Source organism: Urocampus carinirostris, unplaced genomic scaffold (genome assembly GCF_059441175.1).
Source record: "Urocampus carinirostris isolate Australia breed hairy pipefish unplaced genomic scaffold, RoL_Ucar_1.0 HiC_scaffold_37, whole genome shotgun sequence".
Lineage (NCBI taxonomy): Eukaryota > Metazoa > Chordata > Actinopteri > Syngnathiformes > Syngnathidae > Urocampus > Urocampus carinirostris.
The window spans coordinates 1-72,089 of NW_028283144.1; the positions used below are offsets into that span (position 1 = coordinate 1).

Genomic DNA, 72,089 nt, shown 5'->3' on the forward strand with positions numbered 1-72,089 from the left:
CCTAAAACGTCCGAAAAAGCAATCATTTAATAATGACAATAACTTTTGAACCATGCATGCTAGAATCATAAATCTTGCTTTCCTGGGTTGGAAATCTTCTGAATTTTCTATATTTAGTGCAGATTTGGTGAAAAAAGCTCAACTTTTTGAGTTATGCAAGTTTTCATAAAAGTGTGACTTGCAGGCTGGAAAGCCCATTTTTAAGCTTATCTGCGCCTGAAACGTCCGAAAAAGCAATCATTTAATAATGACAATAACTTTGGAACCATGCATGCTAGAATCATAATTCTTGCTTTTCTAGGTTGGAAATCTTCTGAATTTTCTATATTTAGTGCAGATTTGGTGAAAAAAGCTCAAGTTTTTGAGTTATGCAAGTTTTCATAAAAGTGTGACTTGCAGGCTGGAAAGCCCATTTTTGCACTTCTCTAAGCCTAAAACGTCCGAAAAAGCAATCATTTAATAATGACAATAACTTTTGAACCATGCATGCTAGAATCATAAATCTTGCTTTCCTGGGTTGGAAATCTTCTGAATTTTCTATATTTAGTGCAGATTTGGTGAAAAAAGCTCAACTTTTTGAGTTATGCAAGTTTTCATAAAAGTGTGACTTGCAGGCTGGAAAGCCCATTTTTAAGCTTATCTGCGCCTGAAACGTCCGAAAAAGCAATCATTTAATAATGACAATAACTTTTGAACCATGCATGCTAGAATCATAATTCTTGCTTTCCTGGGTTGGAAATCTTCTGAATTTTCTATATTTAGTGCAGATTTGGTGAAAAAAGCTCAACTTTTTGAGTTATGCAAGTTTTCATAAAAGTGTGACTTGCAGGCTGGAAAGCCCATTTTTAAGCTTATCTGCGCCTGAAACGTCCGAAAAAGCAATCATTTAATAATGACAATAACTTTGGAACCATGCATGCTAGAATCATAATTCTTGCTTTTCTAGGTTGGAAATCTTCTGAATTTTCTATATTTAGTGCAGATTTGGTGAAAAAAGCTCAAGTTTTTGAGTTATGCAAGTTTTCATAAAAGTGTGACTTGCAGGCTGGAAAGCCCATTTTTGCACTTCTCTGAGCCTAAAACGTCCGAAAAAGCAATCATTTAATAATGACAATAACTTTTGAACCATGCATGCTAGAATCATAAATCTTGCTTTCCTGGGTTGGAAATCTTCTGAATTTTCTATATTTAGTGCAGATTTGGTGAAAAAAGCTCAACTTTTTGAGTTATGCAAGTTTTCATAAAAGTGTGACTTGCAGGCTGGAAAGCCCATTTTTAAGCTTATCTGCGCCTGAAACGTCCGAAAAAGCAATCATTTAATAATGACAATAACTTTTGAACCATGCATGCTAGAATCATAATTCTTGCTTTCCTGGGTTGGAAATCTTCTGAATTTTCTATATTTAGTGCAGATTTGGTGAAAAAAGCTCAACTTTTTGAGTTATGCAAGTTTTCATAAAAGTGTGACTTGCAGGCTGGAAAGCCCATTTTTGCACTTCTCTGAGCCTAAAACGTCCGAAAAAGCAATCATTTAATAATGACAATAACTTTTGAACCATGCATGCTAGAATCATAAATCTTGCTTTCCTGGGTTGGAAATCTTCTGAATTTTCTATATTTAGTGCAGATTTGGTGAAAAAAGCTCAACTTTTTGAGTTATGCAAGTTTTCATAAAAGTGTGACTTGCAGGCTGGAAAGCCCATTTTTAAGCTTATCTGCGCCTGAAACGTCCGAAAAAGCAATCATTTAATAATGACAATAACTTTTGAACCATGCATGCTAGAATCATAATTCTTGCTTTCCTGGGTTGGAAATCTTCTGAATTTTCTATATTTAGTGCAGATTTGGTGAAAAAAGCTCAACTTTTTGAGTTATGCAAGTTTTCATAAAAGTGTGACTTGCAGGCTGGAAAGCCCATTTTTAAGCTTATCTGCGCCTGAAACGTCCGAAAAAGCAATCATTTAATAATGACAATAACTTTGGAACCATGCATGCTAGAATCATAATTCTTGCTTTTCTAGGTTGGAAATCTTCTGAATTTTCTATATTTAGTGCAGATTTGGTGAAAAAAGCTCAACTTTTTGAGTTATGCAAGTTTTCATAAAAGTGTGACTTGCAGGCTGGAAAGCCCATTTTTGCACTTCTCTGAGCCTAAAACGTCCGAAAAAGCAATCATTTAATAATGACAATAACTTTTGAACCATGCATGCTAGAATCATAAATCTTGCTTTCCTGGGTTGGAAATCTTCTGAATTTTCTATATTTAGTGCAGATTTGGTGAAAAAAGCTCAACTTTTTGAGTTATGCAAGTTTTCATAAAAGTGTGACTTGCAGGCTGGAAAGCCCATTTTTAAGCTTATCTGCGCCTGAAACGTCCGAAAAAGCAATCATTTAATAATGACAATAACTTTTGAACCATGCATGCTAGAATCATAATTCTTGCTTTCCTGGGTTGGAAATCTTCTGAATTTTCTATATTTAGTGCAGATTTGGTGAAAAAAGCTCAACTTTTTGAGTTATGCAAGTTTTCATAAAAGTGTGACTTGCAGGCTGGAAAGCCCATTTTTAAGCTTATCTGCGCCTGAAACGTCCGAAAAAGCAATCATTTAATAATGACAATAACTTTGGAACCATGCATGCTAGAATCATAATTCTTGCTTTTCTAGGTTGGAAAGCTTCTGAATTTTCTATATTTAGTGCAGATTTGGTGAAAAAAGCTCAAGTTTTTGAGTTATGCAAGTTTTCATAAAAGTGTGACTTGCAGGCTGGAAAGCCCATTTTTGCACTTCTCTGAGCCTAAAACGTCCGAAAAAGCAATCATTTAATAATGACAATAACTTTTGAACCATGCATGCTAGAATCATAAATCTTGCTTTCCTGGGTTGGAAATCTTCTGAATTTTCTATATTTAGTGCAGATTTGGTGAAAAAAGCTCAACTTTTTGAGTTATGCAAGTTTTCATAAAAGTGTGACTTGCAGGCTGGAAAGCCCATTTTTAAGCTTATCTGCGCCTGAAACGTCCGAAAAAGCAATCATTTAATAATGACAATAACTTTTGAACCATGCATGCTAGAATCATAATTCTTGCTTTCCTGGGTTGGAAATCTTCTGAATTTTCTATATTTAGTGCAGATTTGGTGAAAAAAGCTCAACTTTTTGAGTTATGCAAGTTTTCATAAAAGTGTGACTTGCAGGCTGGAAAGCCCATTTTTAAGCTTATCTGCGCCTGAAACGTCCGAAAAAGCAATCATTTAATAATGACAATAACTTTGGAACCATGCATGCTAGAATCATAATTCTTGCTTTTCTAGGTTGGAAATCTTCTGAATTTTCTATATTTAGTGCAGATTTGGTGAAAAAAGCTCAACTTTTTGAGTTATGCAAGTTTTCATAAAAGTGTGACTTGCAGGCTGGAAAGCCCATTTTTAAGCTTATCTGCGCCTGAAACGTCCGAAAAAGCAATCATTTAATAATGACAATAACTTTGGAACCATGCATGCTAGAATCATAATTCTTGCTTTTCTAGGTTGGAAATCTTCTGAATTTTCTATATTTAGTGCAGATTTGGTGAAAAAAGCTCAAGTTTTTGAGTTATGCAAGTTTTCATAAAAGTGTGACTTGCAGGCTGGAAAGCCCATTTTTGCATTTCTCTGAGCCTAAAACGTCCGAAAAAGCAATCATTTAATAATGACAATAACTTTTGAACCATGCATGCTAGAATCATAAATCTTGCTTTCCTGGGTTGGAAAGCCTTTATTTGATTGCATAAACGCAACACAATGCTGTGTGCCGTTAAATGTTAGGAGAGGAAGAAATTATTTTTGTTGCACTTTAAGACCTACGGTCTGCTCCACAGTTCGGCTGCCACAGAGATCTTTAAGTTGGGGGTCAGAGCTGGCCCGCTGGCTCCGGTCTTGGTTTCTGGACTTGCCGGAAAGGTTCTTCTTCATATTGCCTGGCAGAAAAGCGGCCAGCCACAGACATTAACAAAAAAAAAAAAAAAACACAAGACAAAATAGACATTAAGAACCACATAATAAGCACATAGATAGCCCCACTCCTATATGATACTTTATTAATAATTTAAAAGTTTTTTGATTGCACAAGGTGCACTTTAGTACAACACATTAGAAATGCAGCTTCCTCAGGACTTGAAGTGCTTTAGACTCACTTTTAGTGAGGAAGTTGGGGCTGCTGTCATAGCCCCCAAAGGTCTCTGCCCTCCTGGGTAGGATTCCAGAGCTGTTCCCTTCAATTTTCTGTGATGACAGAAAGGCATACCTCGCACCAGATTGGAGCAAATTTTGGAGATCTTCCACTGGTTTGACACAGGGAGAACGTTTTGCTTCACATCTTGCCACAACATGAATTTCACGTTGGGGAATGCGTTTAAGAGTTTACTTAGAGCAGTGCTTTACCATCAGTGATGGTTCCTTTAAGCAACGACTCCCCCAGCTTGAGATCTGAGCCGTCGCCTCTTAAAAGAAGCTTGGAACAGGTAGCTGTGTCCTCCACACCTGGCACAGATTCTGCCATCTTGGCAAAAAGTTGCAGTTTCTCGGAAAGTGCTTGGACAATCACCGCATCCTGCTGGCTCAAACATTCTAGGATAAAAATAGAAATCAATTAACTCGGATTCCTGTACACCTTTTTTTGTTGGGGGGGATTTTGCAAGGTTTATTGTTCTATATTCTTTATCAATTATCGGTCAAATCATAATACACTACAAAGCCAAGAGGCTGAAACACTTGCTCTCAGCCAAGAGGCAGAGTCAAGCTCCCAGCCACAGAGCCACGCAGCAATCAGTGCGAATGCAATTCTAGAGTCATAGCTGGCATCATGAATGGAAAATGATACCCGTAATTAACGTATGATGCAGACTTGTAAAGTCCAGGACCCGTTGAAAGTAATCCAAGGAAACGAAATGTATATTTCCAAAGTTAAGGGTGGGAAAAATATATACCCACTATTGTCCGCTGCGACAAGAGACAGATCTACCGGTAACTCAGCTTTACCCCAAATCCCATTAGCCCGCGTGTGCTCCGCCCTTTCTTTTTGATTCGTCCGTAGAACACATAACAGAATAAATCTCAAAAATAAATACATTACAAAAATATACAGTTGCAAATACATATTATACATGGTTACACATATTTACGAAGAAAGACGGTATACCGAGAGAGTTTTCAAAGCTTTAATAATAATAATAATAATATAACTTTCATCCCAAACCGTGCCTTTGAAAGGTACCAACACTGGTAGTAGGATCACGCTCGCAATGTATCAAACGTGCCTGTTAAAAAAAAAAACATCCCGTAATTGTGAAATTCACGGAAGATCGTCCTCAACTTCCTCCTCATAACTATCGCCATCAAGGGCGTCTTCCTCATTATCGGAACGTACCTTAACTTTACAGACAATGTATGCTTAAACTTAGAAGTTGCAGTCTTTCTTGGCGCCCATATTCTACTGGTCTTAATCTTACCTTTTATATTCTAGCGCCGCAGGTGGCCGTTAGAAAAATTCCATAAATTGGCCGCTTCACTGGATAAGCCGCAGGGCTGAACATTTGGGAAAAAAGTAACTTTGGAAATATACATTTTGTTTCCTTGGATTACTTTCAACAGGACCCGGACTTTACAAGTCTGCATCATACGTTAATTACGGGTATCATTTTCCATTCATGATGCCGACTGTGGTTCTAGGATTGTGTACTATTGACTTTTGAATTGTGTCGGTAGGAGGTTAGGAGGCTAGGACCTTGACTCAGCCTCTTGGCTGGGAGCAAGTGTCTCGGCCTATTGGCTTTGTAGTGTATCATGATTTGACCGATAACGGATAATGGATAATTGCTAAAGAATATAGAACAATAAACCTCTACAAAATCACAATCGTGGAACTAACAGCCTGGTCTGGGTTAAACTTGTGATCGTGTCACAAGTTTTAATGGGTGCGGCTTATAATCAGGTGCGCTCTATAGTCCGGATTTTACAGTACATATAGATTATATATATATATACATATAGATTATATATATATATATATATATTTATATATATGCAGTGAAGAATAGGTATTTGAATACACTGCTATTTTGCTATTTTTCCCACTTGGAAATCACGGAGGGATCTGAAATTTTTATCGTAGGTGCATGTCCACTGTGAGAGGGATAAATTAAAAAGAAACATCCAGAAATTACAATGCATTATTTTCACAGGAGGGATGGTGTTCTTTGGATTATACTCTTCATTCTTCTTTCTCCAAACACGCTAAGTGGAATTATGACCAAAAAGTTCTATTTTAGTCTCATCCGACCACAAACCTTTCTCCTATGACTCCTCTGTATCATCCAAATGGTCATTTGCAAACTTAAGACGGGCCTTGACATGTGCTGTTTAAGCAGGGGAACCTTTCAAGCCATGCATGATTTCAAATCATGACGTCTTAGTTTATTACCTACAGCAACCTTGGAAACAGTGGTCCCAGCTCTTGTGGACACTGACCAACTCCTGTCGTGTAGTTCCGGGCTGATTCCTCACCTTTCTTAGAATCATTGAGACCCCACGATGTGATATCTTGCATGGGGCTCCACTCCGATTGAGATTGACCATCATGTTTAGCTTCAACAGAGGACCTTGTTTGCCCAAGTTGCATGGCAATTTCCCCGTGGTCCTTTTCCAGCCTTGTGGAGGTGTACAATTTTGTCTCTGCTGTCTTTGGGCAGCTCTTTGGGTTTCACCATGTTACAAGTTAGTTTTACTGATTGTATGGGGTGGATAGGGTTCTTTATGCAGCTATAAACCTAAAACAGGTGCATCTAATTCAGGATGATACATGGAGTGCAGAAGGACTTCTAATGGGCAAACTAACAGGTATTTTAGGGTCAGAAGATGATACACAGGTGTTCAAATACTTATTTGCAGCTGTATCACACAAATACATTGTTAAAAAATGTGAGTGCTGGATTTTTCTTTTTTTCTCTCACAGTGGACATGCACCTACGATGCAAATGTCAGACCCGTCCATGATTTCTAAGTGGGGGAAATAGCAAAATAGCAGGGTGTTCAAATACTGTTTTCTTCACTGTATATACATGATTCCTTTAAAAAGAGTTGTAATTTCTCTTACTCCCACAAGGTGGTAGCAAAACATTTTTTTCTTTTTAAGAAGGCTCTTGGGTGGACGCCTTTTTACTCTTTGGATGTTTTTTGGCTCAACTCCAAAGCATTTTTTTTCAGTTACTTGGATGTCTGTACCTTGAAAATCCTTCAACCTTGATGCCCGATATTCCTCCTCCTCACTGAAGAGCCTCTCTTCATTACGAGGGCAGCTAAGAACAGGACCAAAGTCCGTAATTATCACCATTGGACTACACTTTCACAGCTACATTGGACTAAATGGCTACCTCTCGACAGCTTGCCGTATTTGTGTCATCCAAGTGTTTCTTTCTTCCTTGGAGGCCGTGTGGATCTCGTACATCTCTGGCTCATTGGAGGATGCGCAGATCAGAAACATAGCTCTCTCTGCGTGGGCCACCTCCCGAACAATCAACTTCTGAAGAGAGATGACGGATGGCTTGTTGTCCTAGATGGAATAAAAATCACAAGAAAATGAATCAGGTTATGCTCAAATTAAATTATGTATAAATAAAAGTATTAATTGACTCACCACGGCCGCAAAAACATATCGCTGATCTTTCTCTTGTAGCAGCAGCAACACATCAGAAAGGAGAACTGCAAGAATATCTTTGAGGGGTAAAATAACAGAATGAGTTGAAGAAAAAAAAGTTTCTTCATGGTGTTCCCATCTAACCTTTGAGTCTGCCAGATGCAGCTTTCCAATTGATTGTACCCTCGAGCAGAAGACGTCGTCGACCTTGCGCCAAATCTCCCCTATGAAACACTCGGCCGTCTTTGATTTTGCCAAGCACCTTCGGCTCCATCTTGCTGTGTATTTCTCGAAGGCGACACGTTTTCTCATGAAGGTTGACCAATGAGTCGACTTGAACGATTGTGTCTTTAATCAAGCCTAGTGCACGGGTAAGCTCCATGTGCTCTTCAGTGCCCTCTGGAAAAAAATAAAACAAATAAAACAAACTTTATGTTGAGAATTAGTCATCAACCCAGCCCCAAAAATGATGGGATTCTCACTGCCCAGTCTAAGGGACATTGCCAGATGCACTATTTTCAGATGTACTAACAATTTAGGACAGTCTAGAAGAAATACCTCATAAATATTGCTTATACATCCTAGTATCCTTTACTTTTTAATCTTATTTTCGTTTTTTTTTTAACATCTAATCTTGCTGAGAACAATCTACTGTACATCCTGACCAATGGGAAAAAAAAGACAATTCTATTCTTGTATGAAGAAAATTAATATGACCAGACCTTCAGTGCTGTGCAGGATGCGCTCCACAAGTGCTGGGTATTTGGTGATGCGCTGAGTTACAAGCAGAATACACTCAGGAACTCCTAACCTTCGCACAATGGACAGGTTGCCGATTTTCTGAGACAACAAAAGACAATAACCAAACACAAGGTTAATATTTGGGGATGGGGATTTTTTTAAGGTCCAGAAATGACCTTAAGTGCATTTTCAGTTTTGATGAAATAAAAATGAAATAAAACTGAAACAACACAAGTTTTAGCAATATTAGATTTTCTCAAAGGTTTGTGGGTTTTTTTCCACGCTTTTTTCTTTAGCAGCTTGCTGAACTTTTGCTGCTACTTACATCCTAACATTACGGAGCTGACTCACTAAAGTTTAGTAGCTTCTTTCATAAACACATATTTGTGTTTGTTATTCAATACATTTATGCCTGAAGTAAAATGTCTGGTTTTAAGCGATGTACGGCGAAAGTTTTTGACTATTATTATTTTGCTTTGGAAAATATGAGACAGTGACTCATTTGTTGCATTAGACAGCACCAACTACCGCTAGGGCTGTGTATTGATGAGGTTTTAGCGATTCTGATTCCTTAACGATCCCTGCTTATCGATCCAATTCCTTATCGATTCTCACTGCGGAAAAATAAGCACTATGTGACTACAGATATAGTACAAAGGGTTTTATTAATATAAAAATGATTTAAAGATGGGCTGGTATAGGCAGTAGGACAGGAACATTAAGTTCTGAATAAACAATATTAATCACAATTCAGTAAGAGTTCAACTTAAAGTAATGCAATACCTGAGATCAATTATAAGTCATGTATCCAGTAAGAATATCAGAACATCATGAATGAGAACAAACAATTCTGCGAAAGGAAATTAGAAAATTAACCATTCTTTTTTCTTTAAATTAGCTGGTCAGCTTTGTCAGCAAGGGGGCTAGATCTTTCTGGCGTAATGTGTCTTCAGCTGTGGAAAACACCCTCTGACTTGGGGTAGAGGACGCCTGGACACAGATAGGTCGCAGCCAGACCCGACAGCAGCGGCATAGTGTCTCTCTTTTCCCACCACCACTGTGCGGCGTCATTCTTGGTGGGGATGCAGGCCAGGCTTCTGTAGAGCTGGACTTTTTGTTCCACCTTCTCGGCCATGGGCACAGTGGGGACGGTTCCTTGCAGGGACAGAAGCTCAGAGTCCTATTCTTCAAACAGTTCCTCCAAGGCAGTCTTTTTAGAAAACAAACCTCATGTCACGACTAAACTTGGCTAACGTAGCTAGCTAACGTTTGGCTAACGTAGCTAACAGTTAGCAGGCTAGCTACGTTATTTATCTGCTGTGGCTACACTGTCCTTGTGTCGTCGGAGCGCCTCAAACACGGTGCATTCTTTCAGTTTGATGTCATGTTGGCCAGCCAGATGTTTAAGCATGTTGGTGGTCTTACCCCCTTTCGCCGAGTTGGCGTTTTTGCATGTATGGCATACTCCTGCATCGTCTATTTGAGTGAAATACAGCCACACCTTAGAACGTTGACTGCCGGCGACATCTCTGTAGCTGATGATTGGTCGAGCAGCGACAACAAATAGCACGTAGATCGACGTCACCTGATCCTGCATTGGGGTGTGTTTGTTTGCTATGTTCGCACCGCAGCCCTGGCGGGATTGATAGTGCAAGCAAAATTGAATTTTACTACTGATTCCAAGGAATCGTTTGACAGCGGAACAGATTCCAAATTAGAACCGGTTACCGATGCAAGCCCTCATCGTCATCATCATCAGTCATCATTAATCTCTCCCTACATCAGTTTTATTGTCACTATTCACTTTTCTGTCTATTAAAAGCTAAAATACATAAAAAATTATGTACTTACCTTCTGTGTTGTTTCATGACAATTGAATACGTGAAACAGTAAGAATCAGCTTCTAGAACTGGAGTCTCCAATGATGTGCCTCCGGGCACCAGGGTGGCGGCCCCTTAGGATAGCTGAGGTGTCTGACGAACTGTTTTGGAAATTTCTCTCTATTGCTGGGTCATTATGATTTTCTAGTCAACGATTTTTTTTTTAGTAGTTGACAGAGTATATTTAACCCTACTTCCAATAATTAATCTGCTTATAACATAGTTGCAACATAATAACAACAAGATAAGTTGTGATATTAGAAATGCATATAAAACTAAAAAAAGACCCATGATCCATTAATATGCCTGTCAGATATTTATTATCTTATATTGATTATATAAATATTATTATATTTATTAGTGAGTCAGAGCATTTACTATTTTTTGGTTTTGGCTCCTAATTTTCATTTTAGTGCATTCCTGATTATTTGATATAAAACCCGGAAATTATTTAGTTGTCTCACCCGTATGATGCTGTGGAATCTTTTGTTCGTCTGCATCTGTTCTTTATAGTAACTGACAGCCTCCGTGTGGTGACTGCAAAAATCGCCGTAGCTGTCCTTCATCTTCTCACCTGCGTCACCTGAAAACTGGAAGGTTTTATGGAGCAAATTAGAAACAAAAAAAAACCAACAAAAAACAAAAAATAGAAACGTGTTTGTCTTTTCATGTCCTTTCTTTACTTGTGCAATCAATATGTCAGCTATGCTTTCCACTGTGTAGTTTCCCTTTGCAGGTGAAACAATGCTCTCTCGCCGGCGTTCTTTAAGGCAGGACAAAAAATGTGTGTGCATCTCCAGGATGTTTTCCAAGCGCGGGAAAAGACATTCCAGTCGGCTCAAGTCCATCTGAAGGTTTTCCCTCAACTCTTTGGTGTAAACACGAAGCATTATCTTCAGTGTTCGCACGTGGTGCATTTCCGTCTGCATCAGCTCTGTCAAAGAAATTGACATATGACAATCATTTTTTTCTAAATATTAGCTGTGCCAATAACACATTCTGTGTTGTTTACTAGGGCTGCACGATTTTAAGAAAAAACCTAATTGCGATTTTTTTTCAGACCAGTTTTGCAATTTCGATGCAATTTTCGATTTTAAAAGAAAGGTGCATTATCTGTGCTATTTTTATTTTTTTTATTTTCATAAGTACTTAAACCCTTGAATGCATGACAATGAGTGGAGTCGGTTATTAGTGGGGAAAAGTATAAAAACACTCATGGCATCATATCATACACGTTTTATGAGAAATAAAGTACCTCCTCCAAGCCCTCGCCATCTCTCATATCTCAGACCCCTCCATCCTCTCCATTAAATTTTATATTGCGGCCTTCCCCCCTATAAAACCTATACAGCTGATATGGTTATCAGCATGTAACCTCCCAGGCAATGACTTAGCACAGGGGTCGGGAACCTTTTTGACTCAAAGAGCCATAAAAGCAAAATATATAAATTTTATTTTCGGAAAAAGCCACACCATATATTATAAGATAAATTTACTAAATTGCTAAACCCGCGCCCCAGAAAAAATGCTTAGTCTTCAGCACATTTATTTTTCATAATTTGATAAAAATAAAATAAATTAAAAAAATAAAATAAAAAGAGAATAATGCCATGTCTGAACAGGATTAATAGCTCATGTTTTGAAAGAGATGGAGAAAATTTGCATGCAATCAAATTTGTCTCTGAGCCACAGTTACTCACAGAAAGAGCCATATATGGCTCGTGAGCCATAGGTTCTCGACCCCTGACTTAGCAGAAGAGCAGGCCCAACTAGGCTTTGCCTTTTCACAGCCAACTACCCCGCTTGAACCACAAACACGGCTCGCCATTCTTTGCAGGAGCTGTAAATCCCCACCATCATCATATACCTGAATCATCTCTCTTACCTCTTCCCGCGTCTTGGTTTAAGATTTCATGTGAATCTTACAGAGAATAAATTTAAGTTTACAGCGCCCTCTTCTGGGGAGCTTTGTTAGGTTTGCAGTCTATAAATCCTTGTAAAGAAACGGGGTGGTATGCAATTACACAATCGCACTACGTCACATGGCAATGTCGATTCGATTCTGGTTAAACATGAAGCTCTATTGTCTGCAGTCAGGCCATTTCACATTGACAAACAAGACAATGATTGAGAAATATTTGTTTTCAACACTGCTTCTCACTCTTCGGTTTTGAGTTAATCCAGAAGCTTGACTGTTATTGTAATGACCTAATAGCAGTATGTTTTGTATTGTTTGAGTCAGTTTTAAACAGAGTGCATTCAAACAGACAGACCATAAATGACATCCTGTCTCTTCACAGCCTCTTTTGAGTGTCTCTTAACAAACTGTGGGTCGACTGCCCAACTCCAGGACTCTGCTTCCAGGTCCTGCGCATCACACTCAAGATCAGCTCGCACTGCAGCATAGTGATCATCTGGGAAAAATGAGAAAAAAAATGAGTCTTCTTGTTGTTACATTTTCATGCAAGCAATAATCTGCCAGTGTTGCGATTATGAATGAGAACATATTAATCCACCTAAGTTTTCCAACTTGAATGGTTGTGTTCAGGACAGAGGTCAGGGAACCTTTTGGACCCAAAGAGCCATAAAAGAAAAAACAAAAAAATGTTTTTAAAAGAGCCACACCATTAATATTTTAAGTCAATATTCAACCAAACCAAGAAACCCACTCTCTAGCTAATTCTTCAGTTCCTTTTAATACACTGTGGGATGTTTGATGATTAAATAAAATCTATAAAATTATAATAATAATGCCACAGCCTGTGTCCCATATCAACATATATATAAACCACTTAAAATGTGTCTCCCTCCCGCAGTTGTGAGGCCTCTTTATAAGGTTTCTTAATTCCCTCATGTTGAGGTTTAGAGTTTTTCCTTGCCCGCATGTTGGTTTTAGATGAGGGGATGGTGTAATTGTGGCCTGTGCAGTCCTGAGACATTTTGTGATTAATGGCCATACAAATAAATGTGACTTGACTAGACAGCCTCTTTAGAGTGTATAGGCTCATTATAATTATTTGTCCTAAATAATGATTTCAAAACAAGGTGCAAGCAAAGTTATTTTTGTAAAAATGTCAGAAAATACAGCAAACAAGGATACCAGTTTATCTAATTTTAGATTAGAAGGCTCTGTGCAAGAAAAAAAGTGTACACGCCCTCTTTATAGGTCCGCCCATTCCTACCACTCATCCAATCAAATTACCCCTGGTGCTTTGTTACGGCTTATAGGTAAGGAGTTGGTTTTCGGTCAAAGTTGGATCTGTAGCTTTTCGTCATAAAGTGTCTCAAAGATGAACATAGATTGTTGTAATGAGCTTCCAAAAAGATAACTTATTTAGTGTTTTACAGCCACATCAGAGTCTGTTAACTGTTGTTAATATTGTGTCCTAAATATGCTAGACCAAACCCTTTACGGTTCAATATTGTCTTGGCATCACATGTGCAGCAGTCGGCTCTACATTTAACAATATATGAATTAGTTGTACACGTTTCATTTTGTCCCTGAGGCCATATATAGTCAATGAAAAAGCCATATATGGCTTGCGAGCCATATGTACTTAACGAGAGAGCCATATATGGATCGCGGGCCATATGTACTTAATGAGAGAGCCATATATGGATCACGAGCCCTATGTATTGAACGAAAGAGCCATAAAAGGTTCGAGAGCCATATTTACTCAACGAAAGAGCCATATAAGGTTCGAGAGCCATATTTACTCAACGAAAGAGCCATATAAGGTTCAAGAGCCATATTTACTCAACGAAAGAGCCATATAAGGTTCGAGAGCCATATATACTCAATGAAAGAGCCATAGGTTCGCGAGCCATATTTACTCAATGAAAGAGCCACATATGGTCCGCGAGTCATATTTACTCAATGAAAGACCCATATATGGTCCGCAAGGCATATTTACTCAATGAAAGAGCCATAGGTTCCCGATTAGACCTTTCATTTTGTGATTACTTGTGCTTGATACGCATTCAAGGTATCGGCTTGTCTATGCAAACACAGAGTGTCCCTTGTCTGGATAATTTTGTGTTGCAAATTCTGGAAAATATAGTCAGTACGGAATGAAACATACAGACTCCAGCTTACTCGCTAAAAGAGCCTCATGTGTATTGGTCGATTTCTTCAGGACATTTCCATTTTATTTTCTGTAACTAAGGTGAAAATCTACCTATAACTAGTGGATGCCAACAGTTTTATCTATCAATATATATAGGCTGTTTTTGGCTACCCACGTATAACCACATCTTGTGACCACAGGGGACACAGGGGCTCACTTTAGGGGCAAGCAAGCGCAGTACTTTGTTGAACTTGGTGAGAGTCACATGAATTAAATGCTCCTTTATATAATGTCAAAAGATAAATGCGTAAAAAAAACGTCTATTTGTCTCGTGACCTCGCCCTTGTCATCGGAATATTCGCAAACGGCATGTTTATGAGGTTATTCGTTTATCTCTAGTCATAAAACCAATTCATTTGGATTGCTCCAGAAATCCAATATTCTGCTTCCAATAGGATTATTGCCTGAATGTAAGCATTTAAAAGATGAGTCGTTACTCCAAACAGTCAGCAAATAGGCAAATCTAATCCCTTTTTCATAAAATGTGCCATAAAACGTATTTATTTTTCAAAAAAAAAAAAAAAAAAAGGTGAATGTTTTTCAGTCACACAATAAACGAAATAAAGTCAACAAACCTTCAACTATGATGGACTCAGTCATGGAGGGAACGAGGGAAACTGTCATCATTGTAGCGCTTTAATCGAAAAGTGTCAGTTTCATCCATCCCCCCGGGAGAGATCTGCGTACATAAAAAGAAGGTTTACAGTCTAAAAAAAGACCCCAATTAATATTCTGATGACAATAATAATAATCCAAGTACGGGACCCTGAGGTGTGGTGGCGCAGGCTGTGGCTGAGGTATGATGCGGGCAGTCCGGGAAATTTTTGTGTTACAGTGGCCTGGGTACTTGTTCCTCGAGGAAACACAGTAATACCAGGAGCTGCAGGAAAAGTTGTGTGGCCATTGAGGCTCTGTGATGAAGTTGTGCCCGACTGTTCCTGCTCTCGATGCCGGCTTTTATTGCTAGAGGCCAAATACACATAATACAAATGTTAGTAACGAAAGGTTTAGGAGATCATCAGGAAAGAAGTCAAAGACAACAAAGTTGTACCCACTGCTCATCAATGTTTGTTAAGACTTTGGGGATTTATTGCTGTGCATGCGTTAAATAATCTGTAGGGACTTCCTTAATTGTTTACTGTAGAACATTTAATATAAGGCTGCGTCAAATTGACCTGAGCCATCTCTCAGTTATGCATAATATCAGATGCAAACGACCCGGACATTGGACTATCAAGCCTCACCCTACCTTAATCTTACAGTTTTTTCTTCTCCCTCTTATTCAACCATGTGAGAAGTGGTGATAAATGAAAATAAATTGACTTATACTTGGGCAGCACGGCGGGGCAGTGGTTAGCGAGTGTGCGGCACAGTTCTGAGGTCATGGGTTCAAATCCAGCTACCAATCTTCCTGTGCAGAGTTTGCATGTTCTCCCCGTGCTTGCCTGGGTTTCCTCCGGGCACTCCGGTTTCCTCCCACATTCCAAAAACATGCATGTCAGGTTAATTGGCTGGTCCAAATTGTCCCTAGGTGTGAATGCGCGAGCAAATTGTCTGTCCCTGTGTGCCCTGCAACTGGCTGGCAACCAGTTCAGGGTGTTCCCTGCCCACTGCCCGAAGATGGCTGGGATGGGCTCCAGCACCCCCGCGACCCTACTGAGGATAAGCGGTGCAGATAATGGATGGATGGATGGATGAATTATACTCCCGGGCCACGCGACGGAGCGAGTTCGGCGGACACGGCGTCACCCTAATAAGGATAAGCGGTGTAGATAATGAGATGAGATGAGGTTTTTTTTGTTCTTTTTGAAGGGTCGTCGCTACTTCGCAGATTTTCAATTTTTGCGGGTGGTTTCGGTCCCCATTAACCGGGTCTAAAAAAAATAATAATAAAAAAAAAAAATTTAATTTTTTTTTTTGGAAGGTGCGCCGCTACTTCGCGGATTTTCAGTTATCGCGGGTGGTTTTAGTCCCCATTAACCGCGTTAAACGAGGTCTTACTGTACCTGGGATCTACTGTAGGGAAAAAAAATAATAACATTGTTCGTGAGCTGAAAAATAACGAAACAACGTAAATTTGGTACTTAGCTACACATTCTGAGTGTAGGTCAAACAAATCCACTCATTACTATAAAACCTTCGACTTCAGCTAGGTCATACCTCTGGATTCTTTGCAAATCAACTGAAATACTGAAAGCCTTTTATGATTTGAATTTTGCCGATGATGGATTAGAGCCAACGGTATAAATTTTCATGATATGGTAAAACGGTATATTTAAGTCTTCACATGTTGGACATTTTTCTTTATTGTAATTGTAGTACAGAAAAAAAGAAAAATAGATATTACAATATTATAATTTTCTGAGACAGTCCTGCATTTGTCCCAGGTTTTATGGACTGTATTGAAGCTAGAGAGTAAAAAAAAGGATGAGGGGGGGAAAAAACTGAGAAAATGGACAATATATATCGATATATCCTGATTTAAACCATGTGATAATTTCTGAAATAACTGTTGAAGTTCTTGATAGAAGATGCGTCCAAAGTTATTTCGGGAATGGGTGTCCTATAAGCAAGCCCGTGGCTTCCACCAGTCTTCCATTGTTTCTTTTCAGGTGATTTAATATAGTGATGTTATCATGCGACAAGCCTTAAAAGCGAATGTGAATGTGAAATAAAAAAAAAAAAACGTATGAAGCGTTTCTGGCCAATCTTAATGAAAAGTCAACACAAGACGGCTTCTGAATAAGTCTCAGCAGCAGTCATTACCTGAACTTTTATAAATTGCTCTTGTAATACTCAACCAGCATGCGTTGAATTTATAGATTATTCATTTAGTTTAGCTGAAAAAAACAAAACTAATATTAACATCAGTGTCTTTGGATCACAGACACCGGAGAAGTTTTAGTCCTTCTGAGTAGATTCAACAGCAACATGGAACACCCAGATTGAGAAAGTTAATATTGTTATTCCAGGAAGGTAGAGAAAATACTCGAGTCTCCAGTTAACTATAGCAACATTATCTTGAACAGAATCCCCACAACAGATAAACAATTTAAAAAGAAAAACAAAGATAAAGAGACCGTGGGAATTTAGAGGTAAGCTGTGCCACACAAAAAAACATTGAGACATAAATTTCAGCGTCACCCATGACAAGCCCAAAACGTAAACTAATTCACTTCAGGAAGATGAAGAGGACAGTACACAAATTACTACGACGGGAATTCCAGTTGCTCCAAGATTAGCAAAGCATAAGTGAGGACAGGCTGTTTTTTTCTTTTTGCTGATATCACAGCTCTTATCAGCACACAGACCACTAGTTTTTGCATACTTAGATGACCCACGCAGGAAGCTCAACTGGCTAAATAAAAAAATTGAAACAATAAATCTGTCACTTTTAAATATAAAAAGACCCATGTAGATGTGTTGGCTCATTTACTACGAAAAATTGCTTAAAGCCAACCAAAAAGTTAAATTGTATATTTGATTAACATGAAGGAAAAATTTGCTACAAAAGTAAAGTTTTTCAAGAAATGGCAACAAGAGGAAAAAAAGTTGACCATTGTCATCTTTACCTACTTAGGTGGGCTCAACAGCTCTCGACATAAGGAATCCCTTTTTATGAGCGAAACTTCACTGTGATGACATTTGAAAGATTTTTCTTTCTTTCATTTTCCTTTAATAAGGTAAATGAAACGTTCCAGGTCTGAAGGAAAAGCCGCAACAAAAACGGCATGCAAGTCCTAACTTATTAGCGTTTTTTTTCCAATTTAAAAGTAACGCACATAAATGTTTAGCATGTGCCAAAGTCCAAGTGAGACAGTAGACCGTGGGATATGGCGTCCCCGCCTTACACCTTTAAAGTCGCCAATACTGGACTGTCTCAGAAAATTAGAATATTGTGATAAAGTTCTTTATTTTCTGTAATACAATTAAAAAAACAAAAATGTCATACATTCTGGATTCATTACACATCAACTGAACTATTTCAAGCCTTTTATTATTTGAATATTGCTGATTTTGGCTTACAGCTGAAAAAAACTCAAAAATCCTATCTCAAAATATTAGAATACTTCCTCAGACCAAGTAAAAAAAATAATTTTATAACAGCAAAACTAAATCAAACATTTGAAAATGTCCATTGATGCACTCAGTACTTGGTTGGGAATCCTTTTGCACGGATTACTGCATCAATCCGGCGTGGCATGGAGGCAATCAGCCTGTGGCATTGCTGAGGTGTTATTGATGCCCAGGATGCTTCGATAGCGGCCTTCAGCTCATTTGCATTTGTAGGTCTGGTGTCTTTCATCTTCTTCTTAACTATACCCCACAAATTCTCGATGGGGTTCAGGTCAGGGGAATTAGCAGGCCAATCAAGGACAGTGATGCCATGGTCAGTGCACCAGTTACTGGTGGTTTTGGCACTGTGGGCAGGTGCCAGAGCATGCTGGAAAATGAAATACTCATCTCCATAGAGCTTTTCAGCAGATGGAAGCATGTAGTGCTCTAAAATCTCTTGGTACACAGTTGCATTTACTCTGGACTTGATGAAACAGTGGACCAACACCAGCAGCTGAAATGGCTCCCCAAACCATTGCTGACTGTGGAAACTTCACACTGGATTTCAAGCAACTTGGGTTTTGCTCTTCTCCAGCCTTTCTCCAGACTCTGGCGCCTTGACTTCCAAATGAAATGCAAAACTTGCTTTCGTCTGAAAAGAGGACTTTGGACCACTCTGCAACTGTCCAGTGCTTCTTCTCCATAGCCCAAGTCAGACGCTTCTTCCGTTGTCTTGAGTTCAGAAGTGGCTTGACCATGGGAATACGGCTATTGTAGCCCATTTCCCAGACACGTCTGTGAACTGTGGCTTTTGATACCTGGACTCCAGCTTCAGCCCACTGTCTTTGAAGCGCCCTCAAATTCTGGAAGCGGCTCTTCTTCACAATTTTGTTAAGGCTGCGGTCATCTCTCTTGATTGTGCAGCGTTTCCGGCCACATTTTTCCCTTCCAACAGACTTTTTGTGGATATGCTTTGAAACTGCACTCTGTGAACAGCCTGCTCTTTGAGAAATTTCTTTTTGTGTCTTACCCTCCTGATGGAGGGTATCAATGATGGTCCTCTGGACAGCAGTCAGATCAGCAGTGATTTAGTTTACTGAACCAAGCTGAGTGTTTTTAAGGCTCAGGAAACCCTCGCAAGGTGTTTCGAGTTAATTAGATGATTCAGGTGATTAGTTGAATAGCCTACTTGTATACTTTTTCATGATATTCTAATATTTTGAGATAGGATTTTTGAGTTTTCTTAAGCTGTAAGCCAAATTCAGCAATATTAAAATAATAAAAGGCTTGAAATAGTTCAGTTGATGTGTAATGAATCCAGAATGTATGACATTTTTGTTTTTTTAATTGCATTACAGAAAATAAAGAACTTTATCACAATATTCTAATTTTCTGAGACAGTCCAGTATATGTTTTTCGGCCCCTTGTTACAGCATTTTCACAACTATGCGATATGTGTTGCATTAGGGCTACACAATAAACCGAAATCTAATCGTTATCACCGTAATGTAGTGCGATAAGCTAACTGCAAAACACAGTGGTTTTTTTCAGTGATTCATAGTTACAGTTTATATTCTAGTGATGGAGTGTTTGGCCAACAAGAATTGTCACATTTCATGGTTTTAACAGCGCCAGGCAATGAGAAGCAGGTTTTAATGGAGGTCACCATAAAGCAGGGGTCGGGAATCTTTTTGACTCAAAGAGCCATAAAAGCAAAAAATATTAATTTTATTTTGGGAAAGAGCCACACCATATATTATGAGACAAATTTACTAAATTGCTAAACCCGCGCCCCAGACAAAAGCTTAGTCTTCAGCACATTTATTTTTCATGATTTGATAAAAATTATGAAAAGAGAATAATGCCAGAGCCCCTGTCCCAAAATCAACAAACATACCACTTTAAACTTGTCTCTTTCTTGCAATTACTCAAGATCGGTCCTTTTGACCCTTTTTTTCATACATATTGGTTTCAAAACCAGATGCAAGCAGTTATTGTGTAAAAACGTCACAACATTCTGCAAATAGGGAGCCTGATGAGCCCACTTTTGGCGCAGACGGCGTAGGGCGAGAGATAGGAGGGAGTGCTTGCACTTTTTGCATAGCTCCACCCATCCCTCCCACTCACCCAATCAAATGACTAAGTTCTCTTCCGGTGTTTTGGCGTATTTACAGTTCTGTGGATTCATCATAAGCTATCTGAACACTGAACACAGATTGTATAGTGAACTTTTATATAAAGGATTCTTTAGCGTTGTACAGCCAAAACGAGGTTTTTTTCCCCCCCTTTTTTTGTGTGACACCTTGACTGTAAATTGTAGTGAAAAACGTGCCCTATATATACTGCGAAGTAATACCATATTATTTAGCTTTGGTTTGGCTTTGCGTGAACCTGAACAGGATAGACAACTCAACTTTTGAACAAGATGGAGAAATTTTGCATGCAATCAAATTTGTCTCTGAGCCACAGATACTCATAGAAAGAGCCATATATGGCTCGCAAGCCATAGGTTCCCGACCCCTGCCATAAAGTGAGGCAAAGTTTGCAAGACATGTTTGCACGACTTGCTGGTGTAAGCTGCCAGTCAGTCAAACAGCCCTTGCATAAATGGCCACCAAAACAAAAACCACAGCTCGTAGCTTTAGAGGCTCGTTACATTGAAAATAAATTCATTTAATTAAATTGGACGCTGAGGAAAGACAGAAAAGCGCAAAGAAAAGCTGATAACCAGTAGGTGCTGCCTGGGTTTGTATTGCGTCCGGGAATTGGCGACCGTGGCTAGTCACCAACAGACGACTTGGAGCTACTACTCGTGGAAACCCACTACCTTTGTGACTCTGGTATTTTAATTATCACAAAGACCTTGCAGAAGTCACTGTTACCAGTTACTAGCGTGTAGGTAGCTAACCATCCGCTCACTAAATCTCTTTCTTACACTGAAAGGAGAAGCCCTCCAATTTTGTTGTCCTTTTGTATACTGACAATAAAGACAATTTATTTAATTGCAATTCTGTTTTTATTTGTGGATCAATAGTTGTTATTTTATTACAGTCGTATACTCTCAGTCTCTAAGGACGTCATCTTGAGGTAAGTTTGCATGTCGCTATGTTTAAGTTCTCCCTAAAAACAAAATGAGCACAGAAATGCACTTTTCTTTTGAAATTGAAAATCCCATCAAAATTGCAATACAGGTCTGAAAAAAAAAATCGCAAGTAGGTTTTTGTCCAAAATCGTGCAGCTCTAAACAAGTCGCCGATACAATACCTCTATTATATTGTATTTATTTACGATTGGTGCAAAGGCTTGCAGTGATGTTAAAGGAACAAAAACCTGATAACTCGAGGAACGAGTACCCAGGCCACTCTAACACTAAACTTTACCGGACTGCCTGCATCACACCTCAACCATAGCCTACACCGCCACAGAAGCTAAGGGTCCCGTGCTTGGAATATTTTTATTGTGATCAGAATATTAACAGATAAGAAAAGTGAGGAATCAGACCGGAACTACACGACAGGAGTTGGTCAATGACATGAAGGGAGCTGGGCCCTCCGTTTCCAAGGTTACTGTAGATCAGGGGTCTCCAACGTGGTGCCCGCGGGCACCAGGGTGCCCCATTAGGACAGCTGAGATGCCCGCAGACCTGTTCTGAAAATAGCTCACCAATGATGGTCATTGTGACTTTCTAGTAAATTGATTTTTTTAGTGTATGAACGAGTCTATTTAACCCTACTTCGAATAAATAACCTGTAAATAACATAGTAATAACATATTGATAACAGAAAAAATATAAAAACAACATAGTAATAAAATGATAAGTTGTTATTTAAGAAATTTATATCAAACTGGGTGCCCTTTGTGCTAATTAGTGATGAAAAGTAGCTCTCAGCTTTAAAGGTGTTGGAGAACACTGCTGTAGATAATACACTAAGATGTCATGATTTGAAATCATGGATGGCATGAAAAGTTCCCCTCCTTAAACCAGCACATCTCAAGGCTCCTGGTACCTTAAGTCATGTGAGAACGTTTTGCGGTCAGATGAGACCAAAATAGAACTTTTCGGTAATGATTCAACTAAGTGTGTTTGGGGGGAGAAGAATGAATAGTACAATCCGAAGAATACCACCCCTACTGCGATGCATGGAGGTGGTAGCATCATGCTTCGGGGGTGTTTTACTGCACATGGGACAGGACGAGTGCACGGCAATAAAGAGAGAATGACTGGGGCCGTCTATCGTGAGATGTTGGGGGACAACCTCCTTCCCTCAGTCAGAGCATTGAACATGGGTCGTGGCTGGGTCTTCCAACACGACAACGACCCGAAGCACACAGCCAGGAAAACTAAGGAGTAAGAAGCATAGCAAGGTTTTAGGATGGCTAAGCCAGTCTCCAGGCCTGAACCCAATCGAAAATCTTTGGAGGGAACTCAAACGCCGTGTTTCTCAGCGACAGCCCAGAAACCTGACTGATCTCAAGAAGATCATTCCTGCAAAGTATGCAAACCTGGTGAAAGACTACAGGAAAACGTTTGACATTCATTTTACTGACTGTTGAAATACTTATTTGTAGCTATATAACACAAATAAAGCCGAGTCCCCCCACAGAACCAAGTTAAAAATTACAAATACATCTCTCTGAGTTAAAAACTTTATGCTAACTCATAATGCTAACAACTCAGCGCTACCGGTTCTCTACCAACATCTGCCAGATCAATCACAACTCTTACAATTGCCACGGGAATTGTTTAGTTACTATATCTATCTTCTGACAAAAAAGTTTGTCGGGTAACTCCTCCCAGAGCTTTTGGACTAGCCCAACGATTCATATACCCAAAATTCCGGCCCGGGACTCTTGAGCGACAATATGGATAAGCGATACGGCGGGGCCCCGGAGACCAAAAAGAGTCCCCATCCGGACTAATGTATTTTGAGAATCTCCCATCCGGAATACATTGGCCCATTCAATTCAATGGGTAGCCTTGGAAACGAGGGCTTTGCCAGAGGTAGTAATCAGGGACTGTCCAGGGTGGCTTGAGGGGGCCCGACCTACATTACCTTTAACCATGGGTAAATGATGAATTCCAAAGTATTCGCGCAAGCAAGCTGTAACACTGTCGGCAAAGGGTTGGTCTGGCACAGCCAGCCCAAGTATTAGCGCAAACTAGCTGTAAACACTGTCGGCAATGCTAACTTATTCATAGTAAAAAATTTTGGTAATGGCTATATTTTAACAACTTAATATTTACAAATTATGCTAATGGACTCATGTTAATGAGTTATGCTAACGGGTACATGCTAAAAAGTGATGCTAACGGCTAAATGCTAACTTCTTCATGCTAAAAATTTTTGGTAATGGCAATATTTTGAAGACTTCATATTTACAAAGTATGCTAACGGATACATGTTGATGAGTTATGATAATGGGTACATGCTAAAAGGTGATGCTAACGGCTAAATGCTAACATATTCATGCTAAAATTTTTTGGCAATGGCTATATTCTAACGACTTCATATTTACAAATTATGCTAATGGACTCATGTTGATGAGTTATGCTAATTGGTACATGCTAAAAAGTGATGCTAACGGCTAAATGCTAACGTCTTCATGCAAAAAAGTTTTGGTAATGGAAATATTGTAACGACTTCATATTTACAAATTATGCTAGTGGACTCATGTTGATGAGTTATGCTAACGGATACATGCTAAAAAGTGATGCTAAGGGCTAATTGCTAACTTTTTCATGCTGAAAAATTATTCTAATGCTAACATGCTAACGACTCAGCAAATTGAATGGGCTAAATGCAGTCCGGATGGGCCAATTCAAATAGAATGGCTCATTCCTTTCGAACATGTACATTTTAAATTTTGTAATGTGTAATAACAGTGATATTACTATGTTTTTACCAAGAATGTGATTTTTAGACCTCCACAAGGCATATCCTTGTTGCTAACGGTTGTGGGCCGATCTCAAATGAACTTGCCAGTACCGGGGGTGTGTGGGGGGGCGAAGAAATTACAAATACATTTCCTGAGTTAAAAACTTTACTCATAATGCTAACAACCAGGGTTATATATACATCCCGGGATCATCTTCCAGATCAATCACAATTACAATTGTCTAGTTTCTTTTAGTGTTTCTGAATGCCTATATGTTGCACTTTTGAATCACCTTGCCATTGTTTCATGTTTGTGATCTGAGTTTTTTCTACAGAATGAAATGTCTGAGTGAGGGCTTTCCTGAAACTGGTGATTTCCTACAATTTGCTAGGGGTTGTATATTGGAAGTATGTTGCTCCTAATGTCATTTCACTGTTGTTATGATGCACCTGTAACTTTAGCCCAGTCTACAAGCACTACCATATAAATATTTGCCTATCCATGATAATATTCTTTTTTCCCCTTACAGTATTTTATTGCATGTTATCCTGGAGTACCACTTCCAATCTCATTATAAACACTGTATACTACAAGTTTTAATCAATGATGACAAGTGCAATTTTAGTCCAACCTAAATACAAATTGATTGACTACGGTTAAACTGCCAACAAATATAATCAAATATATTTCTAAATTGTTAGTTATAGAGAAATATGTGAAGTAATTCATTACAAGCTGATTTAGTATCAATATAAAGGAAAACGGCAACAAACACCTATTGATCTTCAAGCTGATAAAGTTGCCAAGAACACTAATGACACAAAAATGACTAAGGAATACTTTGACAAAAGCAACTCCAACAGTAACTTTGTTGACACGAGTCCAGATTAAATATAAAAAAATATGTTTGCTGCAAAAATTGAATTGCTTTTGAGATAGCTAGTTTGCTTGCAATAAAATACTAAACAAGAATAGAGTACTAGTGTTATTGGTTACTGGGAGCAGTAACTGTCAAGATTTGGGTATTGGTAGGAATGTCATGAATATGACATATTCATCGAATTGTGAATATTTCCCATATTTGCGAATAGTTTTCAAATTCCCGATTAGTCTTTTTTTCTCTCCACCTTTTGTTACCACCCTTGAATGAAATGAATACTGTAGACATTAACGTGCAGCGACGCACACATGGAAGTAGACAACACTGGTTCTCTGTGTGTGGTTTTCACTACCCGGTCTGTTTTTAACATCACTTCAGTATTTTGGACACATTTTTTATTTACACCGAACAACAGCACTAATCCCTGAAATACCGAAGAAGTGGTCTGTTGTTTTAATAAAAGGAACAGAAAGTTGAGTTAATAATGATTTCTTGACTATTAATTAAATTTCTCTTCTTTATTAAGGTGTCCAATGATATCTATTAGTATCATGGTTGGTTGGTTCCCTCAACCCTAAGGTCGTAGTAAGGACACCATTAACTGCGGTGTGTCTTTGGCAAGCACAGCCTGGTAGAGCCCACGCAGAAGGGGAAAAATTGCCAACATATCGGTCACTTTTGACAATTTGCGTGACAATTAATCATATCCAGAAATTCTTAATCATAACAGTAAGTATCGGTATCATAAGTATCGGTCTGTCAAATGTTTGTGTCAAACATGCTCACCGCAAACCTGTCATCTTGGCAAAGAGCGGGACAGCCTAACAACAGTAGCTGAAAGACGAGCACTGAAAAAGCTGAGGTCAATCATGGACAATCCATCGCATCCACTACACAGCATTATCTCCAGACAGAAGAGCAGTTTCAGCGACAGACTGCTGCCACTGTCTTGTACTACGGACAGACTGAAGAGATCTTTTCTTCCTCATGCCATGAGGCTCTTTAACTCCACCCGGCAGAGTAAAGGCCCACATTAAACCACACCACCTACATTGGATATTACCGAATCTTACTGCAATATGTATTCTGTGTAGCACTATTTAGTTACTCTATATAACACGCTACAGTGGGCATTTGCACGTCACACTGGGTATTTGTATATTGTATTCTTTTGGCTTTATTATTGTACTGTTCTCAGCTCAGGGATGCTGCTGGAAATGTGAATTTCCCTTCGGGGATGAATAATGTATCTATCTATCTATCTATCTATCTTATACGTTTCAAATTGTGTACACTGTAAAGCCATTTTTGTACGGATTTTATTAACTCTTGCCTTGCCCATTTGAGCTCTAATTTGGATCATCTCGGTGACTGGTAACAATGGTAAATGATCTGCATTTATATAGCGCTTTTCACGGAGGAACCTGCAGACGACAACATCATTATAGATTGCTCAAACTGTTCGTGATATTCTGCGTGTTAGAAAGATTTATAATCACTTAATAAGGGAAGCAATTGGATGAGGTTGACTGGTGTGTCAGATTTTTCCCCCATTTTAAAAGTAAACACTGATTATGTAAACAAATGAGAAAGTAATGTTCTTTAATTTAGATTCATGTAAAATATAAGGTGTGTATTTATGAATACAATTTGATTGTGTAAGTTTGAATTACCAACAAATATCATCAATTATGATTAGCATATTGATATTTCTATAGACAGACATGCACTAAGGAATTGCAAGGAGCTTTAGTATAAAAATAAAAGCAAGCTAACAAAGCTGCCGAGAACGCAAACACTAAAAGTTGAAACAAAAACGACAACAAGGGAGATTTGTCGAAAGTATCCTCACTCGTGAGGTTATTAAGAGTAATCAGACAATTTAATTTTTAATGTAATAACTTTGCTTTATAATTTAATTTACTCTCTGGAACGCGAAATAGCTGGCAACAAGTTGCTATCGCTAGCTAGCATTGCCGACAAGAAAACGACGAACAGTGTTTTTTTTATTTTTTTCAACTTGAACAGTCACCTTAGTACGAACACAACGCGGACTTAAAAGTTAAAATAAAATAAATAAAACAAAGTTCCAACTGAATGGGAAGCGGTCATCAAAGCCTATTGAAAGAAAAACAAGAGGAAGGATCCACCTGATCCTTTTTACGGCGGCCGCTTCTTACCGTTACGAACACGGAGACTCCGGTACGGTTCTGTCGGTTTCCTCCGAAACGACACCAGAGGCGTGTTCAGGAGAGTAATCAGACATGTAGTCGCTTGTTAATCGCTTGCCGCGCACTGCTGAACGGTTGTAATCGCTCACTGTGATTGCCTTACTGATCCAAAATGGCCGACGACAGTACAATGGATTTCGTTCTACAGCTTGCTTTGAGCGAGTTGGCTGATATGAGCGACAGTTCGCATATTGACACAGTTAAGGTTATCCTAAACGCAGTGGAAGGGTCATACCTGTCTTGCATTGTTCACAAACATTACCAGGCAATGTAAGACGATAAATTATATCGCCAACAGCACTCGTCAGGGTGAGATCCTCCATGTTCAGCACTGTCGACGCCATGTTGGAAATCAAAGTAAGCGGTCTTTCTCCCGTGATTACTCGGGCACGCGAGCGCTCAATAATCATTGGCCGTTCAGAAGCTAGCGATAGCTAGCGATAGCAATCGCTCACTCTCCTGAACACGCCTCAGTTGGTAGATTGAATACCCGTATTTTTGGACCAATTTGTGTTTTGGTGGTATGTTGTTGCGCTTCGGAGGTTCTGCCCCCTTCGGCACAGACAACTGGGCAAAAACGATTAAATTCCACAGGCAGGTTCAGGACCCGAACCGCAAGTCCGCTCCAGTTAAAGGGACATTACGCTACCTTTTTTTTTCCCTCCGCCAAAACCTCTCAGAAATGAAATAAACGAACGAACAATGAGACAAACAAATAAAAAAAATCAACTGGAAACAATTTTTTGAAAACTAAATTTAATTGTTGTAGATTTATCGTATTTTAATAAGTTACAATTTATTTTTCAGTTGATTTCTAAGGAAAGCCAAAAGTGCCACAAAGTAAATATAATAATGTTTAAAGAATTTAAGTATCCCTAAAAAAACAATAACAAAAATACAAAACAAAACAAAAAAACATTTCATTTTTATGTTTCTTTTTAAAAGGTGAAAAAAATGATATAATTTAAACTTATTGTTTCAAATGTTCATTTGTCCTTTTGGAAGGCCAAGAGGGAAAAAATAAAATGACGTTTAATTAGATATCAATTTTACTAAAACAAGCAACTATGTAATGCTCTCACACTTCCTTGCTTCAAGTAAAACAAAGTTTGAAAAGAATGCATGTAAAAAATGAAACATGTTTTGGGATATATCATGTCAAAAGTTTACTTGTATGTTATGGAATCTAGAGAGGGACAAAATTATAAAAATGATATGATTTGGGCTAACTTGTGTTCTACCGAAGCCCAAGAATGCCAAAATAAAATGACATTTAAATAAATGTTACTAAAACCTGGCAATCATGTAATGCTTTGGGGCGGCAGTAGCTCAGGAGGTACAGCGCTCGTGTTGGGATCAAGGGATCCCAGTTCGAATCCCGGCTTGTCCGTGTTACATGTCGAAGTGTCCTTGGGTAAGACACTGAACCCCTAACATCCCCAATAAGCAGGTTAGTGTCTTACATGGCTGCAATACAAGGCCGCTATTGGGAAATGTGAAGCACACTGTAAAGCGCTTTGGGAAGTCATTGACTTGAAAAGCGCTATATAAATGCAGATTATTTCAGATCATTTCATTTGCTTTCATCCCAAGTTTCAATTTTTTAAAAGTTTTAAATAAAATATTGAAAAAAGATTTATCTCAGTATTTATCATGTCAAAAGTTTACTTGTATGTTATGGAAGCCCGAGAGGGATAAAATGATTATAATATATATATATATATATATATATATATATATATATATATATATATATATATATAATTATTTTATCCCCAATGAACAATATATATGCTGTTTTGCGAAAAGTTTGAGCACCCAGATTTGTGTCATTCGCAATCGAAACATCTCAATGAGCCCGCTAGTCATTAATCAACAGATGGTTCCCTCTGAGACCCCGTTTTTCTCTTGTGATTGGTTACTGCGCATTTTTTGGAGATTCCGTGTTGTAGACTTTAAATTTGTTGAGCATAAAAAGTTGAAATTGTTTTGTATTTTATCTTTGATGTAGATTTATAAATATAGTAATTCTATTTTCTTATGTTTTTCAGTGTTAATGTGTTTATACAAAAATTTAAAAACATCTCTCTTTTTCCTTTTGTTATCGTATTTTTTTTTCATTTACCCCCCTTTTTTAAGTCATTCCGTGCATATGTATTGTTAGATTTTGAATATTAAAAATGTATCGTTCACCAAATTGTTCAAATTAGTTATCTGACTCCATTAACCAAACAAAACCAAATAAGCGAAAAAGACAACGGCCAGGGGGGCACTTCAGCTGTTTGGAGGTACTTTGGAAATGGTTGAGTCCCATAAAAAGAAAAAAACAAGCGACAGTTTCAATTGCAAACTTCGGCAAAGCGACAAATTTTAGGGCAGAAGATTTCAAACTCTTTGACATACAAAAACTTATTTTAGAAGTTCAGAAATTGTTACTTTTCTTGGTAACTAGAGTTACTAAGTCAGTTACTCTTTCGAAGAAGTAGTGAGTAACTATAATTACTTTTTTCAAGTAACGTGCCCAACACTGGTGGTGACCCATGTGTCAGAAATGGTCAGATGTCAGACTGGCTGCCCTGTATTTTGATCAAGAGACATTTTTTTATAGTGAAAGGGTGCCTCAAAATTGGTGATCGGATCTCATCAGTGACCGTGTGCATCTGTGACGACACGCAAGGGCATTACAGACGCTGCCCGACTTATGAACAAGTTAGTTCCCGGATGATGGTTCATAAATTGAATACGCTCGCAACACAGTAAACGGGTCTGTTAAAAAAACATACCGTACTTGTAAAAATCACGGTAAACCGTCCTCATCTTCCTCCTTAGAACTGAAGCCATCAAAGTCGTCTTCCTCAGTGTCGGAAGGAAACTTTGTCATATAGACGTCGTCCCACGCTCCCGCAGCCGGTGTTATGCCAAGAAATGCCGAGAATTGCATCCCCTGTCGCGGGAGCGCACACACGTCACTCCCGCTACTACAACCACTTTTACGTACCTTGTTTTATCTCACTTTTATATCTGTTGATGATTTCAGCAAAATAAGCTTCATGGGAGAGGGCATAACAGTTTAAATACGAGCGATTTGAGTCGAAAAAGCCAAAATAAACACGTTACATGCTCAAAAGTGGTATATATACGGTGTGCATTACTGTTCGATTACATTCACAATAAATACAAGACAGAATGGTTTAAGTTGTATTACATTCCCAACAAATGCAAGACGAAGTGGTCTTGGATATATTTTCGCCATTACATTCCCGAAAAGTGATATAAAAGTGAGATAAAACGAGGTAAAAGTGGTTGTAGTAGCGGGAGTGACGTGTGCGCGCTCCAGCGACAGGGGATGCAATTCTCTGCATTTCTCGGCATTACACCGGCTTTTCGGAACCCGTTGGTGACGGTGGATTTTTTGATGCTGCCCCACGCTGTCAGGATCCACTGGCAGACTTGTGAAAAAGTTGCCTTTCGCATGCGGCCAGTTTTAGTGAAGTTGCAGTCTTCCTTGGCGCATATATTCCACCGGTCTAAATCTTACCTTTTGTACTCGAGCGCCGCTGGCGGCCATTAGAAAAATTACATAAATTGGCCGAATCACTGAATAAGCCGCAGGGTTGAAAGTTTGGGGGAAAAGTAGCGGCTTATAGTCCGGAATTTACGGTAGTTCCAAAATATGTGGAATTGTAGTTTCAGGTCGGGTTACATACAGTACAGAAGAATGTCACCTGCGTACAAGGAAAACTTTTTGCAAGTATGTTCTGTGTTATAGCCATGTATGGCAGGGTCTTCTCTAATTGTTTGTGAGAGGGGCTCCAGAGCTAAAGCAAACAACAAAGGGCTCAATACACATCCCTGTTTGCAATCCCTACCTAGTAAAAACCATAAAAAACCTAGTAACCATAAATTTGCGGGCTTAAACGATGTGTAACGGGAGCTACCCCGACCTGCCTCTTCTCAGCTCACTTGTCCAACCGGAAACCCAAACGGACAGTATAATAAAATAACAATCTGCAGGAAACAATATAAAGTGAGTTTAATAAACTAAATTTAACTCTCACAGTCTGAGACAACTGGTCAAGTGGACAGCCTGCTGTTCACCACAAAAATCAATTGCAAGACAATATAGATTTCACAATCTGTAGTCAGACATCTGCTCAAGTAGACATATGCTACTGTACTTCAAGTATTATCACGCAACAGAAGGAAACAGATCATAAATAAAGTGTGTTTAACACTTCAGCGTAAAATCAATCAATCAATCTCTCACAACATGAGACGACTAGACAAGTAAAAATAAGTAACTGCACCTCAACTATTTTGTGCACAACAAAAGTCAACAGTACGACAATATAAAGTGACTATCCAATCCCCTTTCTACCTCTCTCACTCCCTCCGCTCCCTATCAATTTCTATCCCCTCCCCTCTCCATCTCTCTCCCTCTGTCTATGATACCTGACAAAAATCTTTCTCAGTGAGGAAAGAGCAGCACTTTTGGAAAAAAATAGGGTTTAAAGATGCAGGAACTACTGAAAAAGAACTACAGTGGGACCTCGCTACTTCGAGCTTTGACGTTCGCGGATTCAGAGCTTTGCGGGCCTAAAAAAAAAATAAAATAAAAAAAATAATTATCTATTTATTTATATATATACTTTTTAAAGCATTTTTAAGGGGTGTCGCTACTTCGTGGTTCCACGTTCGCGGGTTTAGAGCTTCACAGGTCTAAAAAATAATAATATAGAATAAAATTATTTTATAAATAAAGTTCTCCCCGTGCTTGCGTGGGTTTCCTCCGGGCACTCCGGTTTCCTCCCACGTTCCAAAAACATGCATTTCAGGTGAATTGGCCGGTCCAAATTGTCCCTAGGTGTGAATGAGCGAATGAGTTGTCTGTCCCTGTGTGCCCTGCGATTGGCTGGCAACCAGTTCAGGGTGTCCCCTGCCCACTGCCCGGAGATGGCTGGGATGGGCTCCAGCCCCCCCCCGCGACCCTGATGAGGATAAGCGGTACGGCTGATGAGATGAGATGAGATGAGAATTTTTTTTTTTTTAAGGTGCGCAGCTACTTCGCAGATTTTCACTTATTGCGGGTGGTTTTGGTCCCCATTAACCGCGATAACCGAGGTCCCACTGTATACACTGGTTCTCCCAAATTAGATGTTAAGTATTCAGTGTTCTCGTTTGCCCGCGTCCTCGACGCATCATTTTTGCTGGGGACGCATAGTGTTGAATCAACGTGCGTCCCCGGGACGCAACTTTTTTGACACAAAATTGACATTATTACCCGATTACTTTTTTTTTTAACTTTTCGTCAGGCAGATCCGCCATTGTTGTTTTGGTCTCGCGGTTCGAGATTTCGTCTGCAAGCCGATCTCGGCAAACGAGATTTCGTTGCTTCCAGATTACGTCATTGTTGTGGTGCTTGTCGTTGAGTGAAGGTTAAGTATGCCTCCGAAAAAACAGTATTATTTAACAATCAACACAAAATTGGTCATTCATCAGTGTCAGTATAAGTCAAAACATAATGCAGAGAGTGATAACAACGGCAATAATTCCGGCAAGGAAAGCACGTGTGTTGAAGCGAACGATTCGACGAAAGAAAATAAACAAAAGAATACTTCTAGCAAGAAAATTACTTTTCTGCCAAAATGGACTCAATTATATTCCTGGTTACGCTATGAGGATGATAATAGAGGCTACATGTTCTGTGTTGTGCGTACCCAGCGTGACAAAAAAACTGGATTGCATAAATAATTTCACAATACTAACTTTCAGAAGAGCACATTTGATCGGCACCACGACAATGAAAACCACAAATTAGCTATGGAAATTCCGTTGCTGCAATTGGACCTTAAGAAGGCATTACAACTGTGGCGGGACAGCAAACCACGAAGAATATATGAACTGAAAACCTGAAGTCATAACTGCCTTGTATTACCAATCAACTGTGATGATTAAAACTGCATGAATATATAGACTAATATTTCAGCAATATTATTTTGTATAATGTACAATATTTTTGTGAACTTAAAACTCTTGAAGTGATAACTGATTTGTATTACAAATTAACTGTGATGATTAAATTTGAATGAAAATATAGATTCATATTTCAGCAAGATTATTTTGTATAATGTACAATATTGTGAACTGAAAAATCTGAAGTGATAACCGCTTCGTATTACCAATTAACTGTCATGAATAAAACTGAATGAAAATATAGATTAATATAATTATTTCAGCAATATTATCTTGTATAATGTACAATATTGTTGTGAACTGAAAACTCTTGAAGTGATAACTGATTTGTATTATCAATAAACGGTGGTGATTAAAACGGAATGAATATATAGATTTACATTATATATTTGTCGCCGATTTACAATTTCAATATGAGACTAAATTTTGGGGACCCATAGATATCTGTTGGGACCCATAGATTTTTAAACATGCGAGTCCCCGGGACCCATCACTTTTCAGAGGTAAAATGAACACTGTGTATTGCTAATTTAATAGCGCTCTTACCCGTGATATTACGGTAGGATGTTCTCCATTGTGTACACAACAGAACACATTGCTTTGTTTAATTTTTAGATGGCTCTCGTGTAAGGTAAAAATGATAGCCGTGTTCACGTTAGCGTATTGTGCGTGAATAAATATGTTGAAAGGCCAACCGAGAATGCCCTGCTTTTCTTTCTTACGCATAAGAAGAATGCACACGCTGACATAGCTTTAACATGAAACAACCAGCTGATTTGTACTTGACCATCAGTAATGATGACGTTGTGGAAGAGGCTGTAGAGAAATTGGTCTAAATCATATTTATATAATTCAGAATCTAGTTCGGTGGTTACCAATTTGGTCAGCAGGTAAATTCTTACTGTTTCCAACACAAATAGTCTCATATTATGCCTTGCATTTATCATGAAGTACGAAATACTCAAAACATATTTTAATTTTAGCTTTAAATGGTCGTTTTTCTATTACTGTAATTGATATAGGTAATGATTGATCAGTCCAGAAGGAAAATAGTAGACACAAATAAATAATGCAAGTGGTTTGATACTAACTAACTATGTTTATTTATATGACAAGGAAAGTTGTATCAAACGAAAGAATAAAGGACATTGTTGACAAGAGAAAGTCACATTTGTCATTAACAAAGGAGAAACTGTGGGGGGTAATAGGAGTCTTCAGTCAGGGAATATCTTTACATCTTTGAACGCTGTTTGGTAACAGCGTTATTTATAACGGCGTCATTCCTAACACTGGCAATGATAAAGCACATCAAACATGGTAATTGAGACAGAAGTTTAATGTATAATACACTTCTGTTAGCCATCTAATTACACTAAAAAATAACTAGCATTGTTCCAATGCACATTCTGTACTATTTTAAGGTATCGTATCGGCGAGTAAAAAGATCAAATGAAAGATATGGGTTTTAAATTTAGTTTAGTGTAACACTCATATCGTAATGTGGTGATTTACAGTATTTCATATCAATACCACTGCTTTTGTGATTGCTGGGTATTTTTTGACCCCTAGATGTAGCTGTATTAGGTAGTACAACCGAAAACAAGTGCTTCAAAGCACAAGGAAAAACAGAAACTACACAGACTCAAAGTGACTAAGCTACACATTTTTTCTTATCCTATTTTGCCCAGACATTAACAAGTTTTTTGTTTAGCCATAAGATGAGGGACAATCATAGATTCCTCTAGGTGAGCCTCATGTTGTTTAAAATATATACAAATTACTTGATCAAGTGGGCGTAGGCCTAGTTAACTGGCTTAACCGCTGACACACTCAATGTGTCAAATTGCAAAGATTAAGTGGCCAAATAAACATTGTATAGAATAGAATATACCTTTATTGTCATTGTTACAAAATGGGTTAACATATTGTGACAACGAAATTGGACATGACACTCCAGTGTCACACTCTCACAGTGAGGTAAAAAAAAACAAGAAGATAATCGGACGAGACGCAGGATATTAAAAAAATCACTGGACTTTCTTGTAAACAAATTAAATGACTTTTATAAAAAAATATATGATACTTGATCTGTTGATGAAGGGGAAAGAGCTGAGGATGCGTGCTGTGGAAAGAGACGGAAAAATAACCGAGCTCGACCTGGAGCAGTATTTAAGAATGAATTATTTCATTGTGACTGGGCTGAAGATCAAACCCCGCTCGTATGCAAAAGGCAGCAGCTACCAGCCTCTGCAACGAGGTGAACCACAGCGAGTTGGCGGCAAAGTGCGGAAGAACTGGTGGTGGCGTTCCTAACAGCTAAAAACATCGAACTGAACATTGACACGATTTAAGATTGTCACCTCTTCCATTGAGACTGAACAATATCAGAGCTAGATTCTTAAAGAAACAAAATAATATACAGAACATGTCAAATCAAGTCAGTCAAGTCACATTTAATTGTATAGCCCTTAATCACAAAAATGTCTCAAAGGACTGCACAGGGTTATAATTTCACCGTCGCCTGATTTTAAACCAACATGTGGGCAGGGAAAAACTCAAAACCTCAGCGTGAGGAAAAAAGAAACCTTGAAAAGGGTGGTAATCCCCCTTTCAGGATGACCAGGGTGTAATAGATTTAGCACTGGGTAACAGTATACAAACATAGTAAACATCAATGAAAGAGAACAATAGATAACATGTCGAAATTTGTCTAAAAAGTCCATAACAGCGGCGACGCAGCTTCCTATCTCTGCCGGCTGGTCAATGCAGGTGTTGACATGCTTTAGGTAAGACGGTGGTTCGCTGACTCATCTCAAATCGTCCTTCTCCCAAGTGTCACCACCGGCCAAACATTCAGAAAAAGACAGGACAATACAAAATATGAGGTGGGCATCAATCGTACGCTTTTGAATAGAAATGTGTCTTAAGTCTAGATTTAAAAATTTCCACTGAGGTTGCAGATCTTATTTCTGGAGGCGCAGAGCATTCCACAGCACCGCGACCCGGATTGGAGATCGCTCTCGAGCCTGCAGACTTCTTTTTGGCTCTCGGAGTCACAAGTAGACCGGCATTTTCAGAGCGGAGGCTCTGTGCAGTAACATAGGGAGAAACCAAATCTGAGAGATAAGAGGGCACAAGTCCATGCAAATATTTGTATGTTAGTAAAAGAACCTTAAAGTCACATCTTAGGTGGACTGGGAGCCAGTGCAAGTTGGCCATTACAGGAGTAATATGCACAAACTTTTTTGTCTTAGTCAAGGGTCTCGCTGCCGCATTCTGAACCAGCAGCAAACATTAGATGCTAGACATCGGGAGACCAGAAAGCAATACATGACAGTAAATCAAGCCGAGAATTAATAAACGCATGAATTAGAACCTCTGCATCTAATTGGGACAGCATCGAACAAATCTTTGCAATATTACGGAGGTGTAAGGTCATATTTTTCATGTGTAACTGACAGATTGGGATAAAATATAACATGTAGATTTTTGACCGAATCACTATGGGTGATATTACATTTGTCTAGGTTCAGGGCAGTGTTTGAAAACAACTCACGACAATGAGCTGGACCAACAATCAACATTTCAGTTTTTTTCTGGGTTTATCTATCTACCTATCCTGGTCATATCCCTCTAGAGGGGAGACCGACAGCAAGACAAACACATACAAAAACAAAGAAAATAAAAAGGGAAAACGGAGCAAAAACACACACAACATTTTTTGGACCATGGCCAACCCAAATGCCCAAACACCTGGGTTAAGGCGCAAAAAATTAAGTGACATCCATCTTTGAATCTCAGTAAGCCAGGCCTCCAGATTTCTACAATTTAACCGTTGAGTGTCATTTGCATAGCAATGGAAACTATTATACTTGCAGATAATATCACCTAGCGGAAGCATATAAATACTAAAGAGAAGGGGGCTAAATACAGAGCCCCATGGAACGCCACAGGGGACATCAAAATGGCTAGAGGTCAGATTGCCGTAGTTAACGCATTGCGTCCTGTCTGACAGGTAGGACCTAAACCACGAGAGTACAGTCCCCAAGATACCGATGCATTCCAGACGAACAAATACCATGTTTTGGGCCACAGTATCAAAAGCAGCACTGAGATCCAGCAGCAGTAACATTGACAAGGCACCAGAATCTTTTGCAAAGAGGTGATCATTGGTTACTTTAGCCTGGGCTATCTCAGGAGAGTGATTTTCTCTAAATGCTCACTGGACAGTCTCAAAGATTAATTTCCGGCATAAAGTCATAAAGCTGCATTGCAACGACCTTTTCAAGTAATTTTGCAAAAAATGGCAGATATGACACTCGCCTATAATTACCTACACTTTCCAGGTCAAGGTTAGGTTGCTTAAGCGTGGGTTTAATGACAGCAGACTCAAAGGCTACAGGAACAATACCCCAGGATAGCGATATATTAATCATATTTAAAACTGAAGGTCATGAGATCCCAAACAGATCTTTCACCAGTAAAGCCAGAAACGGATCAAGAAAGCAAGTAGTTCGTTTGACCCTACTGACCATCTTGTTAGACCAGTGTCTAAAATAACGTCTGCCCGGATGCCCGGGGCGTGCATCTTTTACGTCGGGCGTACAACTTACAAAACATCTCCGCCCGGGTGGCCGACAACTTTTTCAAGGGAAAAAAGGTTGTTTTTTTTTAAATCAAACTTTTGCTTTATTCCGATTTCAAAATCTTTGTTCGGTTTGGAAATTTCGGTTCATTTGGCAATTTGCATACTCGGCAACCGATCAGAAGCCTGCATCAAATAACTTCGTGCTTCCGGACTCTCCCGAGCGTTATAAGGTCGTGCATTTGCATTTCATTTTCTAAAATACACACAACAGAGAACACAAGAAAAATGGATAAGTGGTTAGGAATCAAGCCAAAACCTCAGTCCCAGAAGAAAGATTCAAAAGAAGCTAAAATTTATGACGCTGCAAAACGTAAACGTACATTAAAAGCATCGTGGAAAGAGTTCACGTGGCTTGTAGAAGACGCAACACAAACATTGCATGAATGATGACGAGTAAATACAGCAGTGGCACGTGAGGGGTTACCCAGTGGCACGCGAGCGCACGGCAAAATAATAATGATTTTTTGTTTTTCGCGCATTTACCTGAAATTTAGACATTTTCAGTTGTGCGGCGTGTTGTTTAGAGGCTTTACGGTCACGCCCCTCCTCCTCTGCTCCGTTTGTGAGCGTGTGTCTGTGCGGTGCCGAGGAGAGGGGAAGAGATCTGTGTTGTAACCCAGCCAACGAAACACAGGCGCGCGATAACCGAATGAATCATGGCGGCTTTTCCAGCAAAAAATGTTGTTCTTTTCAGCCAGCATGGGCAAATGACTGGGGCCTTGTGCAAAAAATGACCATGCTCTTTGTGCATTATGCCTTGAGAGTGTTGTACCTCGCACATCAAGTATTAAACGTCAATACGTAACGAATCATGAACATGAATTCAAGGACGAGTCTGACAAGGCGGTGACATTGAAACGCGCTGTGTCCAGGTTACGGCAAACAAACACAGATACTGAAAACCACTGTCACTTCTAAAAGCGCCATTGCTCACTATATAGCAAAGCATGGAAAATCTTTTACTTAATGCGAATATATCAAAGAAGCGTTGTTTTTGAGCTCGGAAGTTTTGTTTGATGGCTTGCATAACAAATAGACAATCAAAATCAAGAGTAAAACACATCCCCATTCATACTAACCCTAACCCTAACTTTCTGAGATTCTGTGATTAGTTTAGGCTTTCCAATTTTATAACAAAGTATTTCAGTGACTAGTGACATCGTAAAGACAAGACTTTATCAACAGTCTGACGGCAGACCGGTGGAACATTGAAGGGTTTAATATATTTTTGTTGAATTTTTAAAAAAAACATCCTTTGCAAAATGTCCAGACAAGAATATCTTATTTCAAATCAGATTTTATGCAGAGTAGTAAAGACTTGCAGTTTTTGCCTAAAATTTGCTGTTCATAGTGCTGTGTTTTTACTAACTTGTATGAATGCCACAATTCAGTATTTAGTAACTATTGGGGGGGGTAAGGGTTATTGTTCTATTTTTTCTATTAATCATCCATTATCCGTTATCAGTCAGTTCATAAAACGCTACAAAGCCAAGGAGCCGGGACTCTTACTCTCAGCCAAAAGGCCAAGCTAAAGAAGCAAGGGGGTGGGGGGTTAGGGGGTGGATTTTTTAAGGGTTATTGTTGTATCTTCTTTATTCATTATCCATCATCGGCAAGTTCATAATACGCTACAAAGTCTAGGAGCCGGGACACTTACTCTCAGCCAAAAGGCCAAGCTAAGGTCCTAGCCCCAAAGCCGTGCTGCGATCATTGCGAATGCACCGATCCCGGAGGTACTACAATACCAGGCCAGTGATCGTATACAAGATCAGAACCACAACTGACCAGGGGGGGGGGGATTTTTTAAGGGTTATTGTTCTATCTTCTTTATTCATTATCCATTATCCGTTATCGGTCAGTTCATAATACGCTACAAAGCCTAGGAGCCGGGACTCTTACTCTCAGCCAAAAGGCCAAGGTAAGGTCCTAGCCTTAAAGCCTTGCTGCGATCATTGCGAATGCACCGTTACTGGAGGTACTGCAATACCGGGCCGATGCGTGGAGTGGACAAAGCATGACCGTCTCCTCCCAGTTATATCAGAACCACAGGAGGGGATTTTTAAGGGTTATTGTTCTATATTCGTTATTCATTATCCATTATCGGTCAGTTCATAATGCGCTACAAAGCCTAGGAGCCGGGACACTTACTCTCAGCCAAAAGGCCAAGCTAAGGTCCTAGCCTTAAAGCCTTGCTGCGATCATTGCGAATGCACCGTTCCCGGAGGTACTGCAATACCGGGCCGATGCGTGGAGTGGACAGAGCAAGCTCTTATTCCATCTCCGGATTGCAAAAATCAAAGATCATGGCTCTTCATAGATTGTTCACAAATCTTGAACACGATTGTAACTGCATAGTTGGTTACAGGAGGGGGGGGGTTTAAGGGTTATTGTTCTATCTTCGTTATTCATTATCCATTTTTTTGGGTTTAAACAATTTTATTGACACTATTAACAACAAATAAACAATGTGAGGTTTGAACAATTTTTCTCGATAATTTTAGCAGCAATTAGGCATATTCACAATTTCGTTATATCTGACAATATGACATTTTAACAATTTTTTCAACATTTTTAACAGCAATTAATGGTTTGTACAAATTCATTGACACTAATAACAGAAAACAATCTTGTCAATCTCAACAGCAATCAAGCACATTCACAATATTATATTTCAATATGACGTTTAACAGCAAACACAATGTGAGGTTTGAACAACCCTTCTCTAAAATCTTAATAGCAATCAAGCGTATTCACAATTTCGTTGTATAACATCTTTGTTAGTGTCAATAGATTCGTCCAGGCCAAAGTCGATTGTCTTTGTTTTGAACAAATCCGCCGACACCAACAGCAGCAAAACAAATACGACGATCTCAACAGCCATCAAGCATTTTCACAATTTTGTTATATCTGACAATATGACATGACGATATTTTAACACTTTTTTCTGACATTTTCAACATCAATTAAACAATTTCAGAGTTATTATCTTTTAATAGTAGTTAACCAAAGTGTAAAGGGCAAAACTATTGTGCAAGGGCATAGCTCTGTCATCCCACCCTCCCAAGCAGCATCCTCCAGTCCTCTTTGTGGGTCCTCTCCCTTCTTACTTCTACTTTCCACAACCCAGGCCGTTGCTTCCGGGACCCCCACAGTGTAGCCCCGGTTCCCCACTCCGGGTGGGTGCAGACGATTCTTCTTTATGGTTGCGTCCTAGGCCCGCCGCTCACAGATTGTATGGTATCTACAGCCATTTGGAGCACAGCCACTGGGGGGATCTGCCTGCACCTCCATACCAGCAGGTTTCTAGAGGTCCAGATGGCGTCCTTGATGGCGGCGAGAGTGAGCCAATCCCTGGCAAAGTCGTTCCGAGACCTCCTCGACCGACTCATCCCGTAAAGCACGTACTGTGCATCAGGGACCTCCCCTGCTGGCAAGTCCGGGAATTTTCCTAGTTGGTCGGCCATTGTCCACAAGTCCTCGGCAGCGCTGCACTCACAAAAAAGGTGCCTCACCGACTCCTGGGCGCCACAGCCAGGTCGAGGGCACGTCGAAGTCGCTGACATTCCTCGGTGGTGCATTACGGCTCTGACTGGGAGAACCTCATGAGCCACCATCCATGACAAGTCTCGTAGTCTGTTTGGGAGGGCAGGATGATTCACGTTGCTCCAAACCGTTGTAGGTTCGCCAAACGCAAGCCCCCGCACAGGACTTACTGTTGCACGCTCTTGCACAATAGCAATAAGGGCCCTGTGGTTTTGTAAAGTGTGACTTTCTTGTGTTTCTAAATCAAACTTCTTTAAAAAATCCCGAATAAAGAGATGTGTTGGTGGCAAGTTAAATGAAACTGGAATCAAACGATTGTTTGGTACAAGCTTTAGCTTCCGCAAATATGAGCCCATCCAGAACCGGGTCATCGCTTGACTTTTCGGGTTGTTGGGTGGGCCCACAGCGTTTTGGAAGTGGAGAGAGACATATTTGCTTCCCAGGAAAAGCTGTAGATCAGGCACTCCTTTCCCCCTTTTTCCTTTTTCTTTTTCATTGTATCTCTTTTTATCCTTTCCCACTTTGAGCCCCAGACAAAGCAAAAGAGGGCTCGGTCCAGTTGTAACAGCACGTTTCTTTTGGGCATAAAAACTAAACTGATTGATAAAAGCAGTGGGAGGATGATCGCTTTGATGATTAGGACCTTCCCCTCTATTGTCAGTTTTCTTAGTGACCAAAAAACAAGTCTTTGCTTAACTTTCCTTGTCACGTCAACCCAGTTGGTCTCGCCTCCTCCATCTGCATTGAATTTTATCCCTAGGATTTTCTGGTCTGTCTTTAACACCGTCAGTGGGAGTCCTGCCTTTTCTGTCTTTTTCCACGTTCCATAAAACTTCACTTGTGACTTTTCTCTATTTAGCCTTGACCCAGACGCCTTCCCAAACAGGTCAGTCAAGTCAAGGGCTCTTCCAACAGATGCGCGGTCAGTACATAAAATATTAAAATCATCCATGTACAAAACACACTTGGTAATTTGTCCCCCACTTCCTGGGATATTGATCCCTTCGACAAATCTATCTTTTCTTAACATTTGTGCCAAAGGTTCAATGCAAAGAACATAGAGAAGGGGAGACATAGGGCAACCTTGACGTACACCGCAGTTGATCTCGATTGCTTCCGATAAATTCCCGTTAATCATGAATTTGCTGTAGATGTCTCGGTATAGCAGTCCTACCCACTTGATGTATTTTTGGGGAAAACCACATTTTTGCAATACCCTGAAGAGGTATTGGTGCGAGACTCGATCAAAGGCTTTTTCAAAGTCTAGGTTTAGGACCGCTAGTCGCATGTTTCTGTCTCTCGCATAACAAATGGTGTCACGGATCAGCATGAGACTGTCGCTGATCTTCCTTCCCACAATGGCACAGGTTTGGTCTGGATCAACCAAGTCTCCCAAGACTACAGACATTTGTGTTGCTAGAAGCTTGCTGAAAATTTTACAGTCCACGTTTAAAAGCCTTATGGGTCGCCAGTTTTTTAAGTCAATTTTGTCTCCTTTTTTGTGCAATAGAGTAACTATCCCTATTCTGAAACTGTCTGGCATGTTGTCTCGAATGGAAAATTCGTTAAAAACAGTAATCAGATCTGGTGCTAAAATATCCCAAAAAGTCCGGTAAAATTCGAGGTTGCCCGTCCTCCCCGGGTGATTTGCCTTTTTTCATAGTCTTTATGCAATCATTCAGTTGGTCCTGGGTAAAGTCCGATGTTAAAAAGGGGTCTTGACGCACTGATCTTGAAATATGATCTAATACATGCCCCATTTAATTCTCATGTGTTTCTTTCTTTTCATATAATTTTTTGTAGTAGTCTTCAACTAATTTGGTTATTTCACTACTTTCCTTTGTTATTTGCCCGTTTTCGTTTTGAAGTTTAAAAAGCCCATCATTTTTGCTCATAATTTTTTTTTAAAAGTAGCGTGTACATTTTTCCCCTTCTTCTATTTCTCTTTCTCTGCTTCTTATTATGATGCCTTTGCTCTTTATTTCCGCCAAAGCGTTTAGTTCTTGTTTGGTCTCTTTGATTTCATCATTAAAGTCCATCCCCTTTTCTGTTAGGATGAAATACCTCTTCTTTGTAGTCCCGACATGCGTTTCATCTCTTTAAGTTTCTTGTTTTTCCCTGCATTTCTAAAAAAGGTCTGTGTTCGTTTCTTTGTCATTTCCCGCCATTGTGCTCGTGAATCATACGAGTCTTGAAGGGTCTGCCAGTCTTTGTACAGCTCCCTGTATTGTGCGGCTAGAGCCTCATCCTCCAGCAGGGAGCAGTTTAACTTCCACAGACCCTTCCCAACAATCATACCTGAAGGAAATGAGAGGGAGCAGGACAGTAGCAAGTGATCCGAAAAAAAAAAACAGGAATTAATCTTGCATCACTTAGTGCTAAACCCCTTGTAAATATGTAGTCTATTCGAGAGGCTCTGGCATTGTCACTACTGAACCAGGTGAAGCTCTCCTCTCCTGGATGTATGGATTTGAAACAGTCCTCCAGTTTAAATGTCCGGCACATGTCTTGTCATAGAGTTGATGTTTTATCTACTTTAAACTCCTCATCGGTCCTCTTTCTATCCTTCCTACTTAGGATGCAATTAAAATCTCCCACGATTAGTGGTTGATGGCCTAGCATATGCGACTGAATGTCCTCTAAGAGTTCGTACCTGAGTTGTCTGTCGGCATGGCTGTATATGTTAATGAAGATAAAATCATCCCTATATAAGAAAGTCTTGCTAAGATTGCGCGTCCGTCTCTCATCACAGTACTCCCCTTTATGATGAGTTGAGGGTTGTTTATTAAATGGCTACCCCATCGTTACGGTTATCATTCGAGCCACTCCATAATGACGGATATGGCCAAATCTCTTCCCACTGTTTATAATTTTTTAGAAAGGGGATGCAGCATTCTTGTAGTAAAACACATCCGTTCTGATAGTTTTTAAGAACGATAAAACACTGTGAGCCTTAACCTTTGATCTCACACTTCTCACATTGATAGTAGAGAATGTAATGTTGATGATTGTTGTTAAAGTATTTAAACTACTTAGACAAAACCGGGGGATCCGAGTCCATTCTTTGGTGATCATCGAGAGTGTCACCTGTGTGATCTCACACTTCTCACATTGATAGTAGAGAATGTAATGTTGATGATTGTTGTTAAAGTATTTAAACTACTTAGACAAAACCGGGGGATCCGAGTCCATTCTTTGGTGATCATCGAGAGTGTCACCTGTGTAAGACACATCATTTAAGAGCAGTACCTCATTTGGAGACTCACCGGGGAAAACTCTGGAATCCTCTGACTCTCTGTCTGTGGTTCCAGGTCTTCCCCTTTTTTCTGGGTTAGGGGGTGAGCCAGAGGACCTATCAAGGGGTCTCTAACTTCCCTGCCCACAAAGGGTCAGATTTTTTCCCTCCCCTACTTCCTCCGGCTCAACTTCATACAGTTCCCTTGTGGGCTTTTTCATCGGCAATCGGCTTTCTTCTAAATCTCTTCTCTTTGTTTCCGGTGTTTTCACCACCCCCAATTTTGTCTTACTTTTACCCCTCTTTCCAGTGCCCGTATGGATTTTTGGAGAGTCGTTCGCCTTTTCGATTCATTTGTCTTCTCCAAATCCCAGCAGTGGCGTAGCAAACAAATTTTCTAATTTGGACTCTCTTCCAGGCCCTTCCTGATTAATATGTGTTTTTGGAGTGGCAGTTGCCTTTTCTATTTGTTTGTCTTGTCCAAATTCTAGTATTTTATGAGAAATCGAATTAGAATTCTCAGGTCCTTCCTGATTCAAATTTGATTCTCTGGTCTCTCCTCCAGGGGTTTTGGTAGGGACATCTGCATTTTCAATTTGTTTGTCTTGTCCATTTTCTTTGTGCATTTCTTGATCAAATTCATTGGGTATTTCCATAACTTTATTCATTTCCTGTTCATCTTCATTGGGTATTTCCATAACTTTATTCATTTCTTGTTCGTTTTCATTTGGTATTTCCATAACTTTATTCATTTCATTGTCTTTGTTATCTTTATTCATTTCATTGTCTTTGTTACATTTATTCATTTCATTATCTATGTTGTCTGAAATCATTTAATTGTCTTTGTTGTCTTTGCTAACTGCCTTCCTAGCTTTCAATTTGTTAGCAAACGATTTCGGGCAGTTTCTATAGAGGTGGTTCGTTTCTCCACAGAGGTTGCATTTTCTGCTATTGATACATTCCTCAAAGGAATGTCCAATTGTCCTGCACTTTCCACAAAAAATTCGACCACATACCTCAGCCAGATGCCCATGCTCACCACATTTGCGACAGAGATTCGGTTGCCCTTGATAGTGGATAAAGCCACGGTTTTCCCCCAGGAATATAGTCGACGGGAGGTGTTTCAGTCCCTGAAAGCCCTGAGGATCTTGCCATTGTTGGACGGGTACCCTCCAGGCACCAGTCCAATAGCCTTTCTCATCCCTCACCTTCATAGCCTGGTCTTTTACCGAGCAGTATCTACTTAACCAATAACAGACGTCATCTGCACTCACCACCTCCTTAAACATTCTGACAATGACAATCTTGTTAGCATTATCAGTCAGCTTCTCCACTGTAAATCCAGAAAACTGGGGCCTCACTCCCTCAAAGCGCCGTTACAAAACTTACATCAAAGCCCTTGCCAGAAGGCATTTTTATGACAGCATGTATCTCCTTCTTTTTAAACTTCAGAAGCTTTTCAATAAACTTGTTAATAAAATCCAGCCTTGACATTCCCTCCGAAATTACCACAACATCTTTGAGCAAGAATCGTACGCAGTTATGTCTCCGCCCGCCGGTATAATGCCCGGCCATGGCAGGACTCGGCTGCTTTACTTCTAGCAATGTCAAAATGGTTAGAATTGTAAAATTAATAATTATAATAATAATAATAATAATAATTTCCTTTGTATTGTCATTCTTTGTAACAATGTACACAGAACGAAATGTCGATACACCTGACCCGTTGTAGCGAGTCGATGCAGCCGCAGCCAGAGGGCGCCGCCATTATACCAATTAGGTATGTCTCGGTCGAGCCGCGAACCAGCGACCTCCCAGTCTCAAAGCGGGCACACTACCAACAACACACTTAAAACCGACACCAATGAGAGTATAAACGCATAGAACGAGCAGTACTAACCTGATGCGTCCGCCATCAAAGCCAATAATAATGTTTGAACGCATAGAACGAGCATTGCTAACCTGATGAAAACAAACAGTGTGAGGTTTGATCAACTTCTACGCTTTTATCCCTGCGAGCGTGTTAGGTGTAGCGTGGTGGTACCTTTCACAGACACGGTTTGGGATGAAAGTTACATTATTATTATTAAAGCTTTGAAAACTCTCTCGGTGTACCGTCTTTCTTCGTAAATATGTGTAACCATGTATAATATGTATTTGCAACTGTATATTTTTGTCATGTATTTATTTGTATTTATTTTGGACACTTGTTCTGATAAGTCTTGGACTGACCAATTAAAAAGAAGGAGCGTAACAGAATTTATGGGAAGTAGGGACCAGTAAAGGTGAGTGTTTGTGGACACCGCAGACCAGGGTGCATATATATTTTTCCCACCCTTACCTTTGGAAATATACACTTTTTTTCCCTTGGATTACTTTCAACGGGTACCTGGACTTTGCAGGTCTGCATCAAACGATAACAACCGGTATCATTTTCCGTTGAATCAGCCATTTATGAGAATCTAGATGTGTCGGCATGTGACGGTCAGGACCTTGATCCCCCCCTCCACTTAAAACAAACGTTTCAACCTAGTGGCTCAGAGGTGTAATATGATATGTCTGACAATTAGCAAGCAACAGAGAAACATCAAATCTATACAAGTTCTCACCGTTAAAACTGTTCAGTTAAAAAGGACTTCTGTTCTCAATGTGGATACATGCGGCTAATATACCGGTGCGGCTTGTGTATGTAATAAATCTGTTTTCCTCCCGAAATGTGGGGGGTGCGGCTTATAATCAGGTGCGCCTTATAGTCCGGAATTTATGGTAGGTAGGTAGGTAGGTAGGTAGGTAGGTACGGCGGTCGGTCAGTCGGTCGGCCGGTCGATCGGTCAGTCGGTCGGTTGGTCCTAATATAATTATTGATTTATCAGGATTCGAATTTGTGCCAAAAAGTACAAGAAGACATTCTTTGAAAGATGATGAACGCTCTGTGAAAGATAGCTGAAAGTATCAAAAGGCAGCACATATGAAAAAAATCTATTTGCCGTAATGGGGACACAGCTAATTAAAACATGACAGGATAATGGAGTCATTTTTTAAATGGACACATTTTCCGAGCTGGAATAAAGATTCCTGTGGTGGGGAAAGCAACAACCTATCAATGGATTACAAGTGGACAATGAGGCACTTCGTTGCATGCAACGAACCTTCTTATGGAAAAATAAATTACAGACAGATACGGAAGTTACTGGCATGGAACTTGAAAAACTATACGTCACAGTCCGTCACATCAAAACTGAGACATTAAAGACATTAAGGGCTAAGCGTCTGGACTTAAAGTGACGTTGGGTCATGCAAATGATAAAATGTTTACATACTTAAGGAAAAATTGTTGAATTATAATGTTTAACTCACCCACTGTTGCAAAATATACATAATTGCTAATTATAAATGAATAGTCGGAATAATGTCAATATGTACTGGGTAGAATCATTTCAATTTTATTTTATTTTGGGAAATTAAAATAAAAAAGGAAAAAATCTTTATATATTATGCAGCTTCTACCAAATAAAGTGATTATGATTTTTAAATTACCTTAAAAAATATTTTTACAGAAACCGTTGTATTGTGTATTTGCTACAGAATTCGCTCACCATTATTACAATTTTGGGGAAACCTGTTTGTGTTGTTTAACATAAGAAACACATTTTAGAAGATCTTACATATTTGGCAGATTCACTAGCATCAATGTAATTATGAAGAAACATGAAATAGGAAGGGCAGCACGGCAACGCAGTGGCTAGCGCATCCGCGGCACACTTCTGAGGTCACGAAATCAAACCTTCCTGTGTGGAGTTTGCATGTTCTCCCCATGCTTGCGTGGGTTTCCTCCGGGCACTCCAGTTTCCTTCCACATCCCAAAAACATTCATGTCAGGTTAATTGAACGGTCTGAAATTGTCTCTATGTGTGAATGAGCGAGTGAGTTGTCTGTCCCTGTGTGCTCTGCTACTGGCTGGCAACCAGTTCAGAGTGTCCCTTTCCCACTGCCGGAAGATGGCTGGGATGGGCTCCAGCACGCACGCCACCTTACTGAGGATAAGCGGTGCAGATAATTGATGGATGGATGGATGTAATAGGAAAAATACTTTTGACTTTGATTAGACTATCAAAGGCACTAAGCATTTACATTTGTTAAGTTGTACAATCAGAACCCTGTAATGAGAATTACAAAATACTGATATAAGGTGCTTATATTCAATTCAACTGTTTTAATTGTCATTGATATCAACGTTGGAAAAAAATTTATTGCAACGAGATTAGGCATGGCACTCCAGGGTAAACAGGAAATTAAGACTTTAAAGAGAGGGGAAAAAGATGAAAAGACTGTCAGAATAGAAAAGCAAAAATATTTACAAAGTAGTGTTTAGAGACTAGCCTAAGATAATAATGCAATGTTTATGAATGAAAAAGAATAATGCATTGTAACAATAGTGCAATCAAAGGGTTTATATTGATATTTGGTGACTTCAATTGGGTAATTTTGATGATGCTATTGTAGTAGACAAGCAAATCAGTGACTTAAACAGCATAACCAGGCCAGTTTCTTTACTTATTTGAGACATAAAAAAACATATTCACAATAGGACTATTTGGCAACATTTTCCTTTTGTAGAATCATTTGAGAATTGGATGTTCGTTCTAAAGTATAAGAATTTAGTGTACAGCCTAACAAGGCAAATGCAATTTTCATTTTAAATTGCTGATACTGTACGACAGGGGTCAGGAACCTTTTTGACCCAAAGAGCCATAAAAGCAAAAAATGTTTTAAAAAGAAATTGAGGGAGCCACATCATATATTTTCAGACAAAATTGAAAAAAACTGCCAAACACGCTCCCTAGACAAAAGTCAATTCTTCAGCACATTTTATTTCACTGTGTGTCATTTGATGATTTAATCAAATGTATGAAATGATAATAATGCCAAATCCTGTGTCCCAAATCAATGTAAATATGCCATTTACAATTCAGTTAAGAGTGTTGAGGCAATTTTTTTTCCATGAAATTTGTCCTTAATAACGGTTTCAAAACAATGTGCATGCAAAGTTATTTTGTAAAAATGTCACAAATTACTGCAAACGATAAGCATATAATCATATTCACTTTCGGTGTAGACTGCACTGAGCGAGAGAGAGAGAGAAGGAAGTGCCTTGCGCTGTGTGCAGGGATCCGCCCACCTGTACTGCTCACCCAATCAAAGTCGTTTGCCAGCGTTTTTATTCATCAGTTTAAATGGTTTCTTATCGAACTTCTCCATTAAGTTGTTTCGGCTCTATATGGACCAATATTGGGACGAAATCACTTGACTTTGGAACGCCACAGAGAGATGTGCAATAGTTACATTTTATTTCAGAGCCATATGTACTCATGAAAAGAGCCATATATGGCTCCCGAGCCATAGGTTCCCTACTCCTGCTGCACGAATTAGAAAATTAAAAAAAATAGCTGTTAGGACAGAATATTTGTCCTGACTCCCTCACCCACATTGTACAAAATAGATTGCAATTACAGTCTATGTGATTTTTTTATTATCAGGTATGACTTGTTAACCTGACTGCCCATTTTGCACATCTGGTTAGCTACTCTTCTTGCACTATCGGCACTATGGTAAAATACTATACGTAGCCAAAATACAATACAACTTTATTTATATCTGTACATTCAAGGAAACTGTGGGGGTCAGATGCATCGACATTTCGTTCTGTATACACGTGTACTAGAATGACAATAAAGTAGATCTGAATCTGAATCTGAATTTCTAAGATCCTGGTTTTTAACGGGGCAACATTGTTCTGAACTTGGCAAAAAAAACAGGCAAAATATGGGAATACTAAGCCTATGAGGCGGCTGAATCAAGACTTCCCTAGATTATCATATCCAACTGGGTTGGTCCGCACAGACCCAAAAGGAGATTTGTGACACCTTTTCTGATTACTAAGCATCACTTTATTCTTCACCAGCATCAGTTAAGAAAGCTGCTGGGGTGGTATCCACGGCCTAAGCTAACCCTGGTGGTAATAAGCAGTGCAGAAAATGAATGGATCTGCAATTGGCAAGCATATAAACCAATCTCCCTCTTAAACACCGACTTAAACATTCTATCAAATGTTCCTGTTATCCGGCTGCAGTAAGTAATTCCTACACTAATAGACCCAGATCACAATGGCTTAATGTCTGGTTGTCATTCCTTTGACAATGCTAGATGTTTAATAAACAACATCAGTTCATCATCAGAAACCAAACAAGCTGAAGTAGTTCTCTCGCCAGATGCAAAAAAGGCATTTTACTGTGTAGAGTGGATCTACCTCTTTTTATTTCTTATGAAGTTGGGATTAATTCAGATTTTAAATCAATGGTAAAGCATATTTACTCTTCTTATCTTGCAAAAAATTAAACAATTCATTAATATTAACCCTTTACTGTTTCTGTCAAATTTCCCTAAAATTCGATTCCAAGACATACCCAGAGTAAATTGATTGTTGTTCTTGAACCCTTTGGAAAATATGCTTTTGGTCTCTTTATAAAGGTAGAACTAAAGCCCTAAAAACTTTGCATTGGAGTATTTTACTTTAGTCAATTTTTGAAACATTGTGAAAGAGTTTTAAGTCATTCCATGATTGCCCATTCATACACAATCACACCTAAAAATGGATTCAGAGTTGCATTTACCCATGTTTATTTTCAATACAGGCCCTCATTGGTTGTCACAGGCTAAGGACCGTGCAGAAAAGCTCGACATTGAACAAGAGTGGTGTCAATCAAAATGTCATATCGGAAATCATATGACAAGTCTGTTTATTTTTAAAGGGTTATGGAGCAAGACAGATTACAACAACGATCTTAAAACAATACAGGAATGCTTTCAGGTGGATTTTTTTGTAATCTGTCAGCATTACCATGCGTTTTGGAGTAATATCTTACATGGTTGGACTCACTGGACTGTCCTGAATGTAATAAGAGGAATCGTTGGCTAACTATGAGAACTATTTATCTGTGAGCTATGTATGATTTTCGAATATCTTGTTTCAGGCTTGTGATGAGTTAATTTTGAAAATGGTGTGAAGTCCGTCTCTTTTCCTCTATTTTGTGGTACCCATCAAGGATGACACATCTTGCATTTCCTTTCACACTCTCTGACGAATCTTAAGCACTGTGGCTTTGTAAAAAAGAGACGTTTCAAGGAATCTCCCGCTTGAATTTTATTAACACATTTTACCTTTATACTCATGACCTTTTGCTTTACATTTCAAACCCAAATACAGTGGTACCTCTATATACGAGCACCTTTAAACACGAGAACTTTGAATATACGACTTTTATTTGTAACAAAAATTTTCCTCACAATACGAACGATATTACAAGCTCTGAGCATTCCCAGAGGCTACCACTAGAGACTAGAAACCGCTCATGCATGCACTTCCCACTAACAAGTTGAAAGAAAGTCAAAAAAGAGCTGCAAAAAGCATGTGTGTTCATTTTTTTTAAAGTTACAGTACATTTAGTAAGTGCTTATGTATCATCAACAGTTGTGCACCATCAGTCCTCTCACACCCCTCTCCCTGCACCCCTACGTTACGGTGACTCCACTCATGGTACGTGCTCTTAATAAACTTGCAATTCAAGAGTATTATCCCACTTATCTTATTACTGTGTTTGCTATGTTGAATAACTTTCTTAATGTGATTGTAATGATCAGGAATATGTGTTTATTGGCCCCTTATGGTTAACTTGGATTATTTTGGGGGGTCAGGAACAGAACAATTAGTTTTTAATTATTTCATAACAGGAAAATTCACCTGTTAAACAAGCCACACGAGCTATGATCACAATCCTGAACCGAATTAGGGCTGATATGAAGAGGTACCATGTCACTTCCTGCAATTTTGGATACAGACTGAACTTACATAAATATGAATACGTTCCCATTAACCCCTTAACCGCAAGCCGTGGGACTGTTGAGAAGCAAATGTGTCCATACGATGTCACCAGTCACTCAAAGACATCATCCCACATGTAATTGGAAAGCTTAAATTCTTGGATTCAAGATATACTGACCATTTCGAAACGTACTCATCACAGAAAGGTCACCAACAGTCTGAAACAAGATCCCCAAAAACTATAAATCCTGCATAGTTCACTAGTAACGTCCCCTGTCAGTCAGATAATGATACAAATCTCCGCAACATGCTCTTGATATATCCACGAGAGTCCAGTGAATCTAACCTTATAAATAGTTTACTCCAAAACACACAATAATGCCGACAGATAAATAAACATGCCGAAAATAATGTCGGCATCATTGGACTTTATTTTTTGCAACCCATCTGTTTTGCCCCATAATTCTAGTTTAATTGAACAGACTTGTAAAATTATTTCCAATATGGCAGTTTCCTCTGAACTTTTGATTGACACGGGGGCCTGTATTGATAAGACCGACATTGTCCCTTTTATCTCTGAATATCTTAAGCCAGCAATGAATTATTTAAATTATTATTGACACATTGGTTATCCAAACGAAATTCCCAAATCAAACGTATGCAATGTTACAATGTGTATTCAAAGCGGAGCCAAAAATAAACGCATGCAATGTTACGATGTGTATTAAAATCGGAGCCGAAAATCAACGTGAGTTAATGCAACACTGTATACATTTCTACACAAATTTCTACACGGTTTAAGAGGTTTAGAGCTGTGCATTTGTTATCTCCAAATGGCCAGAAACATAACCTCAGAAAAATGTATTGAACAAAAAGTATAGTTTTTTTTTATATTGTGAACAAATTCGACCAGGAATAAGGTAAGGCTTTTTGCTTTTGTTACAGCTTTTTTTCCAGTGACGATGCCCATGCTACTGTCTTTTGCAGGCATGTAATAGCAAAAAAAAAACATTTAGGCGAGAAGGAAAACCCTCTATTTCTGTGTGTTCAAACTAAGATTATTTAATCTTAATAGCACTTGCAGTACCTATTTCAGTTGGGGACAAATCTTCAGAGTGTTATCGTTCAAAAGCGACCAAAACCGTCCATATTATCTAAAGGGTTCAAGAACAGCATCCAAACTACTTTGGGTATGTCTTAGATTGGGATTTGAGGCAAATATTAGAGGATTGCGGGCAGCTCCGCGGCGCAGTGGTTAGCGCGTTTGCGGCACAGTTCTGAGGTCGTGGGTTCAAATCCAGCTACCAACCTTCCTGTGCGGAGATTGCATGTTCTCCCGTGCTTGTGTGGGTTTCCTCCGGGCACTCCGGTTTCATACCATTCCAAAAACATGAATGTCAGCTTAATTGGCTGGTCCAAATTGTCTCTAGGTGTGAATGAGCGAGCGAATTGTCTGTCCCTGTGTGCCCTGCGACTGGCTGGCAACCAGTTCAGGGTGTCCCCTGCCCACTGCCCGAAGATGGCTGGAATGGGCTCCAGCACCCCCGCGACCCTACTGAGGATAAGCGGTGCAGATAATGGATGGATAATTAGAGAATTGCTAAGGGTTTAATTTAGCCGCCCAGGGTCTTTTTACTGCTATATTAGCTTTTACGATACCGTCTAAATCGAAGTACCTTGGCATAACTGTAAAAAGCTGACCCAAAGAATTGGATTCTCAGAACCCTTTGAACCTTAGAGGTAACTTCCACAATATTTTGCTGCCTGTCCAGGATCTTGTGCCTTGAATGGCTGCAGGATTTCACACCTCAGGAATTGTCTAGACATGTGAAGTAACACACACAAGAAATAATAGTAGAAAAAAAGTATTTTTTCTTCTTTGTCATAATTTAGCAGAGAATTCAGACCATAATAAAGACCATAATGGTAAAGGTTCCGAGGTTCGAACACAGAAGAGGATCTTACAGAGGAAAATAGTTCAAGTTGTGTTTTGCAGGCAATGGAATGCTTTAAACTACAAAAAATGTGAATTGCATGAATCTAGCATAGCGCTAGTTAGTTTTAGCATTAAAGACTCCACACCCAAGGCTACAGGCTCACTAATCACCTGTGACCTGGCTTGCACTTGCGTACCCTGTCATGGAAGGCTTAAACAATAATCTATATTTCTAGAAAGAGTGAGGTTGCCATCCCAGTTAGAGTGTAAGACGTCCCTCCTCAGCAAATCAGGTTGACCGCAGAAAGAGGGCCAGTTGTCCACAAACCTAAATCTCTGTTGGCTAAGAAAACCAGCCCACCCCCAGTTATGCAAGACTAGTCTGCCAAACCTCCAATCATTGCCTCTTACAGGCCAGAGGCAAGAGACATTTACTCAATGCCGACTCCTCTTTCTGGCAAGATTTCAAGACCTTGCAATATTTTCTTTGGAATTTCAAATTGCCTCATCATAGTATCACTGGAGCCAATGTTAGTGACTATATTGGTGTACCCAGCCATGTCCTAGTGTCTAGGTTTGCATGTCAGCTCAATGTCGGGTTTAGACAAGAAACTTGAAGTGCCTTCAGAGTCAGATTTCAGTTTAATAAATGTTAAAACTTTACAGTTTTTGGTGACCCACGACGTGAGTCGAGGGAAGTTTAGAAATCTGAGGGGAGACGAAGGATTAATAATAATACACAGATAGACAGATATTGTCAACATAAAATATAGGTTATTCATTATGCTATAGAATAGAAGTGTGTTTTAAGCTTAGATTTAAACATTTCCACTGAGGTTGCAGATCGAATCTCAGGGAGGAGAGCATTCCACACCACAGGGGCCCGAATGGAGAACGCAACATTCCATGTCCCAAAAGCCAGATTCTGTAGCCGGGGATCGTCGCACCAAGGACCCCTCCCTTGGCTGCTACCCAGCTCTCTACACACCCGACCCCTTTGGCCCCTCCCACAGGTGGTGAACCCATGGGGAGAGGGACCCACGTCGTCCCTTTGGGATTCTAGACCCCATGAGAAAACGCCACCAGGCGCTTGCCAGCGGACCCCACCTCCAGGCCTGGCTCCAGAAGGGGGCCCCGGTAACCCCTGTTCGGGCGAGGGAAATTGTGGACCAATGTTTTCTTCTCATCTATGTTTTGTCTGGCCCCTCACCTAGAACCTGTTTGCCCTGGGTGACCCTATCAGGTGCTTAAAGCCCCAACAACATAGCTCCTAAAATCATTGGGACATACAAACTCCTCCACCACGATAAGGTAGCAGATCGTGAAGGAGCAAAATTGTTTCCGGGTTATCTTAATATATATCTACAATTGATCTTTGTAACATATGTATTGGTCTTGCTCTACTCTTAACGACTTTTAGATTGCAATTTTTAAAACATACTTTGGCTTCCCAATAAACCCAGATCATTGCTCTTTTTGGAGTACCACCACCACTTTTCCAATCCAGATTAGCACAAACCATAATTTTCATTATCTACCTACCTACTGACCGACTAACCGTTATCTGCACCGCTTATCCTCAGTTGGGTCGCGTTGGTGCTGGAACCCATCCCAGCTATCTTCAGGCAGTGGGCAGGGGACACCCTGAATTGGTTACCAGCGAGTCACAGGGCACACAGAGACAGACAACTCATTCGCTAGTTCACAACATTTTGAACCAGCTAATTACCTTGACATACATGTTTTTGAATGTGGGAGGAAACCGGAGTGCCTGGAGGAAACCCACGCAAGCATGGGGAGAACATGCAAACTCCACACATTAACTATGCCGTGGACGCGTTAACCACTCATCTGCCATGCCATCACATACCATTTGAGTTGGTTTTGAAATGAAATGAAATTAAATCATCTGCATTTATATTGCATTTATATAGCGCTTTTCAAGACTTACCAAAGCGCTTTACATTGTGCTTCACATTTCCCAATAGCAGCCGGGCAGCCATGTGAGGCGCTAACCTGCTTATTGGGGGTATTAGGGGCTCAGTGTCTTACCCAAGGACACTTTGACATGTAACACGGACGAGCTGGGATTCGAACTGTGATTTCTTGATCCCAAGACGTGCGCTCTACCTCCTGAGCCATAATTTCAATAAAACAATTCATTCAATTGCAATTGTGTGTTTTGTGTTATTCTGTTGATCTAAAGTTGTTATTTAGTAACCTTCAGTCAGCAATGACGTCATCGAAAGATAAGTTTGCCCCTTGGGGGATTTTTTTAAAGTATCACGCTACTTCGCAGATTTTTACTTTTCACGGGGGGTTCTGGTCTCCGTCAACCGCAAAAACTGAGATATCTCTTTATTCCTATCTTTATGTGTGGGCACTCCAATTATTTGATTAAAACCAAATGTTTCAATCAGCGAATGAAATGTAACCATAGGCGAATTAGCTAATGATAACCTTAAAATAACCCATACATATCACTTTGTCTGCATAAGTTACATGGTCATTTAACAGTTGCGAGAATTAATTCAAAAAAATGGAATATGGTCCAGGTGGGCGATACACATTTATTACATAAACTGGCAGTGGCATTTGATAATAGTGCATTTTGTCTTTGTGCTGTGTTTAGGATTACTATTTTATCTATAAGCCATTTCAGGTTCCACAACAGAGTGGACATTATTGAAGTCTGGTGGGTGTTAATTTGACCCTTTTATTCTTTTCCTTGTGCGCAAAAGCTTTGTTTACATCCATCATATCCGTTCATTCCTTTCCCCCTCCTACCGCAGAGCTCCCCAAATTGCCTGACTACAAAACATGACCAAATGACCAAACACGTTGCAAAACAAAAAAACAGAAAAGTGCCATTTAATTGAAAAGCAACTAATGAGACAACATAAACAAGTATGAACAAATGAAATGACATGAAATTAAATGATCAATGCAATTCAATGCCTGGGAGCTTGTGCCTTTCAAGTATCCATTCAATTACACCATGTTTTGTCTAAAATTCAAGTCAAGTCAAGTCATTTTTATTTGTATAGCCCTTAATCACAATTAGTCTCTAAGGGCTTCACAAGTTATTACATATAAGAAGTTTAGGTTATTCGTATGCTATACTGTAGAGTAGAAGTGAGTTTTAAGCCTAGATTTAAACATTTCCACCGAGGTTGCAGATCGGATCTCAGGGGGAAGAGCATTCCACAACACAGGTGCCCGGATGGAGAACGCTCTCGAACCAGCGGAACACTTCTTGGCTCTTGGGATCACTAGGAGACCGGCGCTCTCAGAACGAAGGCTTCGGGCCGGGACATAGGGGGAGATCAGATCTGAAAGATATGAGGGGGAAAGTCCATGTATGATTTTGTATAGTAGTAGGAGAACCTTAAAATCGCATCTTAGGCTAACAGGGAGCCAATGCAGGTTAGCCAAAATTGGGGTGATGTGATCGTACTTTTTTGTCCTTGTTAAAAGCCTCGCTGCAGCATTTTGTACCAGCTGAAGACTCTTGAGTCTGGTCATCGGAAGACCGGAAAGTAGTGCATTACAGTAGTCGAGACGGGAGGTAACAAACGCGTGAATTATGATTTCCGCATCCGACTGAGAAAGTATAGGACGAATTTTAGCAATGTTACGAGATGGAAGAAAGCGGTTCTAGTAATTTTCTTCACATGTGTTTGAAAGGACAGATCGGGGTCAAAAATGACACCTAAATTTTTAAGTGAGTCCCTCTGTGTGATGTGGCAATTGTCTATGTTCACAGCGGTTTTAGAGAATAAGTCACGGGACTTAGATGGACCAATAACTAACATTTCAGTCTTTTCAGAGTTAAGACGCAGGAAATTGAGTGACATCCACTATTTTATCTCAGTGAGGCAGGCCTCCAAATTTCCACAGTTTAGTGTGGCAGATTCCTCCATCGGGAGATAGAGTTGAGTGTCATCTGCGTAGCAATGGAAACTGATATTATACTTGCGAATAATATCACCTAGTGGAAGCATATAAATGCTGAAGAGAAGGGGGCCAAGCACTGAACTCTGCGGAACACCACAAGTAACACTAAATGGCTCAGATGTCAATTCGCCATATTTAACGCAGTGTGTCCTATCTGAGAGGTAGGATCTGAACCATAATAGGACGTTTCCTGAGAGACCAATCAATTTTTCCAACCGTTCTAGCAAGATATTATGGTCCACTGTGTCAAATGCAGCACTGAGGTCCAGCAGCAGCAAAAGTGATGATGCGCCCGAGTCCATTGCCCGTAGGAGATCATTGGTTACCTTAATCAGAGCTGTCTCAGTAGAGTGGTTAGCCCTGAATCCTGATTGCATTGATTCAAAGAGATTGTTCTCGGACATGAAATCATTCGGCTGCTGTGCCACTACTTTTTCAAGTATTTTAGAAAGAAACGGTAGGTTTGACACAGGTCTATAATTACATAAGTTTTCTGGATCAAGGTTGGGTCGTTTCAGTGTGGGTTTAATGACGGCGGACTTAAAAGCAGCTGGAACTACACCTGAGGAGAGTCTCATCTCATCTCATTAGCCGTACCGCTTATCCTCATTAGGGTCGCGGGGAGGCTGGAGCCCATCCCAGCCATCTTCGGGCAGTGGGCAGGGGACACCCTGAACTGGTTGCCAGCCAATCGCAGGGCACACGGGGACAGACAACTCATTCGCCCATTCACACCTAGGGACAATTTGGACCGGCCAATTCACCTGAAATGCATGTTTTTGGAATGTGGGAGGAAACCGGAGTGCCCGGAGAAAACCCACGCAAGCACGGGGAGAACATACAAACTCCGCACAGAAAGTCTGGAGCTGGATTTGAACCCACGACAGGTTCCCATGACATGAACTGTGCCGCACAAGCGCTAACCACTGCGCCGCCGTGCTGCCCCTGAGGAGAGTGATATGTTTAAAATATTTAGAACTGAAGGTGCAAGAACGCCAAAGAGACCTTTAATAAGTGAACCTGGAAGCGTGTCGAACTGGCAAGTCGTCGCTTTGGCTGTATTCACCATCTGTTTAAGATTATCGAGTGACAGTTCACTAAAACGGGACAAAATCCCTGGACAGCCACCATGTCGTGCATCTATAGATTTGAGTGCTTTAGTATGTGTTGAATTTATACTGTCTTTAGCAATTTCTTCCTGTAAGCTTTGGATCTTCTTAGTAAAGAAGACCATTATGTCGTGGGCAGAATGAGTGGAGCTATCTGGGATAGTCTGTTGCCTTGTGAGCGATGCTACAGTGTCGAAAAAGACCTTGGGATTGTTCTTTTGTGACGCAATCACCTTCGACAGGTAGGCTGATTTTGCAGAGGTCAGGGCCGCAGGGCAACAAACTATCACACCAGATTTGATGGAAAACTTCAAGCTTGGTAAATTTTCTTGAATTACATATACATAATGTACTCATCGGTGAATTGTATCATAATTTCAATAACTGATAATAGAGAGACAGAGACAGATTACAAGAAGCCCCAAATTGTGTTCGAAATTTACTGTAATAGTGATGTGGGATAAGAATAACCTATATTTCATGTTGATAATATGTGTATTATTTGCCCTCATGTAGGTTTTAAATCTGGGGATGGTGTCATAATAGTCTGCAGTTTGCAATAGTCTTTGATCTGTGCAGCCCTTTGTGATTAAGGGCTATACAAATAAACATGACTTGACTTGACTTGACTTGGGGTGGCGCGGTGGTTAGCGCATCCGCAGCAAGTCAAGTCATTTTTATTTGTATAGCCCTAAATCACGAAGAGTCTCAAAGGGCTTCACAGATCATTACACTATGTTATACAGACTATTTTTCAGAATATTAGGACAGTTCTGGGGTCATGGGATTAAATCCAGCTAGCACCCTTCCTGTGCGGAGTTAGCATGCTCTAACCGTGCTTGCGTGGGTTTCCTCCAGACACTCAGGTTTCCTCCCACATTTTAACCCTAACGCTAACGCTAACATCATCTAATAATGACAGTCATTTTTTTGAACCATGCATTCTAGAATCATAAAACTTGCTTTTGGAAAACTTGTGAATTTTATATATTTAATGCAAGAATTGTGAAAAACTACTCAAGACCTTGCAATGTAAACTTTTTTAAAAAGTGTGACTGGCATCCTAAATACCGCTTTATTATGGGTTTCTCAGCTTGAAATTTCAAAAATAACATAATTTAATAATGACAATAACTTTGTAACCATACATGCTATAGTCATAAAACTTCCCGGGTTGGAAAACTTGTGAATTTTATATGCTTAGTGCAGGAATGGTGGAAAAGTTCATCCTTTTTAGCTATGCAAACTTTTAAAAAAGTGTGACTGGCATCCTAAATACCGCTTTATTATGGGTTTCTCAGCTTGAAATTTCAAAAATAACATCATTTAACAATGACAATAACTTTGTAACCATAGATGCTAGAATCATTAAACTTGATTTGGGTCTGCAAATCACCGTCAAAAGTTCAATGTCCCATGAGCAGTTATTCGAGATTATTCTAGCATTTCTACACCAGTAGTTGTTGGTATAAATGCATAGTCCGCCACCCCTGCTATAAACGGTGAGTTTGCCGCTTCTATCAGCGCGGAATGCAGTTAGCCCCACAATGCTTTTCTTTGCTACCAGAAGCATTACCCTTAGGATATATTTCTGTTGACCAGATAGTAATTCTTCTGGCAAAATTCCTATTACGTAAGCCTTTGGGTCCAACCGCAACTCCCAGCCAGTAATTAATTTTATTTCTCTCTGGATACTTCTCCAAAAATTTAATATTACAGGGCAATTCCAGAAAATATGCGTAAATTCTCCGACCCCCCCACAGTTGCGCCAACATAGATTTGAGGTATTTTTATATTTTGAAGTGATAGAGGGTGTATAGAAGAATCGCATTTTTACTTTCCATTCAAACTCCCTCCATGTCGGGCTGTTGGTTATTTTGTGTCCCTCTTTCAATGTTTTTTCCCATACGTTGTCTTTTTTTTTTTTTTTAACTTTTTATTTCTCACACCAATTTTGACAGAGGTTTGATTCCTCCATCATACATCAACACAAAATATATACATTTGACACACTCATAAATAACAGAAGAAACAACAAAGAAGAAAAAAATACTATTAATAGAAAGGAAGAATAAATGTTCATACAATACATCCATACAAAAAGAAATATATATATATATATATATATATATATATACATACATACACATAAATATATATATATATATATATATATATATATATATATATATATATACATATATATAAAATAATAAATCAAAATATACACCCAAAAAAAAAAAAAAAAAAAACACATAATAAATAGGGGGAGGTGTTTAGACATCAAGTAAAATTTGTGTGATAGGCTTCCATCTTTTCTCAAATTGGTCAAGTTTCAGTTGAAGTTTTGCAGTGATTTTTTCCATAATGTACATTTGCTTTAATTTGTCTCTCCATTGTTTTATGTCAGGAGGTTGTGGTTTCAGCCAGGACACTGTGATCATTTTCTTTGCTACCAGAAGCATTACCCTTAGTATATATTTCTGTTGACCAGATAGTAATTCTTCTGGCAAAATTCCTATTACGTAAGCCTTTGGGTCCAACCGCAACTCCCAGCCCGTGATTAATTTTATTTCTCTCTGGATACTTCTCCAAAAATTTAATATTACAGGGCAATTCCAGAAAATATGCGTAAAGTCACCGACCCCCCCACAGTTACGCCAGCATAGATTTGAGGTATTTTTATATTTTGAAGTGATAGAGGGTGTATAGAAGAATCGCATTTTTACTTTCCATTCAAACTCCCTCCATGTCGGGCTGTTGGTTATTTTGTGTCCCTCTTTCAATGTTTTTTCCCATTCGTTGTCTTTTATCGCTACATTAGTTTCTTGTTCCCATTTTTCCTTAACTGCCATGTCCTCATTACTGAGATCCATTCTCAGGGCTTTATATAGTTTTGATATAACCCCCTTTATTGATTGTCCTTTTGTATACGATATTAATAATTCCTCTACCTTAGTTGGCTCCTTACATATTTTCCCCCATTCCTCGTGTTTCTGGAGGTAATGCCTTAGTTGCAAATATTTGTAAAAATCATTTCTGGGTAGGTCAAACTCTTGTTGGAGTTGTTCGAATGATTTCATTGCCTGTGCTTCCAATACTTGGGTAATCAACATCAGTCCTTTTTGGGCCCATTTTTGAAACCCTACCTTCATACCCCCAGGTTTAAAGTCTGGATTTTTCGCTATTTTGGTAGCCCTATTCACAGATCTTGATATTTTTAATTTTTTTTGTATTGTTGACCAAGTTTTAATAGTTCCCTTAATCCATTCATTCTGGATTTTTAATTTCTTCCACCTCGTGACTGATATGTATGGTAACGATTCCACAGGCATATTTGGACAAGATCGCTGCTCCATGTCCACCCATATCGTATCTTTGTCTGTAGTAATCCACAAGATGAGTGCTTTAATTTGAGCTGCCCAATAGTAATGTTTAATATTGGGTAGGTCTAGGCCCCCTTTTTCTTTAGGAGCTAACAGGGTTTTGTATTTTATTCTAGGTTTCTTGTTTTGCCAAATGAATTTTGTTATCAATTTATTTAACATTTTAAATGTGGATGCCGGGATCAGAATTGGAAGGGATTGAAACAGAAATAATAGTCTTGGTAATATGTTCATCCTAATTGTTTCTATCCTTCCGATAAGACTTAAGGGAAAAATTTCCCATTTTTCCAAATCTTTCCTTATTTCTTTTATCAACATTCCATAATTTGCATCAAACAGCTGTGTGGAATGTGGTGTAATGGTCACCCCCAAATATTTAAACCCTTTATTTGTCCATTTATAATCAAATCTTTCAATCACATCTGTTGGACATTTTCCTGATATCATCATTGCTATTGATTTGCTCTCATTATTTGAATACCCAGCTACTTCTCCATATATTTTAAGGCTCTCCAAAAGTGGTGGTATTGATAACGAAGGTTCCTTCTGCATTACCAACAGGTCATCTGCAAACAATGATATTTTATGTTCTGTTCCTCCTTCATCAAATATCCCCCTTATTTGCTCATTTTGTCTAATTGATTCTGCGAGTGGTTCTATGCTTATTGCAAACAAGAGTGGGCTTAAACAATCCCCTTGCCGGACTCCTCTTTTGATATCAAAGAAATCTGAACAGTGACCATTTACTCTAAGACGAGATTTAGGATTTTTATAGATTATTTTCACCCATTCAACAAATATTTGAGGGAAGCCAAAAGCTATAAGTGATTGATGTAAGAAGTTCCATTTCACCCCATCGAAAGCTTTTTGTGCATCCAAGCTCAGTAACATCGAGGGTTGGGTCTTAGATTTTGTGCTCGTAATTATGTTTAGTATCCTCCTAATATTGTTTACACCCTGCCTTCTCAGAATAAATCCTGTTTGATCATTTCTAATTAATTTCGCTATAAATTTCTGCATTCTTTTTGCCAGTATGCTTGTAAGAATTTTTAGATCATTACAAAGTAAACTAACTGGTCTATAGCTTTCACACAATATTGGTTCTTTTCCTTCTTTGTGCAAGACTGTTAAGATGGCTTCCGACCATGATTTGGGGGGGATCTCCTTTTGTTAGAGCATAGTTAAATACTTTATGCAGTACTGGTGTTAATTCTTCCTTAAAGCTTTTGTAGAACACCCCCGGGAATCCATCCGTTCCTGGTGATTTATTTATTTTTAAGTTATTTATTGTATCTTGTATTTCCTGTTTTGTAATGGGGCGAATAATTTCTATTGTATCCCCCTAGTGTTGGTAAATGTAGTTTTCCTAAAAAGTTTTGTGCCGTGTAGTTATCTAAGTAATTTTCTGAGTCCTTGTATAATTCTTTAAAATAATCTGCAAATGCTTCTGCTATACCTTTGGGTTTTACTAAACATTGTTTAGAGATAGGATGTTTTATTTGTGATATAATTCTATCTGTTTGGGCCTTTTTAAGTTGGAAGGCTAGCAGTCGACTGGCTCTATTGCCCATTTCATAGTATCTCTGGTTCACAAAGCGCAGAGCCCCTTCTGCTTTATTTGTCAAAAGTTCATCTAATTTGCTTCTGGTTGTTTTTAATACCTGTAATCTGGATTCATTTGGTGTTTTTTTATGTTCTTCTTCTAGTTCCTTAATCTTATCCTCCAATTCCTTCTGATTCTTTAAGCGTATTTGTTTTAGTCGGGACGATATTTCAATTAATTTCCCCCTTATTACAGCTTTCCCTCCTTCCCATAATATTGATGGAGAAACCTCATTGTTGTCATTGATTTAGAAATATTCTTTTATACACCGTTTTATTTCCTGTACTACGTTTTTATCTGAGAGGAGAGATACATTCATCCTCCAATACCTAAAATGGGGTTCATTGTCTAAACTTAGTTTCAAAGTAATTGGAGAATGGTCACTTATAGTAATATTCTCTATACCACACCCTACTACTGTATGCATATGTTGTCTTGAAATGTAAAAGTAATCAATTCTCAAATAGCTGCCATGCGGGTTTAAATAGAAAGTATATTCTTTAGTTTGGGGATTTTTCTCTCTTCATGGATCTATCAATCCCAATTCTTTAGTTATGTTATTTAACATCCTCGACCTCTTTGTATTTGTTCCATGTACTGAAGGATACTTGTCCACTTTGCAATTCTGTACAGTGTTAAAGTCACCTCCTATAAGTAACATTTCCTTCACACAGTTGGTTATTACTTTAGCTAATACTTGAAAAAATGTCCCCTTTTCCTCAATTGGTGCATAAACATTCATTATTGATATTTCCCAACCGGCCATTGACCCTATAATCATTATATATCGCCCCAGATTGTCCTTCACTTCTTTTTCGACTTTAAACGCCACCCCTTTTCCAAGTAAAATTGCTACTCCCCTCCTTTTACCATAGGATGCGTAGAACACCTGGTTCACCCATTCTCTTTTTAGCTTCTTATGTTCAATCTCTGTCAAATGTGTCTCTTGTAATAAGGCTATTGAGCTCTGCAATGTCTTGAGTTGTTTCAATATCTTCTTTCTCTTGATGGGGTGGTTTAGCCCATGTACATTATATGAAACAATATTTAGATTGCTCATGATTTGTATTGAGTCTGACTGATTTTTGAAGCATACAAAAACACTACATTAATCACCTCCATTGACAAAACAAACCAAATTACTAACAAACATATTGACAAGCACACATGATTCCCCACCAAAAAGAAAAAAAACACACCCAAAAAACAAAAACCCATGTCTTCCAAGAGTCCAATCGGAGAGTTGTGGCTACCCTCCTGGAAATATGCACTCAGTGCGTGAACAACTTTTGTACCGTCGTCCATAGTTATAACTAACTAAATATTTTAGCGTAGCTCTATGCCAATATATATATATATATATATATATATATATATATATATACATATATTGTTTTAATTTAAAGATAACAAGTTTACTTGGCATTTTACTTACTTCTAATTTATTGAATTTATAATAGAAAGGGCAGATATGGTCCTTACTCTTTCACCCCAAATCCGAATTTGGCTTTGTTTTGCTCCATGAGAGCTTGTAAGTCACCTTCTATGATGGGGGTGTTCCTTTGTCTTCCTCTCAATTCCGGTCACTGTGGTCCAAATGTTCTTTGACAACATCTTTTGCAGTGTCTCCGTGTTGTCCTCTTCCACTTCGATCCCCATTTCTTTTAGCAATGTTGCTGCCTCCATCAGTGTAGAGAATGTTCTTAGTCCAAAAACATCTTCAGCTGGGCGGGATATGGGGATTGTGCCTTTACGTTCTTTTCCTTTAACGTTTTGATAACGTCCCTTACTTGTTTCCTCTTTTTTTGGATTTCTGTGGTGTAATCTTGGTTGAAGTAAACGGTCTTGCCTTCGTACGTTGTCTTCCGCTTCCATGCTTCTTTCATTACGGATTCTTTCACTATGTAGACGGTGAAACGTACGATAATTGCCCGTGACAGTGCTTTACCCTGAGACTTGTTCACCAGTGAGCGGTGTGCCCTCTCAATGCACAAATCCATATGTCCTGTTGTCGGAATGTTCGATTTAATAAAGTTTGTTATGAAGCCGATTGTGTCGTTCCTCTCGGCACCCTCCGGAATGCCATGTATTCTAATGTTGTTCCGTCGTGATCTCGACTCCAAGTCCTCACACTTTGTTGCTAGTTTGGCGGTTTGTTGGAGCAAGGAGACTGTTAATTGTTCTAGTCTTAACGTTCGCTCTTCCGTGTTAGCATGTAGCTCCTCCATGCTTTCCACCCTCCGCTCCAGCAACACAGTGCGCTCCAGAAGCTCTTCGATGCTTTTTTCCATTCTTGCCATAGCAATCTTGTTCTCACTGGCTGCTTCAGTGTGTTCTTGCCGTAATTTACGGATTTCATGGAGGATGGCCGAGTCACGTCCCTCGTCGACCAATGACATTCCTTCTGCTCCCTTGATCTTTTTCCCCTTAGCGCCTTTTTCCTCAACAAGTGTCCCCTTCTTGACCATGTTTTGTTGAAGAATTTCTCCAAGTAAGTATTACATTACTCTTTAGTCATTTTTTTCTCAGAGCTACTTTCCTTGCTGCCGTCTACCTCATTGCGCCACCGGAAGTCGGTCGTAAGTTCCACTCTTAAATGGTCTAGTTTGTTGTCCAGAGAGCGAACGTTGGAGAGGAAAATGGATGGGAGAAGCGTTTTGAAGCACATTTGAACATCGTTTAATAATGAAAATGACTTTGTAACCGTACATGCTATAGTCATAAAACTTGCTTTCCCGGCTAGGAAAACCTGTAATTGTTATATATTTAGTGCAGGAATGGTGGAAAAGTTCAACTTTTTTAGTTATGCAAAATTTTGAAAAACTGTGACTGGCATCCTAAATACCGCTTTATTATGGGTTTCTCAGCTTGAAATTTCAAAAATAACATCATTTAATAATGACAATAACTTTGTAACCATACATGCCAGAATCATAAAACTTCCCGGGTTGGAAAACTTGTGAATTGTATATTTAGTGCAGGAATGGTGGAAAAGTTAATCCTTTTTAGCTATGCAAACTTTTAAAAAAGTGTGACTGGCATCCTAAATACCGTTTTATTATGCGTTTCTCAGCTTGAAATTTCAAAAATAACATCATTTAATAATGACAATAACTTTGTAACCATAGATGCTAGAATCATAAAACTTGATTTGGGTCTCCAAATCACCGTCAAAAGTTCATTTTAAACATTGTCTCTTTATGGCTGACAAAGCATTGACTTTTCTGAAACAAATCCTCCCATACAAATGAATTGGCACCTATTTAACGGTGTTGTACTTTTGGGTTGAGTGCCATCTTGTGGGATTTTTGCCGTACTGCAGCTCCCGTTGTAAACACATTGAGCCATTGGAAATGAATGGGCGCCTATTTAACGAGGGCCCTCCGGTGGCGATATTGCGGTACTGCAGCTCACATTAGAATAATGCTTTGATACAATGGAGTTGAATGTGTCTCAAGTTTTTTAACACTGTCCCTTTAAATTCTGACTTGGATTATGATCCGACGGGTGGGCTTCTCCATTTGATAAAAATCATATGGTATTTTGTTCTCCAATTGATAACAATCATATGGTATTTTGTCCACCATATCTACACCTCTGCCAAATACTCTTGGTAAAACACTCATTTGTATTTTGTGAACAATAAGTGCTTCTTGTGTATGTAGTTTTGTTGACATTGTACAAGGACTAGTGAGAAATGATAATTTTTTCTTCTGTGACAGGCTTCAATTGTCCACAAGTGAACATGTATATCTCACAAGGTTTCTACACACTGCTGGGATTTCCGATGTAAAACAGCTCATCTTATTTTGGTTAACACAACCCTACTGGAAACACTGACTGAATTTATTTTCAGAGTAAGTGTTTTTGTTTATGTCAAGTTGACGCACTAGTACCTTTCCCGATTCATGAGAACTCGACTAAGCTGTCTTTGAGGGAACATCTACTCGCGAGATGCAGCTGCATATTTTGGATAATGTTTTTCGCAAATTGTGATGTTCTCAAAAGTCGCACTGGTGTTTTTGATTCTCATAAGTGCTTCCTTTTGCGGTAGTCTCAGCTGCGAATGATCCACAAGTGGGTTTCTCCGATTGATCACAATCTCACAGGTTCTTGTTAATAGGCTCTCAATGGTCAAATGGCTGCATAATACTCCTGGACATTTGTATACATGGAGGGCAGGGTAAGGTTTCAATGCCTTTGAAGAAACCCATCAATTCATGCTACACAACAAGTTACCTGGGGGCCATCGTGCCGACAGGTCTGTTTATTCACCCAACAGGAGCCCTGACTTTAAATTATTCAATAGTAAGTGCTACTTGTTGGGACAATAACAAAGACATGAACAGTGAGTTGAGCAACATCAAATGGCTCAATTAAAGGTTGTTCAGCATGGAAACGCTTTAAATGTGTCCTTTTGGTTCGTTTTTGTTTTATGTCAATATCATCTGGCTCATTTGTCATTGAAAATTGCTCTGACATTTGTTTTCGGAGAACAATAAGTGCTTCTTGTTGGGGCAGTTTTGTTGACTTTGTGGAAGGACTGGTCAGAAATTAACATGTCTTCTTCAGTTTCAGGCTTCAATTGTCCACAAATGAACGTGTTCATCTCACAAGGTTTCCAAACAATGCAGGGATTTCCGATGTATCACAGCTGATGTCATTTTTAGTAAGGTTAAGTCAAGTCAAGTCAAGTCATTTTTATTTGTATAGCCCTTAATCACAATTAGTCTCTAAGGGCTTCACAAGTTATTACATATAAGATTAGGTTACTCGTATGCTATAGAGTAGAAGTGAGTTTTAAGCCTAGATTTAAACATTTCCACCGAGGTTGCAGATCGGATCTCAGGGGGAAGAGCATTCCACAACACCGGTGCCCGGATGGAGAACGCTCTCGAACCAGCGGAACACTTCTTGGCTCTTGGGATCACCAGGAGACCGGCGCTCTCGGAACGAAGGCTTCGGGCCGGGACATAGGGGGAGATCAGATCTGAAAGATATGAGGGGGAAAGTCCATGTATGATTTTGTATAGTAGTAGGAGAACCTTAAAATCGCATCTTAGGCTAACAGGGAGCCAATGCAGGTTAGCCAAAATTGGGGTGATGTGATCGTACTTTTTTGTCCTTGTTAAAAGCCTCGCTGCAGCATTTTGTACCAGCTAAAGACTCTTGAGTCTGGTCATCGAAAGACCGGAAAGTAGTGCATTACAGTAGTCGAGACGGGAGGTAACAAACGCATGAATTATGATTTCCGCATCCGACTGAGAAAGTATAGGACGAATTTTAGCAATGTTACGGAGATGGAAGAAAGCGGTTCTAGTAATTTTCTTCACATGTGTTTGAAAGGACAGATCAGGGTCGAAAATGACACCTAAATTTTTAAGTGAATCACTCTGTGTGATGTGGCAATTGTCCAAGTTCACTGCGGTTTTAGAGAATAAGTCACGGGACTTAGAAGGACCAATAACTAACATTTCAGTCTTTTCAGGGTTAAGACGCAGGAAATTGAGTGACATCCACTCTTTTATCTCAGTGAGGCAGGCCTCCAAAGTTCCACAGTTTAGTGTGGCAGATTCCTCCATCGGGAGATAGAGTTGAGTGTCATCTGCGTAGCAATGGAAACTGATATTATACTTGCGAATAATATCACCTAGTGGAAGCATATAAATGCTGAAGAGAAGGGGGCCAAGCACTGAACTCTGCGGAACACCACAAGTAACACTAAATGGCTCAGATGTCAATTCGCCATATTTAACGCAGTGTGTCCTATCTGAGAGGTAGGATCTGAACCATAATAGGACGTTTCCTGAGAGACCAATCAATTTTTCCAACCGTTCTAGCAAGATATTATGGTCCACTGTGTCAAATGCAGCACTGAGGTCCAGCAGCAGCAAAAGTGATGATGCGCCCGAGTCCATTGCCCGTAGGAGATCATTGGTTACCTTAATCAGAGCTGTCTCAGTAGAGTGGTTAGCCCTGAATCCTGATTGCATTGATTCAAAGAGATTGTTCTCGGACATGAAATCATTCAGCTGCTGTGCCACTACTTTTTCAAGTATTTTAGAAAGAAACGGTAGGTTTGACACAGGTCTATAATTACATAAGTTTTCTGGATCTAGGTTGGGTCGTTTCAGTGTGGGTTTAATGACAGCGGACTTAAAAGCAGCTGGAACTACACCTGAGGCGAGTGATATGTTTAAAATATTTAGAACTGAAGGTGCAAGAACGCCAAAGAGACCTTTGATAAGTGAACCTGGAAGTGGGTCGAACTGGCAAGTCGTCGGTTTGGCCGTATTCACCATCTGTTTAAGATTTTCGAGTGACAGTTCACTAAAACGGGACAAAATACCTAGACAGCCACCATGTCGTGCATCTAGAGATTTGAGTGCTTTAGTATGTGTTGAATTAATACTGTCTTTAGCAATTTCTTCCTGTATGCTTTGGATCTTCTTAGTAAAGAAGACCATTATGTCGTGGGCAGAATGGGTGGAGCTATCTGGGATAGTCTGTTGCCTTGTTAGCGATGCTACAGTGTCGAAAAGGACCTTGGGATTGTTCTTTTGTGACGCAATCACTTTCGAAAGGTAGGCTGATTTTGCAGAGGCCAGGGCTGCTTTATACTTCAACAAACTATCACACCAGATTTGATGGAAAACTTCAAGCTTGGTAGCGCGCCATTTTCTTTCAGATTTCCTGCATTCTCGTTTAAGGGATCTAGTTTCATCATTAAACCAAGGTGTGCGTCTTTTAGGTCGTGATTTATGCCGGATGGACGCAACTGAATCCAGGGCATTGGCCAGGGTAGCGTTAAATTCATTTAGGAGTGGTTCGATGGAGCCTATGTAGGAAGGAAAGGACGCAACTGCTCCTGGAAGAATATCGGAGAGCTCAGAAACTGTGCCAGTGCTTATATTGCGTCCGCTAAATCCTTCAGCTTTTTTAACACTACTTTTAGCTAGCACCTCAAATGTAACTAAATAATGATCCGAGATAACTGTAGTACACGATAGCACCGCCATGTTTGAGGTTGAAACTCCTCGAGTCAGAACCAAGTCGAGCGTGTTTCCATCTTTATGGGTTGGCAAATCAACCAGTTGATTAAAACCAAAAGCATCAATTATAGACTGAAACGCAACAGTGAGTGAACTGAGTGGGGAGTTCATATGAATGTTAAAGTCGCCCATAATTATAATTTTGTCTGCATAGGTTACTAGTTCAGACAAAAGTTCAGCAAATTCGTCTAAGAAAGTTGTGTATGGTCCTGGTGCGCGATAGATAGTTATCACATAGATTGACAATGGAGAGGACCTCATAACAAGAGCCTCGAACGACTTGTGATTATTAGAGGTACGAGGAGTAA

General features: G+C 39.4%; 1 protein-coding gene and 1 pseudogene across 3 annotated transcripts; both read right to left on the reverse strand.

Annotated features, from left to right (window-relative positions):
• Positions 1-3,715: 3,715 nt before the first annotated feature.
• On the reverse strand, positions 3,716-27,902 carry LOC148345631 (rho guanine nucleotide exchange factor 18-like). Of its 3 annotated transcripts, none has more exons than XM_088325871.1 (14): positions 27,696-27,902; positions 15,182-15,379; positions 14,992-15,095; positions 12,563-12,703; positions 10,973-11,223; positions 10,754-10,879; positions 8,391-8,508; positions 7,813-8,067; positions 7,669-7,745; positions 7,406-7,584; positions 7,257-7,330; positions 4,419-4,604; positions 4,172-4,318; positions 3,716-3,955 (listed from the first exon to the last, which is right to left on the reverse strand). In XM_088325871.1, the coding sequence occupies exons 3-14, from the start codon at positions 15,041-15,043 to the stop codon at positions 3,816-3,818; spliced, it is 1,746 nt and encodes a 581-aa protein (XP_088181997.1). In that variant the 5' UTR covers positions 15,044-15,095; positions 15,182-15,379; positions 27,696-27,902; the 3' UTR covers positions 3,716-3,815. The 3 variants fall into 3 exon arrangements, with proteins under 3 accessions (XP_088181997.1, XP_088181996.1, XP_088181998.1); XM_088325870.1 differs by lacking the exon at positions 27,696-27,902 and adding an exon at positions 27,410-27,620; XM_088325872.1 differs by lacking the exons at positions 14,992-15,095; positions 15,182-15,379; positions 27,696-27,902 and adding an exon at positions 12,806-12,854.
• A 12,381-nt stretch (positions 27,903-40,283) lies between these two features.
• LOC148345632 (U2 spliceosomal RNA) lies at positions 40,284-40,423 on the reverse strand (annotated as a pseudogene).
• Positions 40,424-72,089: the final 31,666 nt, after the last annotated feature.

Excerpts from the sequence above, each read along its gene's own strand:
- LOC148345631 (XM_088325871.1), bottom strand. The coding sequence starts at position 15,043 with ATGATGACAGTTTCCCTCGTTCCCTCCATGACTGAGTCCATCATAGTT. Across the intron at positions 7,585-7,668 it reads GATATGTTTTTGCGGCCGTG|GACAACAAGCCATCCGTCAT; the intron begins GTGAGTCAATTA and ends TATTCCATCTAG. Across the intron at positions 4,605-7,256 it reads AAGGTTGAAGGATTTTCAAG|AATGTTTGAGCCAGCAGGAT; the intron begins GTACAGACATCC and ends TTTTTATCCTAG.